The following is a 72089-nucleotide window of genomic DNA, read 5'->3' on the forward strand; positions in this document are numbered from 1 at the left end:
TCCCGTGAGTCCACAACCAGGGGAGAATCGGGATCTTAGGACAGAGTGGGAGGTGAGTCACTCAGGGGGAGGGTATGGGGGTATTGGTGGAGAGGTGAATCACAAGGGGGATTGGGGAATTTGTGGAGGGATGCGTCACAGAGGGGATTGGGGTATTATTGGTGATGAGTCACAGGGGGAGATTGGGAGAGAGGTGAGCCACAGGGGAATAGGTGGAGTGAGTCACCGTGGGGCTGGGGAATTGGGGTATTGAGTCGCAGGGCGTATTGATGGCGAGACTGCACAAGGCAGAGGGGACCTGCAGAGGTCAGTCCATTTTTTTGGGTGGGGGGAAGTCTGTTAAATGAGGCTGCTGATAGTGGTGCCAGCTCTCTCCTGTTTCCTGCCCAAGACTATTGGTTAATTTTCCAGTTTCCCCCTTGCCCCGAAACAACTCCTGCCAGCCTGAAAGTGGAGGCTGGATAAGAAAACATCCCTTAAGTGACCTCAATTGGGGCATGTTCCAGTGTAAAATTGCAGATGTCAGGAACCATGTGGGAAGGCTAGCTGAAAAGTCCTTCAGCCACTGTCCCACCCACAAACCTGCCAGCGAGGGAATGTAAAGTCCCGCTGCTTGTTACTAAAGTCTCCAAATAGCTGAACATTGGAATAGAGCCAACCCCAGTAGCACCTGATGTGCCTGTATTTGGAAGGTTTGTATTGGGTTTAGAAGCAAAATTACAGAGCCATTATTCTCTGCATCCTGGCAATCAAGCTGTTTTTAAAATTTATTTATTAGTGTCACAAGTGAGGCTTACATTAACACCGCAATGAAGTTACTGTGAAAATCCCCTAGTCGCCACACTCCAGCGCCTATTCGGGTAAACCGAGGGAGAATTTAGCATGGCCAATTCACCAAACCAGCACGTCTTTCAGACTGTGGAGCGTGGGTTTCCTCCCACAGTCCGAAAGACACGGGGAGAATGTGCAGACTCCACCCAGACAGTGACCCAAGCTGGGAATCGAACCCGGGTCCCTGGCGCTGTGAGGCAGCAATGCTAACCACTGTCCCACCAATGTGTTGTTGTGTTGTTCTTTTCCGACTTTAACTGAGATCAGCTATTCTTGTGCCTTGCTTTTGGGTACTTAAGAGTCACAGAGTCGTACAGAGTATCAGAAAGGCCCTTCAGCCCATCGACTTGGACCAAAAGAAAAAAGACGTTTGCAGAATATATCTTTATTTTTCAGTAATTCCTTTGACAATGCATAAAGAAATTTTAGTTTGACATGCAATGTAAATGAGACGGATGAGAAACAAAGCATATAAAATATCAAGAAAGAATTCCCTTTAGTTATTGCAGGACGGTGCAAAATTAATCGTTTTGAAAGCTACACCTTTCCACTCGAGGAGAAAGTTTATAAATATACTTCAAAACAGATTTAATTGTGCCTATCTGTACAGTTCGAAGCTGTAAGATTGTACATGTACCTATGACTGCCACATAAATACCATTTTATTTTACAAACTTTGACCTAGTCCATAGGTAACTTTGAAAAGAGAGTCTTCTTGTTTTACTCAAACGACCGGGAGAGAATTTGATGATCCCAGACCCCCTCCCGGTTTTCTAAACTCGGGCCTCTGCCCCACATGTCCTCTCAGTGACTGGTTTCCCTGCCGAGGTACCCTTACACCTTGTCAGCTTCGCTGAATAACCACTGTCCTTGCCGTGTAAACTTTTAAAAAGAGGCCGGGGGGGGGAATGGGCAGGCGATTCGACAACCCAGAAAGTTTTCAAATGCCACTCCTCATCATTTTAGAATGAGCCATCTGTGGCTCAGTATGGAACTGGTTTCTGGGTGCCAGTGAGTAGAGGCGTGGACTTTGTGTATGCAGTGTTCCATTCAGTCTGGCCAGGGAGGGGCGGCATGGTGGCACAGTGGTTAGCACTGCTGCCTCTCAGCACCAGGGACCCGGGTTCAATTCGAGCCTCGGGTCACTGTCTGTGTGGAGTCTGCATTCTCGCCGTGTCTGCGTGCGTTTCCCCCGGGTGCTCCAGTTTCCTCCCACAGTCCACAGATGTGCGGGTTAGGTGGATTGGCGATGCTAAGTTGCCCCTTATTGTCAAGGAGACTGACAGGGTAAACGCATGGGGTTGTGGGTTTGGGGCCTGGGTGGGATTGTTGTTGGTGCAGGCTCCATGGGCCGAATGGCCTCCTTCTGCACTGTAGGGATTCTATGATGGTAAATAATATCCTCATTAGTTTCTTCCACATCAGTATATAACTTCTACTCGGCCATCACTGGAACTGAAGAAGGATCATCCAGACTCGAAACGTTGGCTCTATTCTCTCTCCATAGCTGCTGTCCGACCTACTGAATATCTCCAGCGTTTTCTGTTTCTGTGACCGATGACGGTACGTTGATTAAACATGACAAACTCTACGGGTTAGTGTAACTTCCCAAAAGATGCCCGCCAGCCAGCCAGACAACAGGCAAAGCAAGAGCTGGTCACAGGTAAATTGCGGAGATTGAACAAAAGCCCCTATCGCTGTTTTCAAGTCAATAAAAAGGCCGATCAAATGGAGGAATCTTTTAAGTTTTTTAAGAAAAACCTTCCGCATTTGTGAGCTTTGCAGCAACATTGGAGCCACAATCAGCCATTAACCCCCCTGGTGTGTCACAATATTCCATCACTTCATCTGTATCTCATCCTCACTATCCTCGTTTGAGGCAGATCCCTCCCCACCACCCCAGCAAACCTCCGAAATTCAAGAGATTTTGGGACAATGTACAAACTACACAATGTTTGTATTAGTTTAAGTAACATGCCAACACTCCGATCTAGTAGTGAGATCTGAGCCTAAATCCAACACACACACGCGCACACACACGGGCCCAGACACGCACGCACACAAACACGGGCCCAGACACGCACGCACACAAACACGGGCCCAGACATGCACGCACACAAACACGGGCCCAGACATGTACGCACACAAACACGGGCGCAGACACAGACACACACGCACATGAACACGGGCCCACACACACGCACACGAACACGGGCCCACACATACACGCACACGAACACGGGCCCACACACACACGCACACGAACACGGGCCCACACATACACGCACACGAACACGGGCCCACACACACATGCACACGGGCCCACACACACACGCACACGAACATGGGCCCACACACACACGCACACGAACACGGGCTCACACACACACGCACCCACACACACACGCACACGAACACGGGCCCACACACGCACGCACACAAACACGGGCCCAGATACACACGCACACAAACACGGGCCCAGATACGCATGCACACAAACACGGGCCCAGACACACACGCACACAAACACGGGCCCAGACACGCACGCACACAAACACGGGCCCAGACACGCACGCACACAAACACGGGCACGGACACGCACGCACACAAACACGGGCACGGACACGCACGCACACAAACACGGGCACGGACACGCACGCACACAAACACGGGCCCAGACACGCACGCACACGAACACGGGCCCAGACACGCACGTACACGAACACGGGCCCACACACACACGCACCCACATGCATATGAACACGGGCCCACACGCACACGGGCCCACATGCACACGAACACGGGCCCACACGCACACGAACACGGGCCCACATGCACACGAACCCACACACACACGAACACGGGCCCACACACACACGAACCCACACACACACGCACACAAACACGGGCCCAGATACGCACGCACACAAACACGGGCCCAGATACGCACGCACACAAACACGGGCCCAGATACGCACGCACACAAACACGGGCCCACACACGCACGCACATGAACATGGGCCCATACACACAACGCAGGGACTGAGGGAGCAACAAGCAGCTGATGCACAAAAATAGAGACAAACATGTTGGCTTTCCTATATTTAAAAGTTCTACTGCTCCTTCACATTGCAAAACTTGCCCAGCTCCCTGTGACCCAACCATTCTGCTCTCATGGATACAGGTGGAGGCATCACTGGACACACACAGAAACATGCGAGGCTCCTAACTGGCTGAGCCTGGCCTCAGCTACATGCAGCGCTCTCACTGGAAGCTCCCGTTCTATCACATTTCCTGGAAAATAATTGCAAACTTTCACTTGTCAGCTTGGTGAAGGCGGCAAAGAAAAACCGGGGTTAAGTTTGAGTCTGGGCGGTAGCGTCAAGCGGTCAAATATCGATTCCTCTGCCTGTTACAGGACACTCCCATTGAAGACATGGGAACAGGAGCAGGCCCGTCGACTGGGCCGGTTCTGCCATTCAATTAGATCAGTGAAAATGGGGAGTGCTGTGTAACAGACGGCTGCGCCGAGAATCATCCCCTTTATTGTACAAAGTCAAAACCAACCGTCGTTCCAAAGTCAACAATCCCACGGGGTAAACCTCCCCCACACCAGCAGCTGCGCTTTCCAATCCACCCCAAAATAGCACATTCCCCATCTGGTCAATTTTTACAAAGCTTTAGACAAGTCAACAGGTATAAAACCAGGATGCCCTCGTATTTCTCTTACTGCAGTCACTGATGAGCAATTATCTTCCACATGTACTGAGGGTTTCAGTGCTGTTTATCTCCCTATCTAACGCAAGTCAATATAATTTCACACAAATAGTTCAAAATCTTATAAACTGAACGTTTATAACAAAGAATGATAGAAAATGCATCAGTGATGAGGCTAGCAAGGGCGGCACAGTGGTTAGCACTGCTGCCTCACAGCGCCAGGGACCCGGGTTCAATTCCGGCCTCGGGTCACTGTCTGTGCAGAGTCTGCACATTCTCCCCGTGTCTGCGTGGGTTTCCTCCGGGTGCTCCGGTTTCCTCCCGCAGTCCAAAGATGTGCAGGTGAGATGGATTGGCCATGCTAAATTGCACCTTAGTGTCAGAGGAACTAACTAGGGTAAATGCATGGGGTTCTGGGGATAGGGCCAGGTGGGATTGTGGTCGGTGCAGACTCGATGGGCCGAATGGCCTCCTTCTGCACTGTAGGGGATTCTATGATTCTAAGCGTTCGCAGAACAGGCACTTCACGGATTTATTTTTAAAATCAGTGCACAGAATGTGTTTCAGAGAATCTACAGTGCAGAAGGAGGCCATTCAGCCCATTGAGCCTGCACCGAAACAATCCCACCCAGGCCCTATCCCTGTAATCCCACACATTTACCCTCCTAATCCCTCTGACACTAAGGGGCAATTTAGCATGGCCAATCAACCGAACCCGCACATCTTTGGACTGCGGGAGGAAACCGGAGCACTCGGAGAAAACCCACGCAGACACGGGGAGAATGTGCAAACACCACACAGACAGTGACCCAAGGGAAGGAATCGAACCCGGGCTCCTGGCGCTGTGAGGCAGCAGTGCTAACCACTGTGCCATCATGTTCATTAAGGTCACTTGTGCCCCCAGTGTTGTCATGTAGCCACTGGTCACAGTTGAGCAGTGATCCAGACTGGTTCAGAACCCCACTTGCATGACACTTCACTAACCCAATCCCCCCCCAACAAAAACTCTTCAAACTCTGCACAATTCCAGATGACACAAGCTAGGAAGAGGCATTGGCCAGCTTGGAGATCCCTGCTCAGCGTGATCTCACTATAAACTGCTGGGACATTGTTTCATTCAAAGGATTGTGAATCTTTGGAATTCTCCAGCCCAGAGGGTTGTGCATGCAGCAGCACTGACTCTATTGAAGGCTGGGTTAGACAGATGTTTGGTCACTCAGGGAAAGACAGGACATGGGGGAGCAGGTATGAAAATGGAGTTGTAGCCCAAAATCAGCCTTGACCATTCTGAATGGTAGGACAGGCTCGATGGGCCGAGTGGTCTATTCCTGCTCCTATGGAAACCCCTGCGAGCTTCATCTGTCTTGTTATTCTACTTCTAGAACCTAGACTAATCCTGCTTCTTAGTAAACATGAAGAAATTTCTCCTCACCTCAATTCCAAAAGGTTTATCCCCTTATCCTCAAACTATGACCCCTAGTTCTGGACTCCCCCCCACCATTGGGAACATCCATTCTGAATCTACCCTGTCTAACCCTGTTAGAATTTTATACATTTCTGAGATCCCCTCTCTCTTCTAAACTCCAGTGAATACAATCCTAACCGACTTAGTCTCTCTTCATATGACAGACCTGCCATCCCAGGAATCAGCCTGATAAACCTTCGCTGTACTCCCTCTACAGCAAGGACATCCTTCCTCAGATAAGGACACCAAAACTGCACACAACACTCCAGGTTGACATAGTCCCAGATGACTGTAGGTTGCTCTCCCTTTGAGGGGGAAAGCTGACTGCTGATGATTTAACCTGAGGATCCCCACGCCTCAGGCGAAGGGCAAGGTTGAGAAGGTGGGGCCTTCATAAATAACCTCAGCTGGTACAGGAATTGAACCCGCGCTGTTGGCGTTGCTCCGCATCACCAACCAGCCGTCAAGCCAACTGAGCTAACTAACCCCTTTCTCCATACCCCTCAAAAGTCTGCCCCTTACTCCAACCCCTTTTTAAGTGCTGTAGTTAAGAATCCACCCTTTGCCCAGTACATTCCACAGTTTATACAAGCGCGGTTTTTATTCTGGATTTGGTGTTAACTGGCTTAGTTCAGGATTTAAGATTGTCGAATTTGAGCATGTGCAGTTATTTTTTTGTGTTGCTGTAAAATCCACCCTGCTGATGGCATTGAAACATGTAAGATCCTGAGGGGACATCATAGGATGGATACCAGGAGGTCCAAAGATGTGTGGGTTAGGTTGATTGGCCATGCTAAATTGGCCCTATTGTCAGGGGGATTAGCAGGGTAAATATGTGGGGTTACTGGAATAGGGCCTGGGTGGGATTGTGGTTGGTACAGACTCTCTGGGCTGAATGGCCTCCTTCTAATTGTAGGGATTCTATGATTCTAAGTTGTTTCCTCTCCTGGGGGAGACATAAAAGATCAATCGTTTAACTCGGAGACGAGGGAATTTCTTTCTCGTCGCAGGTTAGGAGTCTGTGGAATTCTCTTCCCCAGCGAGCAGTGGATGCTGGATCAGTGAATATATTCAAGGCAGAGTTAGGCAGATCATTGAGTGCAAGTTAAGAGCTATGGGGATGCGGACAGCAAGGTGGCTACAACCACAACCAATTCAGCCATGATTTTATCAAATGACAGAGCAGGTTCGAAGGACCATATGGCCAACTCTTGCTCCTAGGCCCTATGTTGCTATTAATAAGGCAGATTTCAGCACTAACTCTCACCAACCTTAATAGATGCACCATAGAAAGCATTCTTTCTGGTTGTATCACAGCTTGGAATGGCTCCTGCTCTGCCCAAGACCACAAAAAATTACAAAGGGTTGTGAACGAAGCCCAGTCCATCACTCAAACCCATCCATTGACTCTGTCTACACTTCCCGCTGCCTCGGCAAAGCAGCCAGCATAATCAAGGACCCCACGCACCCCGGACATTCTCTCTTCCACCTTCTTCCATCGGGAAAAAGATACAAAAGTCTGAGGTCACATACCAACCGACTCAAGAACAGCTTCTTCCCTGCTGCCATCAGACTTTTGAATGGACCTACCTCGCATTAAGTTGTTCTCTACACGCTAGCTATGACTGTAACACTACATTCTGCACTCTCTCCTTTCCTTCTCTATGAACGGTATGCTTTGTCTGTACAGCGCGCAAGAAACAATACTTTTCACTGTATGTTAATACATGTGACAATAATAAATCAAATCAAAATTTACCAGGTAACAAGAGGCCTGGTGCACTATCTGATGTGGCTCTATGGTTAAAACCTAGTCAGATGGCTCAATAACCACTGATGAATGGCAAAAAGTCGACATGAAGGAAGAACCTTTTCTTTTTACACAGCGAGTGGTGAATGCAATGCCTGATAGTGTGGTGGAGTCACATTCAATGATGGCTTTCAAAAGGGAACTGGATAAACACCTGGAGATAAAACACTTGCAAAGATACAGAGGAAGGACAGGGGGAGTGGGACGAGATTAAATTGCTCTTGCAGAGAACTAGCACAGATTAGATGGGCCAACTAGCCTCTTTATGTGCTGTAAATTATACCGTGCATTAGGTTTGAGCAGGTCCCTTTAGCTAAGCGTCAGCCTGTTATTTAAATTTTAAGCTTCTTAGTGCAGAATCAAGTTGTCACTAACTAGTAGATCAAAAAAACAATCGCTCTTGCTCCAAAATCTCTGTTAAAAGTTTGGTGTTAGAACACCAACGACATCATCCACAGTGCCACATTTACACTAAATTGTTAGCCAAGGCATTACACATGAAATAAATAAAATGCATAGTAAAAAACTTCTCTCAATAATACGTGCTGTAAAATATTAAAATCCCACTTGACACTGCGCGCATCAAAACTGAAGTAAGCAGGATTCGTAATCGGACAATTTAACTGTAAGATCACTTTGGGTAAAATCATTTCTTCGTTGTCGCTGTGCCCAAATTTCCAGAAAGCTTTACCTCATCGTGTTTCTTTTAAAACACACTTTTAACACCACATGGGCTGCAGTGGTTCAGGAAGATTCACAGGAACTAGAAGCAGGAGTAGGCCCTTCGATTGGTCTAGTTGGACCAAGGAGCGGCACAGGCTTGGAGGGCCTAAGGGCCTGTTTCCTGTGCTGTACTGCTCTTTGTTCTTTGTTCGAGCCTGCTCCACCATTCATTATGATCATGACTGATCGTCAAAGTCAATATCCTGATCCCATCACCTTGAGGGTCACCAGGTAAATGCCAGCCTAAGCCTCTCTCATGACACAGGTCGTGCTTCTGCAATTTCCCCGACAGATTCTGCTCCCACTACACTTGCGGGATCACAAGATGGTCGAAGGATTGGCATCGCTTGATTTAGCAGAACCTGGGCAATACAATAAAAATGGCTTAATTAATTCGTGGGACATGGGCGTCGCTGGCTGGCCAGCATTTATTGTCCATCCCTAGTTGCCCTTGGAGGGCAGTTGAGAGTCAACCACACTGCTGTAGCTCTGCAGTCACGTGGGTCAGGCCAGGTAAAGACGGCAGATTTCCTTCCCGAAGGGACATTAATGAGCCAGATGGGTTTTTCTGACAATTGACAATGGTTTCATGGTCATCAGTAGACTTAAAACTGACAACACCCTACAATGGCAGATGATTGTGAAGCAGCTGCTATTTGACCTATGTAGGCTAGAGACGTCATCTTTACAATCACCGCCCATCGGGATCAATGCAACCACGGTGGCGCAGTGGTTAGCACTGCTGCCTCACAGCGCCAGGGACCGGGTTCGGTTCCCAGTTTGGGTCACTGTCTGTGTGGAGTTTGCACGTTCTCCTCGTGTCTGCGTGGGTTTCCTCCGGGTGCTCCAGTTTCCTCCCACACTCCAAAGATGTGCAGGTCAGGTGCATTAGCCATGCTAAAATTGCCCCTTAGTGTTCTAAGATGTGTAGGTTAGGGGGATTAGCCTTGGGAAATGTTTGGGGTGACAGGGATAGTAGGATGGGGGAAGAGGGCCTGGGTAAGATACTCCATCGGAGAGTCGGTGCAGACTCGATGGGCCAAATGGCCTCCTTTTGTGCTGTAGGGATTCGATGAAAGGTGCATGGCTAGCAATAGTCGCAATTCTACCTTTCAAACTCCATATGCAATGTTGCACAGCTGAAGCATAAACAAGACAGGTTTACCAAGTATTAGGCGTCATGGGGTATTATCTGAATATCTATGATTTAAATGTCGACACGAGATTTCCATTCCCCTTCTCAGGTGCAATGCCAAAGGACAGCCACTGATTAAACATTTTAGAAGACGCCCAATTCATCAATTCCCAGACCACCCAAAGACTATGACCTTCCCTTCAAAACCTGCTCCACCCGGAGGCGTGTGTGCCATCTCGGGTGGAACGTGAGCTGTAATCCATTGGACCGTGCACTGGACAGGACAGTACCATCCTGGGGCTGCAAAATCTGCCTTTTGGAAGCCACTGATTGCAACAAATTGCACTGAATCACTGTGACTGTGTCTGAATGGAAAGGTGGCATTCCTGTTTTAGATTAGGGAAGGTTTAATGCTTGGCTGGCTGAGGAGAGCGTAGGGCATGCAGGAAGAATCGAAGAATCATAGAATCCCTACAGTGCAGAAGGAGGCTATTCGGCCCATCGAGTTTGCACTGACAACAATCCCACCCAGGCCCTATTCCCATAACCCCAAGTATTTACCCTGTTAATCCCCCTGACATGAAGGGACAATTTAGCATGGCCAACCTGCCTAACCTGCACTGATGATGTAACAATCGGACCTTTCCCCACGGCAGGAGCTCGGGTTTTGATGACGTAACAGCCGGACCCCTTCCCACGTAAGAGATCTGTGGGAGGAAACCGGAGCACCTGGAGGAAACCCGCGCAGACACGGGGAGAATGTGCAGGCTCCATACAGACAGTCACCTAAGGCCGGAATCGAACCCGAGTCCCTGGCGCTGTGAGGCAGCAGTGCTAACTACCATGCCGCCTGTGTTGCCCATTGAAGGCAGTGACAAAAGGGAAGGTAACCTTTTGGGATGGTGCTGATCGAGAAAGGTTTGGGACAGTTTGGCTTTGAAACATAGGAAGATAGTGGCTCTGACTAGTTCCTTAAAGCAGGTCCCCGAACACTCCAGCCCCACAAACCTAAATGACAAGAAATAAGCAACTGAAGAGGGGGACACGGCCAACACTGCTGAAGCATTCACAGCACCTGAAAAACATATCTAGTACTGCAACAGTAGAGAAAAAGTTAGCATCTGGATCAAGATCTAAGAACATCTGACACTTATTTCTAAGGATTTGCAGAGCACAGAAAACATGGGTTTGAATAATTTGGGTGTACTCATTGCAGGAGAAAGGTTTCTGAGTAGTTTGGTTATAAATACAGCCTGAAATTATCCTCATTGCCCAATTAAATGAAAAACAAAAGGCTCCTGTGCCAGATGAGCTGTAGAGAAATAACGCCACCGTCCTCCAAAACCGGTATAATTACCATTTGAAAATGTGAATTACTGGACTAAATTCCGACATTTTATCTCCTGACTTTACCCATTAATAAACGCTAATCTATTTTTAAAAAGTCATGACCAAAGTCACACGCACACACCGACAGGTAATAGACGGCTTCTTCCCCGATTCAAATACCTTGGGACAATTTTTGCACTTGTCAAGGGATGTGTTGTCTTCGCCGGCCATCTGTTCAGGACACTCAGTATTGAGCAGTTCCAGGCCAGGCGTAACACAACCTAAATACAGTGACAAACTCCCTCTCTGCTGTCCCATCCACTCCTGACTGCAGGAAAGGAGACCCCCCTCCCCACCTCCCGTCTCTCCAACATGCAGAAGTATCACTGGATAACATTTTCAGATCCCTGCATCAAATTCCTAGTGGCCTACCTAAATTGACAATCCCAGTCTAACGTAGGAAGTTGCGTATAAAGGTTTGGGTCGCAAACCTCCATGCAAAAGATGACAGGAAATTGTCCCATCGACGAATATGAATCCTGCACAAGGTATGCACGGTGAAAGATCTTAAGACCCAGTTGCCTTTGCAAGGGATTTTTAATTTAACATACAGACAGCGTGTTAAATTCACCTTTGCGTGTTATGTAAAGCTATCGCTGATACGTTAGTAGAACTTTATACTTGTAAGTAAAACTCATGTGTCTGCACACACTTCTTATCACTTTTCCCATTACAAGTTGCTCCATCCACATTTAGAATGGAACCTGGCCACATAACCCTGTCACCTTGCAGTTACGTCCTCCCCACAGCAGGGGACGCTGCAGGACCAGTACAGGCAAACGTTGAATGACAGTGAGGCACGTTTACAGGGCCAATTGCCTTCTTAAACATTGAAGGAGCAATTTATAATGGAGATATAAAAATAAGAGTAGAATGTCTGACTTGAAGGTAAGGATTGAGTACATCTGCATTTCTCCTGTCCAGTCCTCTCCTTCCCTCCATACCTGTTTCCCTTGAAAGCTAACTCTTGGTTTTGACTCTCTCTGTACAGCGCCAGAGGACTTTGATCTAGTTGCCTCCGTGGTTTTAGTGTCCCACACTAAACCTGCAGATTAGTGTTAAGCATTGGGAAGGTCGCACACTGTAATTGAGTCATCACCTTCCTCCCCACCCAAGGGAAGTCCATTTCTCGGTTGATGGGGCTTGCATTTTGGGAACATGTTCCCTCGATGGAAGTCTTGAAGGGTTTGGTCTCCGAGGTGAAGGTGACAATATCATTGAACAATATTGAAGGCACATTGGAGGACACTCAGTCACCGATCCTCTCCGGCAGCGGGTGTGATGGTTGGTCTCGGCTGCCCTGGGGTGTCAGACTCCACAGTCATGCAGTCTCTCTGTCAGCTTTCTGGCCAAGATCTGGTGAGTGGACAGAGAGGCCACCCCTATGTGGAAAAAGATCTGCCAAAAGTTCCTCAGGCCAAATAAGAAAGAATTGCACATACAAATGAGAATCAGCGCGCCGGCTGCCTTGATTATTCTCGCTGAGACGTAGAACAGGTACAGGTAACACTGGAAAAGAAAGAAGTTCAACATTTAGACAAAAAACCCAGTGTTTGAGTCGATGAACAAAACCGTGCTTTACTCATACAAGTCAGCTGAAGTGTAGCTCAAACAATGACCGCTATCGAAAGCACTGTCCACAGACGTGCGGGGTTAGGTGGTTTGGCCATTGCTAAATTGCCCCTTAGTGTCAGAGGGACTAGTGGGGTAAATACATGAGATCATGGGGATAGGGCCTGGGTGGGATTATGGTCGGTGCAGACTCGATGGGCCAAATATCCTCCTTCTGCACTGCACGATTCTATGATTTATAATTCTATGAAACGGGAAGGCAGGGTAAACACAAATCAAAAACCGTTTGATGTAGAATCATAGAATCCCTACAGTGCAGAAGGAGGCCATTCGGCCCATCGAGCCTGCACCGACCACAATCCCACCCAGGCCCTATCCCCCACAACCCACGTATTTACCTTATTACTTAGTAATCCTTGGCAAGCTTAAAACACTCAGAGGAACAGGAGGCAGCCATTTAGCTCCTCAAGCTGGTACCACCATTCACTCAGATCCCGGCTGCTCCGTATCTCAACTCCACTTACCTGCCTTTGATCGCCGTCCTTTGATACCCTTACTTAATAAAAAAATCTACCAATCTCAGTCCTGAATACTTTAACTGATCCAGCGTCCACAGTTTTTTGAGGGAGGAGAGTTCCAGATTTCCACAACCCCTTTTTATGAAGTTGTGGAGGGGGGTGGAAGGCCCTCAGTGCCTCATCGAATCAGAAAGCGGCAACTCCGCTGAGAGCTATCAGGAACATCGGGAGTAGGAGCGAGAGTCTCTGGGGTAGTGCTGGCTGACTGGAAAACAGCTACTGTTACGCCGCTGTTTAAAAAAGGAAGTAGACAAAAGGCGGGTAACTACAGGCCGGTTAGCTTAACGTCCATAGTTGGGAAGATGCTAGAGTCCATTATTAAAGAGGAAATAACAGAGCACCTGAATAAGAATGGTTCGATCAAGCAGAGGCAGCATGGATTCATGAAGGGAAAGTCGTGTTTGACGAATCTACTGGACTTTTATGAAGATGTGACTAGTGCGGTTGACAGAGGGGAACCGGTGGATATGGTGTTTTTAGATTTCCAGAAGGCGTTCGATAAGGTGCCTCACAAAAGGTTGCTGCAGATGATTGGGGTACACGGAGTTAGGGGTAAGGTGTTGGCGTGGATTGGGGATTGGCTATCTAACAGGAAGCAGAGAGTTGGGATAAATGGGTGCTTTTCTGGTTGGCAGTTGGTGACCAGTGGCGTGCCGCAGGGATCGGTGCTGGGGCCTCAATTGTTTACCATTTACATAGATGATCTGGAGGAGGGGACTGAATATAGGGTATTCAAGTTTGCTGATGACACGAAGGTGAGTGGGAAAGCGAATTGCGTGGAGGATGCGGAAAGTCTGCAGAGAGATTTGGATAGGCTGAGCGAGTGGGCGAGGATCTGGCAGATGGAATATAACGTTAGCAAATGTGAGGTTATCCACTTTGGAAGAAATAATAGTAAATTGGAATATTATTTAAATGGAGAAAAATTACATCGTGCTACTGTGCAGAGGGACCTGGGGGTCCTTGTGCACGAATCGCAAAAACTCAGTCTGCAGGTGCAGCAGGTGATCAAGAAGGCGAATGGAATGTTGGCCTTTATCGCGAGGGGGATAGAATATAAAAGCAGGGAGGTCTTGCTGCAACTGTACAAGGCACTGGTGAGGCCGCAACTGGAGTACTGTGTGCAGTTTTGGTCCCCTTATTTGCGAAAGGATATATTGGCCTTGGAGGGAATGCAGAGAAGGTTCACCAGGTTGATACCGGAGATGAGGGGTGTAGCTTATGAGGAGAGATTAAACAGATTGGGTCTGTACTCGTTGGAGTTTAGAAGGATGAGGGGTGATCTTATAGAGACATATAAGATAATGAAGGGGCTGGATAGGGTAGAGGTGGAGAGATTCTTTCCACTTAGAAGGGAAACCAGAACTAGAGGGCACAGCCTCAAAATAAGGGGGGGCCGGTTCAGAACAGAGTTGAGGGGGAACTTCTTCTCTCAGAGGGTAGTGAATCTCTGGAATTCTCTGCCCATTGAAGTGGTGGAGGCTTCCTCGTTGAATATGTTTAAATCACGGGTAGATAGTTTTCTGATCGATAAGGGAATTAGGGGATATGGAGAGCAGGCGGGTAAGTGGAACTGATTCGCTTCAGATCAGCCATGATCTTGTTGAATGGCGGGGCAGGCTCGAGGGGCCAGATGGCCTACTCCTGCTCCTATTTCTTATGTTCTTATGTTCTTATGAGTCGGCAATTCAGCCCTTCGAGCGCGCTCCGTCATTCATAGCCGATCTCCATCTCATCCTAACTCCCCTTCCCTGCCTTTTCCCCATAGCTCTTTAGTCCGCTTGGTCCAATATTTATCTGTCTCTTTCTTGAATCCATTGATTGATTCTGCATCCACTGTACTCTGGGGCAGTGAGCTCCATGGATATAAACATAGAGGATAGGAGGAGGAGGAGGCCATTTGGCCCTTCGAGCCTGCTCCGCCATTCATCACGATCATAGCTGAGCATCCAACTCAATAGCCTAATCTTGATTTCTCCCCATAACCTTTGATCCCATTCACCCCAAGTGCTACATCCTGCCGCCTCTTGAATACATTCAATGTTTTGGCATCAACTACTTCCTGTGGTAATGAATTCCACAGGCTCACCACTCTTTGGGTGAAGAAATGTCTCCTCATCTCCGTCCTAAATGGTCTACCCCGAATCCTCAGACTGTGACCCCTGGTTCTGGACTCCCCCACTACCCCCCATCCTATTATCATCCACCTGTGCCATGGTCCCTCCTTGACCCAAGGCCTCAGGTGTCGTACTGACAGAAGCCACTGCCATCCCAATGGCACTGCTGAGTACAGAAGAGCTGCCGGCCTGTTCAGCTCACAATGAGCAGCATCCCCGGACCTCTGGAGTCAGGTTCTTGACCCCAGCAAAACCATGACGCTCGTGTTTTGAGCGCCTGAGAGGCACAAATTGCACTGGACCTTTTCAAAAAGAGGCCAAGAATCCCATCGCCTTCACAAGATACTGCCCCTCATCCCACTCACAAGTGGAAACAAATTTGTTATATCTACCCTATCAAACCCTTTCATAACAAAGAATCGTGATTTGGTGAACCTCAGCCTTCTCGCTTTTTTTTTGGAGGCAATCACTGGGACCATCCTTCCTCCTCTCTGATCAAACCCATCTCTTCTGTTGACCCAACTTCAATCCACCTGCACACAGTATAGTGACATCTATAAGACTGTTATGCTAATTTAGAGAGGTTTTATGTGCAAAAATACTTGTCTGATCGCAGTTAAAAGGAAAGCTAACCTTACCTGAAACGCACAGGTAATAAAAGCTACAAGAAATGCGACGACTGTCCCTTTTTCTTCATCACCATCCTGGGGAGAAATAGGATTGACAAAAGTAATAATGGCAGAGTATCAAAGCACATTTCCACAAGGTAACAGGAAAGGTTCAATTATCCCACTTTCTGAGTTCATACCCTTCTGTTAACACATATTGTTAAAAAGTAGTGGATCGGGCATTATCACATGACTGAAAAGGCAAATGAGGAGGCAGTTCTAATGAGTTAGACAAAATAAATGGATGGAAGAACAATGGCTGAGATTTAGTCCAGACAAATGTAACTAACTGTAGAACATAGAACATTTTAGCACAGTACAGGCCCTTCGGCCCTCGATGTTGCGCCAACCAGTGAAACCAATCTAAAGCCCATCTAACCTACACTATTCCAATATCATCCATATGTTTATCCAATGACCATTTAAATGCCCTTAATGTTGGCGAGTCCACTACTGCTGCAGGCAGGGCATTCCACGCCCTTACTACTCTCTGAGTGAAGAACCTACCTCTGACATCTGTCCTATATCTATCACCCCTCAATTTAAAGCTATGTCCAATTTAAAGCTATATTTAAAACTGTGTACAGGAAGACACACAAACTAGGTGTCACAATCTGAGAACAGAATTGAAAGATCATAGAATCCCTACAGTTCAGGAGGAGGCCATTCGGCCCATCGAGTCTGCACCGACTGTTTCCGACAGAGTACCTTACCCAGACCCTCTCCCCCGCCCTATCACTGTAACCCTACACATTTCCCATGACTAATCCATCTAACTTACACATCTTGGGAGGCTAAGGGCAATTTAGCATGGCCAATCCACCTAACCTACACATCCCTGGACATCTTTTTAGAAATCTGCCAGGTGTAAACGGATTCAACATTCAGGGTGCCTAATCATTGTAACGCAGCAATCAGGCAGCACGGCCGCAGTGGTTAGCGCTGCTGCCTCACAGCGCCAGAGACAAGGGTTCAATTCCCGGTTTGGGTCACTGTCTGTGTGGAGTTTGCACATTCTCCCCGTGTCTGTGTGGGTTTCCTCCGGGTGCTCCGGTTTCCTCCCACAGTCCGAAAGACGTGCTGGTTAGGTGCACTGGCCGTGCTAAATTCTCCCTCAGTGTACCCCAATAGACGCTGGAGTGTGGCAATTCGGGAATTTTCACACAAACTTCATTGCAGTGTTAGTGTAATTTATTGTGACACTAATAAATAAACTTTAAAACTTTAAACTGAATTATATAGTCAGAAAGAGCTGAGTAGAAGTTGGGAGAGGTCACACTCAAACTCATATAATGGTTGCCAAGACAAAGGGAGATATTCAATCCTGGAGACAGTGCAGAAAGGAACCAGGAGGCTGATCCCGGGTAAGAGAACACTAAACTGTGACACCAAGATGGACTTCTCAGATTGAAGGGAGACATTGAGCAGTGACTGGGGAGAGGCTGGCAAGACAGTATACCGCCTATCTGGAATATTATTGCAAACCCAATCAAGCTGCAGCACAAACAGCACAGGCTGAAACGAATGAGGTGCCATGATTAATGTCATGGAGCTCAGCTCCACACAGGGAGATCAATACATGGAATTGACTGAGGGGAGTAATGAAGGCAAAAATCCCAGGAATCATTTATCAATCGGAAGCCGTAATGGAGACGGTAACGTCTTTGTGTCTGGGGGAGCGGAGATAAGTGCAATTTCTTACCTCATCTGTATCAATCTTGTCAATTACCAGCTGTTTTCTCCACTTGTTATGCTTTAATTTTTAACTCTTCACTCAGATAATTCAATGAGAAAGATTAGCAAGCTCATCTTTTGCCTCAATCAATACCAATTCCTCACACCCTCCAAACTAGTATCAGCATAAAATTGCCCGTTTGGAAAAACAATTACAAGGAGAGTAATGTCACCCTTTGTTCAACTAGCTGAGCCTGCACCCCCACCCGCCCCGCCCCACCCCCCCCGGTACGCCTGCACCCCCCCCCCCACCCCACCCCACCCTGTACGCCTGCACCACCCCCGCCCCGCCCCATACACCTGCACTCCCCTCCCTCCCCCCCGACCTCATACGCCTGCACCACCCCCCCTCGTACGCCTGCACCACCCCCCCAGTATGCCTGCACCACCCCCGCCCCCGTATGCCTGCACACCCGCCCCGCCCCATACACCTGCACTCCCCTCCCCCCACCCCATACGCCTGCATCCCCTCGCCCAGCCCCCCCCCCCCCCCCCCCCCCCCCCCCGGGTGCGACTCATGCACAAGGACCCCCAGGTCCCTTTGCACAGTAGCATGTTGTAATTTTTTTCCATTTAAATAATAATCCAATTTGCTATTATTTCTTCCAAAGTGAATAACCTCGCATTTGCCAACGTTATACTCCATCTGCCAGATCCTCGCCCACTCACTCAGCCTATTCAAATCTCTCTGCAGACCTTCCGCTTCCTCCACACAATTCACTTTCCCACTTATCTTCGTGTCGTCTGCAAACTTTGTTACCCTACACTCAGTCCCCTCCTCCAGATCATCTATGTAAATAGTAAACAGTTGAGGCCCCAGTACCGATCCCTGCGGCACGCCACTGGTCACCATCTGCCAACCAGAAAAGCACCCATTTATTCCAACTCTCTGCTTCCTGTTGGATAGTCAATCCCCAATCCACACTAACACCCAACCCCTACTCAGTGTGCCCCAATCTTCTTCAGCAACCTTTTGTGAGGCACCTTATCAAATGCCTTTTGGAAATCCAAAAACACCGCATCTACCGGTTCCCCTCCGTCAACCGCACTAGTCACATCTTCATAAAAATCCAGTAAGTTCGTCAAACATGACTTTCCTCTCATGAATTCATGCTGCGTCTGCTTGATCGAACCATTCTTATCCAGATGGCCCGCTATTTCTTCTTTAATGATGGATTCCAGCATTTTCCCAACTACAGACGTTAAGCTAACCGGCCTGTAGTTACCCGCCTTTTGTCTACTTCCTTTTTTAAACAGCGGCGTAACAGTAGCCGTTTTCCAATCAGCTGGCACTACCCCAGAGTCCAGTGAATTTTGATAAATAACCACTAACGCATCTGCTATAACCTCTGACATTTCTTTCAGTACCCTGGGATGCATTCCATCCGGGCCCGGGGACTTGTCCACCTTCAGTCCCATTAGTCTACCAAGCACTGCCTCTCTAGTAATAATAATTGTATTGAGTACCTCTCCTCCTACCAACACTCGATCGTTAACATTCGGTAAACTATTTGTGTCTTCCACCGTGAAGACCGACACAAAAAACCTATTTAAAGTCTCAGCCATTTCCTCGTTTTCCACTATTAAATCCCCCCTCTCGTCCTCCAAGGGTCCAACATTCACTCTAGCCACTCTATTCCTTTTTATATATTTGTAAAAACTTTAACTATTATTTTTTATGTTTAGAGCTAGTTTAGTTTCATAATCTATCTTTCCTTTCTTTAATCGCTTTCTTAGTCATTCTTTGTTGTTTTTTAAAGCTTTCCCAATCTTCTAAGTCTCCACTATTTTTGGCCACTCTGTACGCAACGGTTTTTAATTTAATACTCTCCCGCCTGCTTCCCATATCCCTTCATTCCCTTATCGATCAGAAATCTATCTACCCGTGATTTAAACATATTCAACGAGGTAGCCTCCACCACTTCAATGGGCAGAGAATTCCAGAGATTCACTACCCTCTGATAGAAGAAGTTCCTCCTCAACTCTGTTCTGAACCGGTCCTCACTTATTTTGAGGCTGTGCCCTCTAGTTCTGGTTTCTCTTCGAAGTGGAAAGAATCTCTCTACCTCTACCCTATCCAGCCCCTTCATTATCTTATATGTCTCTGTAAGATCACCCCTCAGCCTTCTAAACTCCAACGAGTACAGACCCAATCTGTTCAATCTCTCCTCATAAGCTACACCCCTCATCTCCGGTATCAACCTGGTGAACCTTCTCTGCACCCGCTCCAAAGCCAATATATCCTTTCGCAAATAAGGGGACCAAAACTGCACACAGTACTCCAGTTGCGGCCTCACCAGTGCCTTGTATAGTTGCAGCAAGACCTCCCTGCTTTTATATTCTATCCCCCTCGCGATAAAGGCCAACATTCCATTTGCCTTCTTGATCACCTGCTGCACCTACAGACTGAGATTTTGCGATTCGTGCACAAGGACCCCCAGGTCCCTCTGCACAGTAGCATGATGTAATTTTTCTCCATATAAATAATATTCCAATTTACTATTATTTCTTCCAAAGTGGATAACCTCACATTTGCCAACGTTATATTCCATCTGCCAGATCCTCGCCCACTCGCTCAGCCTATCCAAATCTCTCTGCAGACTTTCCACCAGGGTGTGTGGGGTCCTTAATTATCCTGCCTGCTTTTGGATAGAGTCAATGGATGGGAGGCCGGTTTGCGTGTTGGATTGGGCTTTGTCACGACCCTTTGTAGTTTCTTTCTTGGATAGAACAGGAGCAACTCCTATTTCTTATGAGCTTTGGATCTCATGTGAAAGACTGCAGCACTGTTTAAGGTGCAGTCTTTCGGATGAGAGAATAAAGAGTGGTTACACGCATGTATATATTTTACACACGCACACACACCCACACAAAAAACCTTACATACGAACCTACAAATAAGACCATAAGAGATAGGAGCAGAATTAGGCCACTCTGCCCCTTCAATCATGGCTGATATTTTTCTCATCCCAATTCTCCTGCCTTTTCCCCATAACCCCTGATCCCCTTATTAATCAAGAACCTATCTATCGCTGTCTTAAAGACACTCAATGACCTGGCCTCCACAACCTTCTGCGGCAAAGAGTTCCACAGATTCACCACTCTCTGGCTGAAGAAATTCCTCCTCATCTCTGTTTTAAAGATTCGTCCCTTTAGCCCGAGGCTGTGCCCTGAATCAGGAGCAGGAGGAGGCCACTCGGCCCCTCGAGCCTGCTCTACCATTCAATAAGATCATGGATGGTCTGATTGTGACCTGTGACATATCTGTGAAAATATTTTGCCAATTTCTCAGTTACCTGGAAATTGTGTTCTATGAGGTGAACTCCACGGATCAGGTTGAGAGCTCCACACATGATGTTAAGGATAACCGAGAGGATCCCAACCACACTTGCTGGTTCCAGTCTGTAACTGGGTGCTGTGGATGAATAAACAGCATTTGTAAAGATAGATATTCTGCCACAGTGTTGGTCTTAATCACAGATGTGTCACTGTGGCTGCTGCAGTCTGATACAAGGATATCTGCCCTGCAAAGATACCAGGTTTTCGTGCTGAGGTTTTTATGGCTTTCCATTTTAATCCTCATTTCCTCTCCTCCTTGCTCCGTGATCCTGACAACTTTATTTTTCCTAATGCCTGATCCGAGATGGTGCTTGGCAGGAAACTAGCACCTGCCCTTGACAGGGATGTGAAATCCGGATGCTCTATAAAAAGACACGAAGGTCTGTAAGAACAGAATACTGTCCGAAGTCGGACCTCTCAGGGACAAAGGAATCATAGATCATAGATCATAGAAATCATAGAAACCCTACAGTGCAGAAGGAGGCCATTCGGCCCATCGAGTCTGCACCGACCACAATCCCACCCAGGCCCCACCTCCACATATTTACCCACTAATCCCTCTAACCTACGCATCTTAGGATTCTAAGGGGCAATTTTTAACCTGGCCAATCAACCTAACCCGCACATCTTTGGACTGTGGGAGGAAACCGGAGCACCCGGAGGAAACCCACGCAGACACGAGGAGAATGTGCAAACTCCACACAGACAGTGACCCGAGCCGGGAATCGAACCCAGGACCCTGGAGCTGTGAAGCAGCAGTGCTAACCACTGTGCTACCGTGCCGCAGAACCCAAGGGAATAGGGGAGATCCTAAATGAATACTTTGCATCGGTATTCACGAAGGAGAGGGGCGTGTTAACCGGGAGTGTCTCGGAGGGAGGTGTTGACCTGTTAGAGAAAATCTCCATTACAAGAGAGGAAGTGTTAGGTTTTTTAGAGAACATTAAAACTGACAAAGCCCCAGGGCCTGATGGCATCTATCCTCGACTGCTCAGGGAGGCGAGAGATGAAATTGCTGGGCCTCTGACGGAAATCTTTGTCGCTTCTTTGGACACGGGTGAGGTCCCTGAGGATTGGAGGATAGCGAATGTGGTCCCGTTGTTTAAGAAGGGTAGCAGGGATAACCCAGGAAATTATAGGCCGGTGAGCTTGACGTCCGTGGTAGGGAAGTTGTTGGAGAGGATTCTTAGAGACAGGATGTATGTGCATTTAGAACGGAACAATCTCATTAGTGACAGACAGCATGGTTTTGTAAGAGGGAGGTCGTGCCTTACAAATTTGGTGGAGTTTTTTGAGGAAGTGACAAAAACGGTTGATGAAGGAAGGGCCGTGGATATCGTCTATATGGATTTCAGTAAGGCATTTGACAAAGTCCCACATGGCAGGTTGGTTAAGAAGGTTAAGGCTCATGGGATACAAGGAGAAGTGGCTCGATGGGTGGAGAACTGGCTTGGCCATAGGAGACAGAGGGTAGTGGTCGAAGGGTCTTTTTCCGGCTGGAGGTCTGTGACCAGTGGTGTTCCGCAGGGCTCTGTACTGGGACCTCTGCTATTTGTGATATATATAAATGATTTGGAAGAAGGTGTAACTGGTGTAATCAGCAAGTTTGCGGATGACACGAAGATGGCTGGACTTGCGGGTAGCGAAGAGCATTGTCGGGCAATACAGCAGGATATAGATAGGCTGGAAAATTGGGCGGAGAGGTGGCAGATGGAGTTTAATCTGGATAAATGCGAAGTGATGCATTTTGGAAGAAATAATGTAGGGAGGAGTTATACAATAAATGGCAGAGTCATCAGGAGTATAGAAACACAGAGGGACCTAGGTGTGCAAGTCCACAAATCCTTGAAGGTGGCAACACAGGTGGAGAAGATGGTGAAGAAGGCATATGGTATGCTTGCCTTTATAGGACGGGGTATAGAGTATAAAAGCTGGAGTCTGATGATGCAGATGTATAGAACGTTGGTTCGGCCGCATTTGGAATACTGCGTCCAGTTCTGGTCACCACACTACCAGAAGGACGTGGAGGCTTTGGAGAGAGTACAGAGGAGGTTTACCAGGATGTTGCCTGGTATGGAGGGGCTTGGTTATGAGGAGAGATTGGGGAAACTGGGGTTGTTCTCCTTGGAAAGACGGAGGATGAGGGGAGACTTAATAGAGGTGTATAAAATTATGAAAGGCATAGATAGGGTGAACGGTGGGAAGCTTTTCCCCGGGTCGGTGGTGACGTTCACGAGGGGTCATAGGTTCAAGGTGAAGGGGGGGAGGTTTAACACAGATATCAGAAGGACATATTTCACACAGAGGGTCGTGGGGGCCTGGAATGTGTTGCCGGGCAAGGTGGTGGAGGCGGACACACTGGGAACGTTTAAGACTTATCTAGACAGCTATATGAACGGAGTGGGAATGGAGGGATACAAAAGAGTGGTCTAGTTTGGACCAGGGAGCGGCGCGGGCTAATTGTTCCTGGTTTCTCGTTTCAAGGCTTCATTCTATGATCATCTTGCTGGTGCCAGTACAGAGTGAGACTGCGGATAGTTGGGAACCTGTCTCGGGGGCAGGGAATTCATATGGTGTTCGTGGAAGTGGAAATGACTAGGGTTGGGAAGCATTTTCCGATCGGGGCCATTGTGATCTCCTGGACTCGTTTCGATCGCCTCAGGGGGTCGGAGAGGAATTTCCCAGATTTCTTTTCCCCATATTGGCCCTGGGGTTTTTCACTCTGGGTTTTCGCCTCTCCCTGGAGATCACATGGTCTGGAATGGGGGGGTGGGGGTAAGTTAATAGGTTGTAATGAACAAAGCATCGTAGCTGTGAGGGACAGCTCGGTGGATAGGATATTGGTATGTAGATAGGCTGGAAAATTGGGCGGGGATCCTGGATTCAGGATTCAATCCTTGACCGGGGAGCGGCGCGGGCTTGGGGGGCCGAAGGGCCTGTTCCTGTGCTGTATTGTTCTTTGTTCTTTGTTAAGAGTTTTTATGAGGAAACGTTTTTTTCACCCTAAGGGAGTCTGAACATCACTGCCTGAAAGGGTGATGGAGGCAGAGATCCATAGAACATTTAAGAAGTATTTAGACGTGCGCATACCAGGCATACAAGGCTATGGGCTAAGTGCTGGAAAGTGGGATTAGAATAGTTAGGTGGTCTGTCTTTGACCGGCGCAGACGCGATGAGCCGAAGGACCTTTTTCTGAGCTGTATGACTATGGCTCTATCAGTGTAGGACAGCAGATGAGGCCACGGGACTGGCCTGAAGGTGGATCCAACAACTGTATGGTGAACCTGTTGGCAAGGCACTATATGGAGGCAATATCCTCCCCAGAACTTTATGGAAAATACTCAACATCCACATCACAGTGAAGATGCGAAAAGTCAAGGATCATACTCTCAGTAATTCTCACGTCACACTGCAAAGCCATGTGGAGACCCCAGCACCCTGTATTACCAAACTGCTAACAGCAGATATACCTGGCACCAGCCATTGGTGTACGATCACGGCAAGGTCATTCTTTAGTCTGCCTTTCACAGTGTTACACTGCAGTTACACTGCAACCTTCTCTTCCTATACTCGAAGACAATAGCCCAAATAGATACCACAAGCAATTCTGTTTAAAAAGAGATGCACAAAATCCTAAATACACACAATAATAGGGTGGCACAGTGGTTAGCACTGCTGCCTCACAGCGCCAGGGACCCGGGCTCGATTCCCGGCTTGGGTCACTGTCTGTGTGGAGTTTGCACGTTCTCCCCGTGTCTGAGTGGGTTTCCTTCAGTTGCTCCAGTTTCCTCCCACAGTCCGAAAGACGTGCTGGTTAGATACGTTGGCCATGCTAAATTCTCCCTCAGTGTACCCGAACAGGCGCCGGAGTGTGGTGACTAGGGGATTTTCACAGTAACTTCATTGCAGTGTTAATGTAAGCCTACTTGTGATGTTAATAAATAAAATAAATGTCTTGTAATTACACATGGGTCTAAACGATTTTATGTTCTAAATTTTTTAATTTAAACTAAATTAATATTAAATTATTTTTGAACTGGTGTTTTAAATATGATTTCTTCTCTAAATAACACGGACATTGACTCCGAAGTCAGCACCAGAGCAGTCTGCTGATATTACTGACAACCCTTCACTGACCTGACCTGGACAATGTAAGTTCTGGCTGTGTTGGAAGTGAAGCGTTATATTTGTGAGCAACATCAGTGCATTCTTCAGGTAGTGTGTGATCTGGGCTTACCAGAGTTTGATTGCAAATGCAGGTGCCCATTCAGCGTCCCGTTGGGAACCACGATATCATCCACATTCACTTGGCGGGGTGGTGTCAACTTTAGCTCCCTCTGGATATTGGTCACACTGATTTTAAGCGAAGGACGGTTTGAATAGTTATAGTGCCATTTTATCTTCTGTATCACACTGTCTGCAATTAAATAGAAAATGGTTACTTTAAACCTACGGAACAAAATTATGTGGAAGGAGAATGAAAGACTAAGAAAAGTACTTTTAATGGGAGCTACTTCCCCACACAGTATTTGAACTGAACAATGAAACTGTAGCTCCTATCTAACAGAGGGTTTACTGCAGCCCCCATTACTCAGCTTATATTAGAGGTTCCCCAATGGAGGCAACTCCGGATTATGTTCCAGGCTCCTGTGACTGCAGGCGGCCATGCAAGGGGGAGGCAGTAGGGTAGTGGTGTTGTCGCTGCACGAGTAATCCAGCGACCCAGGGTAATGTTCTGGGACCCATAGCAGATGGTGAAATTGAAATGGAACTTTCTCTACACCCTAGCTATGACTGTAACACTGCATTCTGCACTCTCTCCTTTCCTTCTCTATGAACGGTGTGCTTTGTCTCTATAGCGCACAAGAAACAATACTTTTCACTGTATATTAATTCATGTGACAATAATAAATCAAATCAAATCTATTTGAATTAAATAGAAACCTGGATATAAAGTCTACTGGAATCATAGAATCCCTACAGTGGGCCATTCGGCCCATCAAGCCTCCACCGACAACAATCCCACCCAAGCCCTATCTCCTAAACCCATATATTTACCCTGCTAATCCCCCTGACACTAAAGGCAATTTAGCATGGCCAATCAACCTAAACCGCACATCTCTGGACTGTGGGAGGAAACTGGAGCACCCGGGAGGAAACCCACGCAGACACGGGGAAAACGTGCAAACTCCACACAGTGACCCAAGGCCGGAATGGAACTCGGGTCCCTGGCGCCGTGAGGCAGTAGTGCTAACCACTGTGCCACCCCACTGATAACCATGAAACCACTGTCGATTGTTGCAAAAACCCATCTAGTTCATTAATGTCCTTCAGGGAAGGAGACCTTCTGTCCTTACCTGGTCTGGCCTACAGGTGAACCACAGCAATGTGGTTGGCCCACTTCAGGGTCCATGAATAAAAACTCAGTGAAGCCACCTACGATATGTGGACCCCATCAGTGACATAACTTATCTTAACTCAGCTCACGACCAGAAAGCTGACAGACAAGAAAAAAAAAATCAAGAAATAGAAGATCTCTCACCTCACAGGAAGCCTTATTTATATTTCCTTTTCAAAAACAAGTGTGAGCAAGTACTCCCAGCTGCTCATGCATTTTAACTAAGGATAGCTGCAAAGGTGATCACAAAGAAATGTACTAAAGGGACACAGTAATACTGAATGAAACCAAAGGAAAACGATTAAAATTATGGATATGTTGAAAAGCTTTTTTAAATTTAGAAGATTTAAGTTTAAAGTTTATTTATTATTGTCACGGGTAGGCTTAAATTAACACTGATGTGGAATTGCCGGTGTTAGACTGGGGTGGGCACAGTAAGTAGTCTCACAACACCAGGTTAAAGTCCAACAGGTTTATTTGGTAGCACGAGCTTTCGGAGTGCCACTCCTTCATCAGCGCGTGCACTCACCTGATGAAGGGGCAGCGCTCTGAAAGCACTGTGCCACCTCTAATAAAATAAGATTTAACAATGATTCCCTTCCCAGCTATCTAAAATTCGGAAGGTCCCAACCACTGGTATTCCCACCTTCTAAAGATTTAATTTGCAGTTGAAAGGCGAGTGGAAGCTGATTTAATAGTAACTTCCATGCAGAATTAAATAGATACTTGAAACAGAAAATTGCAGGGCTACAAGGACAGAGCAGGAGAGTGGGGCTGCTGCATAGCTATTCCAAAGAGCCAGCACATGCACAATAGCTGTAAAATTCCCTGATTTTTAACTGGCACGGGGAAGTTCCCGCTGCATAGCTCACTGTGCAAGAGAAACAAAGTTCTTTTGGGATGAGGGGATAGGCAAGGAACTGCTCTTAGTCTGACCTGAAAAATAACGTGTGACAGAAGTTAAGAGACAGTTACAGAATCACAGAATACTACAGTGCAGAAGAGGGCCTTTGGCCCATCGAATCTGCACCGACACATGAAAGGCCCTGCTGACCTGCCCACCTAATCCCACTTGCCAGCACTTGGCCCATAGCCCTGAATGTTACGACATGCCAAGTACTCATCAAGATACTTTTTAAAGGATGTGAGGCATCCCGCCTCCACCACCCTCCCAGGCAGCGCATATCTGGACCATCACCACCCCCTGGGTAAAAAGGGTTTTCCTCAAAACCCCCTTAAGCCTCCCAACCCTCACTTTTAACTTGTGTCCCCTCGTAGCTGACCCTTCAACTAAGATAGTTTAGTTGAAAGGGAACAGCTGCTCCCTATCAACCCTGTCCACGTCCCTCATAATCTTGAGCACCTCAATCAGATCGCTCCTCAGTCTTGTCTGCTCCAAAGAAAACAACCTAAGCCTACCCAACCTCTCTTCATAACTTAAATGTTCCATCCCAGGCAGCATCCTGGTGAATCTCCTCTGCACCCCCTCCAGTGCGATCCAGTTACAGTAAATTTAGTTGTTTTTTTTTCAAGAACTCTCTCAGCTTGCATTCTACTAGAAGGTTCGATAGGAAACCCACTGCTGCCCATTCCCTTTGTGCGTGTGTGTGTGTGTTGGGGGGGGGGGGGGGGGGTGGGGGATGAGGGGGGTGGGGCAACTGTGCTCCTGTCAAAGGTTTTGGGAACAAACAATGAAGTGAAGCGTCGTTTGGTGGTGCAGAAAGTGATTATTGCTGGAAAAAAGGCTTCAACATGTCCCTTATTTTCAACAATGTCACGAACCTGGAGAAATAAGAGTCCACCAATATACTGCCTCACCTATTTGTTTTTAAATTTCATTCTTGGGATGTGTGAGATGCTATCAAAGACCAGGTTTTATGGCCCCAAGTAGGTGGTGGCTTTCCATCTTCTTCAACTGCTGTAGTGTGTGTGTGTGTGTAATGGTTTGTGTGTGTGTGTGTGTGTAATGGTTTGTGTGTGTGTGTGTAATGGTTTGTGTGTGTGTGTGTAATGGTTTGTGTGTGTGTGTGTGTAAAATGGTTTGATACTAAACAAATGCCTTGCTCAGCCACATCACGAAGCAGTTAAGTTCCGGCGTGGAACTGAAGTCACATACAAGCCAGACTGGACAACAGGTTTCCTTCCATAAAAGGGCGATGGCCTAGTGGTACTATCACTAGACTATTAATCCAGAAGCTCAGCTGATGTTCTGGGGACCCGGGTTCAAATCCCACCACGGCAGATGGTGGAATCCGAATTCAATAATAAACAAATCTGGAATTAAGAGTCTACTGATGACCATGAAACCATTGTCAATTATCAGAAAAATCCATCTGGTTCACTAATGCCCTTCAGGGAAGGAAATCTGCCATCCTTACCTGGTCTGGCCTACATGTAACTCTAGAGGCACAGCAATGTGGTTGACTCTTAACTGCCCTCGGGCATCTAGGTTGGGCAATAAATGTTGGCCAGCCAGCGACGCCCATGTCTCATACACGAATAAAAAAAATTTGTAAACCAGTTTGATGTTTACAAAAATCTAGTGGTTTCATGGTCACTTAAACTAAAGACTAATTTGCATGTACATTGACAACTGGCTCCCAGCAAACTCACTTTCAAACTGCAGCCATCGGAGATACCAACATTTTTAACAAGTAGCTGAAGAAACCATTGCAAAGTCCGCAACTGCCTGGCTTAGTGAATTCCAACATAGACTCTCAACACAAAGAAACGACAGAGGCAAATGCAACAGACAGTCAAGTTGCCAAAACATTTTAGAAATCGGTGGTATGGACTGCGATCCGAATTAACAGGAATGTGGAGATGCCGGTGTTGGATTGGGGTGGGTACAGTAAGTCTCACAACACAAATCAACAAACCCGTGATTATCCCTCTCTCCACACACACTGTTCATACCTGTAAAGACTTGATTATCTGTAAAGATTCACATTCCAACCATTCTTCACATTGCAATCCGTAATTGTGACTTTGCCGATATATGTCGTGTTTATGAACTAACCTCCACTCACTTGACGAAGGAGCAACACTCCGAAAGCTCATGATTCCAAATAAACCTGTTGGACTTTAACCTGGTGTTGTGCGACTTCTTACTGTAAATTACCAGAGGGAAAGGGGACGGAAAGCTGAGAGGCTGGAAATGGCAACCGGTTGGGGGGGGGGGGGGGGGGGGGGGGAAAAAGGCAGAAGACTAACCAAATTCAAGGAAAGCGTAGGGCCTCGAAACCACGTGAATTTTTGCGACCTCGAAGGAAGAAACAAACTCCATTCCAAGTTCTTCTAAGAAGCAGAATGCCATGGTTGTGGGGTAGTAGCTACAGCAGATGGTCATGTAGGCAATACCCTGCGAAGAGGTAAAACTGGGGAAAGAGTGAAGATCATTAAAAATACTGAAACGGAAGAATAAATTTATATCTTAGATAATGCACAACTTAAAATATAATCCTTTGTAAGTTGGGTAGCTCCAGTGTTCAGTTAAATACTGAAATTATCAGCTGAGCCTTCTGCTATATTTCTATGATGAAAACTGAACATTATACTGCAGAGTCCAGAGGTTAAAGTTTATTTATTAGTTTCACAAGTAGGCTTACATTAACACTGCAATGAAGTTACTGTGAAAATCTTCTAGTCGTCACACTCCGGCGCCTGTTCGGGTACACTGAGGGAGAATTTAGAATGGCCAATGCACCCTAACCAGCACATCGTTCGGACTGTGGGAGGAAACCGGAGCACCCGGAGGAAACCCACGCAGACACGGGGAGAACGTGCAGACTCCACACAGACTGTGACCCAAGCCGGGAATCGAACCCGGGTACCTGGCGCTGTGAGGCAGCAATGCTAACCACTGTGCCACCGTGCCGCCCCAAATCTTGCATCGTAAAAGAGGCACCAGGTAATACGCCATATCAGCCACAAAGTAAGTTTCGATGTCTGCTACAACTGGTCCAGTTCAATTGGGAAAAACTGGATCCGCAACTGTTTGGTCTCACTTAATCCAGTGGGTTTTACTTTGGGGAGAGACTGCTAGCCTGGACATGTCAGCTGAGATCTTGCAGCACCAGAGTGGGTCTCATAGGCTGTAAAAGTAGCTCATCTTTTGTTCGACATTCCCGTCCTATCTGTTGAATCTCAATTTTTTTAATACTACATTTTGCTTTAAGAATCGATATCCAAAATAAAAAGGTAAAAGCTCATTATAACACAGAGGCCCATCTCTAGTCAAAGCCTGGGCGTTCTGCAGCTCGGGCACCAACACACAACTGCAGCTTCATTTGGCTCCACCGCCAACATCCTCAATGATACATCAGAGGAGAAAATGCTCAGAGCACCAAAACATATTTACAAAAAAGGTGATCAAAGCACAAAACAGGCATGGTCAGAGGCATAGAAATTGCAATCAGGTCCCAAATCTACCATTTCATAAAGAAATAAAGATAGGGGGCAGCACGGTGGCGGCACTGCTGGCTCACAGCGCCAGGGACCCAGGCACAATCACTGTCTGCGTGGAGTCTGCACGTTCTCCCCATGTCTGCGTGGGTTTCCTCCGGGTGCTCCGGTTTCCTCCCACTCTCCAAAGATTTGCGGGTTAGGTGGATTGGCCATGCTAAATTGACCCTTAATGTCAGGGGGACTAGTTAGGGTGAATACATGGGGTTATGGGGATAGGGCCTGGGTGGGATTGTGGTCAGTACAGACTTGATGGGCCGAATGGCCTCCTTCTGCACTGTAGAGATTCTATAAAGACGGCAGTGTTTCACAAAACCAAAATCATTTACTCAAGCTTAGAATGCTGGAGTACTGTTAATTGAATTATGTCTGATGTCTAATTACAGTATGCGATCTGACTATTGTATGCAATTATGGAACAGCGTTCAAATATTTCCTGGGGGTGATGCTTTAAAACTTTCATAAAGAGGAAAGACTTGAGCATAACTTAAGGCATAACTCTGCTTCCCACAGCTGAAGGCACCGTGAAACAAACAATCACATTATTTTATTCTGCAGCTTACAGAAATTAGACTGTGTTTCACACGCTGGCGCATTGAGCCAAGCACAGGGAGTGGAGATGAATAGTAATGCAAACACACAAAATGGAGTGATGTTAATTCCTCGCTTGCACTGTGCTTTCAGCTGATCCTTTTAGGATGGGAATAGAGGGATATGGGCCCCGGAAGGGTAAGGGGTTTTAGTTCAGTCGGGCAGCTTGGTCGGTGCAGACTTGGAGGGCCAAAGGGCCTGTTCCTGTGCTGTAACTTTCTTTGTTCTGACTAGCCTCTAAGCTGAGGAACTGCTTCGCTAAACCTCTCTGCTTTTCAACCTCTCTCTCTGATCCTTTAAATCCATCTCTTTGCCCAAACCTTTGGCCATTTAATGTTTCCTTATATGAAACTACCAAACAGGTTTCTAAAACATATTCGTTCATGGGATATGGGCGTCGTTAGTTGGTCAGGATTTAATGCCCATCCCCAGTTGCCCAGTCCAGGTGTGTTCGATCCTGTACACCCACAGTGCTATCGGGGAGGGAGTTCCGGGATATTGCCCCAGCAGCAGTGAAGGAAGGACAACATATTTCCAAGCCACTGACTTGGAGGGGCAATTGCAGAAGGTGGTGCTCTCATGAGTCTGCTGCCTTCGGACTTTTCATAGAATCCCTACAGTGCAGGAAGAGGCCATTCAGTCCATCGAGTCTGCACCGACCACAATCCCTCCCAGCCCCTATCCCCACCGCCCCACATATTTACCCCGCTAGTCTGCGAACCTGACACTAAGTGACAATTTAGAATGGCCAATCAACCTAACCCCACACATCTTTGGACTTTTGGGTAGAGGTCCAAGGAAGGTGCTGTCGACAGAGCATCTTTATAAATGCACATTATTCTTACTGGCTCTTTATACTGTACAATCAGAATTCTGCTGTGAATTGGCTCCTGAATTTGGAGGGGACAGAATTGAAGCAATTAATTTTCCTGTTCTTTCACATGCTTCACAATTCATTCTCGCAGTTGCTGCTTTTCCAGTTGCTTGCTCTCTATCACCGCCCACACAAGCCACAGGAGCGCAATTATCCACCGTCTGTAATTGCTCCCTCAAGGCAGCGGCACTGATCCTTAAACCACTGACACTCGGTGCTACTGACCAAAGAGAAGGGTCAGTTCACATTCTCCTCCGTGCCTTCCCCAATCAGAGGCGGATTCCACAGGGAGCGGGGGAGTACAGCCTGTTACACCGCTAGGACGGAAAGAGTCATGAGCTCAGAAAACTGGGAGGGGGAAGGAAAAGAGGGAGAATTAATCCAAGGAATTGGGGGTTGGGGGAGGGTGAATTACAGGAAAAATACAAGAAACATATCCAAAAATACTGCTGCAGCTACAGTACACAGGTCAAGCCCACGAGTCCTCTTGCTGCCAGCCCTGGTAGAGACATCTGATTTTAAATTCCTGCTGCTCCTTTCCTATTGGGCGAACCTCTGCAGGGAGGGGAGCCCATAATGTAAGGTTTATTTATTAGTCACAAGTAGGTTTACATTAACACTGCAATGAAGTTACTGTGAAATTCCCCTAGTCGCCACACTCGTTCGCCTGTTCGGGTCAATGCACCTAACCAGCACGTCTTTCAGACTGTGGGAGGAAACACACGCACACACGGGGAGAACGTGCAAACTCCACACAGACCCAAGCTGGGAATCGATCCCGGTTCCCTGGCGCTGTGTGGCAGCAGTATTAACCACTATGCCACCGTACTCCGAGACCCACAGGGAGATCTACTGACGATCCCCCGTGGCCATTATAACGCTTACCAAGTGTGAGCTACATCGCTCCACATCAATGTGGTTGACTCTTAAATGTCCTTGGAAATGGTCCAGCAAGCCACTAAGTTCAAGGGCAATTAGGGATGGTATTAAACACTGGCCCAGCCAGCGATGCCCACATCCTATGAATAAATGAAACAAAACTCATACAATGTCATAAATTAGAATCATAGATTCCCTAGTGCAGAAAGAGGCCATTCGGCCCATCAGGTTTGCTCCGACCACAATCCCTACGCCCGTAACTCCATGTATTTACCCTGCTAGTCTCCCTGACACTGAGGGACAATTTGACAAGGCAAATCCAGCTAACCTGCACATCTTTGGACTGTGGGAGGAAACTGAAGCACCCAGAGGAAACCCACACAGACACGGGGGGAATGTGCAGACTCCGCGCAGACAGTAGCCTGAGGCCGGAATTGAACCCGGGTCCATGGTGCAGTGAGGCAGCAGTGCTAATCACTGTGCCACCATGCCGTAACATGTGTAGTCTTGTGCTGTTCATCACAGGAAGGAATGGAAAAGGTACAGCGTAGACTTACTAAGCCAGTACTAGAGATGAAAGGTTTTGGTAAGAATACAAGCTTGAAGACTTTGTACAGTGCCCTAATTAGACCGTACCTGGAGTACAGTGCACAGTTCTGGTCTCCTGACTTAAAACAGTTTGTCGTTAGAAGCAGTTCAGATTGATTCCTAGGATGAAGGAGTTATCTTATGAGGAAAGGTTGGACAGGTTGGGCCTGTACCCATTGGAGTTTAGAAGAATGAGGTGATGTTATTGAAACATAGAAGGGAACGGGACAAGGTGGATGCTGAGAGGATGTTTCCCCTTGTGAATGAGTCTAGAACTAAAGGACATTGCCTTAAAATGGAGACCCCTAATTTTTAAACTGAGATAAAGAGAATTTTTTTCTTCTATTTCACCTGTGGAATTCTCTTCCGCAGAGAGCAGTGGAGGCTGGGCCACTCGATATATGCTGAGTTAGACAGAGTTTTTTGAAGTCGAGGTTTATGGGGAGAGGGAAAGTGGAGCTGTGGTTACAATCATGATCTTATCAAATGGCGAAGCAGCCTCCAGGGTCCAAACAGCCCATTCCTGCTCTAAATTCTTGAGCGAATTCTGACTCTATTCACTGAAGCTGGTACGGTGAAGGTGTGAGGGGGGGTGCCTACTGGAGATCTCAGACACGGTAACCAGTAAGAGGATTGTTTTGAGTCGTCAGGGACTGGCAACATAATGGTCACAGAATTAAACCAAAAAACACTAATACAAAGAACAAAGAACAGTACAGCACAGGAAACAGGCCCTTCGGCCCTCCAAGCCTGTGCCGCTCCTTGGTCCAACTAGACCAATCGTTTGTATCCCTCCATTCCCAGGCTGCTCATGTGACTATCCAGGTAAGTCTTAAACGATGTCAGCGTGCCTGCCTCCACCACCCTACTTGGCAGCGCATTCCAGGCCCCCCCCACCCTCTGTGTAAAAAACATCCCTCTAATATCTGAGTTATACTTCGCCCCTCTCACCTTGAGCCCGTGACCCCTCGTGAACGTCACTTCTGATCTGGGAAAAAGCTTCCCACCGTTCACCCTATCTATCCCCTTCATAATCTTGTACACCTCTATTAGATCTCCCCTCATTCTCTGTCTTTCCAGGGAGAACAACCCCAGTTTACCCAATCTCTCCTCATAGCTAAGACACTCCATACCAGGCAACATCCTGGTAAACCTTCTCTGCACTCTCTCTAACGCCTCCACGTCCTTCTGGTAGTGCGGCGACCAGAACTGGACGCAGTACTCCAAATATGGCCTAACCAGCGTTCTATACAGCTGCATCATCAGACTCCAGCTTTTATACTCTATACCACGTCCTATAAAGGCAAGCATACCATATGAGCAGCCTGGGAATGGAGGGATACAAACGATTGGTCTAGTTGGACCAAGGAGCGGCACAGGCTTGGAGGGCTGGAGGGCCTGTTTCCTGTGCTGTGCTGTTCTTTGTTCTTTGTTCTTTATATGCCTTCTTCACCACCTTCTCCACCTGTGTTGCCACCTTCAAGGATTTGTGGACTTGCACACCTAGGTCCCTCTGTGTTTCTATACTCCTGATGACTCTGCCATTTATTGTATAACTCCTCCCTACATTATTTCTTCCAAAATGCATCACTTCGCATTTATCCAGATTAAACTCCATCTGCCACCTCTCCGCCCAATTTTCCAGCCTATCTATATCCTGCTGTATTGCCCGACAATGCTCTTCGCTACCCGCAAGTCCAGCCATCTTCGTGTCATCCGCAAACTTGCTGATTACACCAGTTACACCTTCTTCCAAATCATTTATATATATCACAAATAGCAGAGGTCCCAGTACAGAGCCCTGCGGAACACCACTGGTCACAGACCTCCAGCCGGAAAAAGACCCTTCCACCACTACCCTCTGTCTCCTATGGCCAAGCCAGTTCTCCACCCATCTAGCCACTTCTCCTTGTATCCCATGAGCCTTAACCTTCTTAACCAACCTGCCATGTGGGACTTTGTCAAATGCCTTACTGAAATCCATATAGACGACATCCACGGCCCTTCCTTCATCAACCGTTTTTGTCACTTCCTCAAAAAACTCCACCAAATTTGTACGGCACGACCTCCCTCTTACAAAACCATGCTGTCTGTCACTAATGAAATTGTTCCGTTCTAAATGCACATACATCCTGTCTCTAAGAATCCTCTCCAACAACTTCCCTACCACGGACGTCAAGCTCACCGGCCTATAATTTCCTGGGTTGTCCCTGCTACCCTTCTTAAACAACGGGACCACATTCGCTATCCTCCAATCCTCAGGGACCTCACCCGTGTCCAAAGAAGCGACAAAGATTTCCGTCAGAGGCCCAGCAATTTCATCTCTCGCCTCCCTGAGCAGTCGAGGATAGATGCCATCAGGCCCTGGGGCTTTGTCAGTTTTAATGTTCCCTAAAAAAACCTAACACTTCCTCTCTTGTAATGGAGATTTTCTCTAACGGGTCAACACCTCCCTCCGAGACACTCCCGGTTAACATGCCCCTCTCCTTCGTGAATACCGATGCAAAGTATTCATTTAGGATCTCCCCGATTCCCTTGGGTTCTAAGCATAATTCCCCTCCTTTGTCCCTGAGAGGTCCGATTTTCTCCCTGACAACTCTTTTGTTCCTAAAGTATGAATAGAATGCCTTAGGATTCTCCTTAATCCTGCCTGCCAAGAACATCTCGTGACCTCTTTCTGCCCTTCTAACTCCCCGTTTGAGTTTTTTCCTACTCTCTCTGTATTCCTCCAGAGCTCCATCTGTTTTCTGTTGCCTGGACTTAACGTACGCCTCCCTTTTCATTTTAATCAGATCCTCAATTTGCCTGGTTATCCACGGCTCTCGAATCCTACCTTTCCTATCTTTCCTTTTTACAAGCACATGCCTATCCTGCAGCCTTATCAATAGTTCCTTAAAAGACTCCCACATGCCAGACGCGGACTTACCCTCGAACATCCTCTCCCAATCAACATCCACCAATTCCTGCCTAATCCGGCTATAGTTAGCCTTCCCCCAATTTAGCACCCTGCCCGTAGGACAGCACTCATCCTTGTCCATTACTATCCTAAAGTTAACAGAGTTGTGGTCACTATTTGCCACATGTTCCCCTACCGAAACTTTGACGACCTGACCGGGCTCATTTCCCAGAACTAGGTCCAGTATAGCCCCCTCTCTAGTCGGGCTATCTACATACTGTTCCAAAGAACCTTCCAGTACGCATTTTACAAATTCCTCCCCGTCCAGACCCCCAGCTCTAAGCACTTTCCAGTCTGTGCCAGGGAAATTAAAGTCCCCCACTACAACAACCCTATTTTTTCTGCACCTATCCAGAATCTCCTGACATATCCTTTCCTCCACTTCCCGTGGGCTGTTGGGTGGTCTGTAGTACACCCCCAGCATAGTGACTGCACCCTTCCTGTTTCTGAGTTCCACCCACAGCGACTCAGTACATGACCCCTCTAAGTTGTCTACCCTCTGCACCGCGGTAATATGCTCCTTAACTAATATCGCTACTCCCCCACCTTTTTTAGCCCCTCCTCTGTCTCGCCTAAAACACTTATACCCCGGAATATTCAGCTGCCAGTCCTGTCCTTCTTTTAACCAAGTTTCCGTCACCGCAACCACATCCAAATTCCGCATAAGCATTAAGGCCCTAAGTTCGTCTGTTTTACCCGTTACGCTCCTCGCATTGAAGCAGATGCACTCCAGACCTCCAGGCCCACTCAGGTCATCCTCCTCCAGAGTACTCCTCTTCTTTGCTAGCCTTGCCCTGGCCCCCAGCTCAACCCCAGCCTCAGTATTTACTGATCTACTGTTTTGTTCCCCACCCCCCTGCCACACTAGTTTAAATCCTGCCGGAACACTCTAGCAAAACTCCCAGCCAGGATATTTGCTCCCTTCCAGTTAAGGTGTAACCCATCCTTTCTGTACAGTTGCCATCCTGACTTGAAGATTTCCCAGTTATCTATGAATTTAAAATGTTGGAAAGTGGGCCGGTGGTTAGCACTGCTGCCTCACAGCGCCAGGGACCTGGGTTCGATTCCCGGCCTCGGGTCACTGTGTGGAGTCTGCACGTTCTCCCAGTGTCTGCGTGGGTTTCCTCCGGGTGCTCCGGTTTCCTCCCACACTCCAAAGATGTGCAGGTTTGGTGGATTGGCCATGCTAAATTGACCCTAGTGTCAGGGGGACGAGCTAGGGTAAATGCATGGGGTTAGGGGGAGAGGGCCTGGGTGTGATCGTGGTCGGTGCAGACTCGATGGGCTGAATGGCCTCCTTCTGCACCGTAGGATTCTATGGAAAGAGTGGTCTGATATTTACGGGGAGGGTGGAGGGCACTGTGGAGAAAAGCGGGCACAGCCAGGGAAGGCCAGGTACCTCCGCTGGCATTATAATTATTTCTTTTTGTTTCGTACTCGGCAGCAGACCAGAACAGATCGTGAGTGTAAAAGGCATTGATCAGCCATGATCGTATTAAATGACAGGGCAGGCCCGATGGGCTGAATGGCCCACTCCTGTTCCTATGTTCCTGCTCAATAAGTGACCTGATAGCTTGGCACAGAGCAGCGGGCAGTGCAGCACCCATCACTGCGACAAAGGCAAAATACTCCAGATGCTGGAAATCTGAAACATGAACAGAAAATGCAAGCAACGCTGCAAGGACCATCAGCAGGAAACGGAGAAAACATCTCGGACACAAGGGGTGGGATTTTCCAGCCACGCTCGCCCCAAAACCGGAAAATCCCACCCGAGGTGAACAGACCTTTGGATGGTCCGTGTCCTACCGCTACAATTCCTGTGGCAGACAGGAAAATTCCACCCAAGGTCACACAGCCCTGAAACAACAACCCTGTTTATCTCTCCACAGTTGCTGCCTGGCCCGCTGACTTGAACTATAGAATCCCTACAGTGCAGAAGGAGGCCATTCGGACCATCATAACAATCCCACCCAGGCCTTATCCCCGCAACCCTCCATATTTACCCCGCTAATCCCTCTAACCTACGCATCCTGGGACACTAAGGGGCAAATTAGCACGGCCAGTGCACCTAACCTGCACATCTTTGGACTGTGGGAGGAAGCCGGGGCACCCGGAGGAAACCCACGCAGACACAGGGAGAACGTGCAAACTCCACACAGACAGTGACCCAAGTCGGGAATCAAACCCGGGTCCCTGGAGGTGTGAGGCAGCAGTGCTAACCACTGTGCCACCCCAGACTTAGTTCCGGTATTTTCTGTTTACGAGCTGGCATCACTGAACTTACTCAGCTGCATCGTGGAGGAATGATCGGAATGGGATACTGACGCTCGAGTTTAAGATTGTATCTCAACCGTTCCGATTCACGACACTTTAGACTTCAAAAGAATCTGGAAGCACTGGTTCCAGGCAGTCAGTTAAGTACAGCAAGCCACTTATAGTGGTCACGTTGCTGATGTGTGCAATGATATACTCACTGTATGTGAAGCTGATTGCTCTTCACGGTACCACGGCCAGGAAACTGCCCAAGCATTTTAGACACAATCTTCAGCTGCTTTTTGCACTCTTGCAGCTCCCTGCTGTACTCAAAGTCTGAAGAAGCAGAGAGCGGAAGCCCATCCGTCACCCGGACCACATAGGCAAACAGGATCATCGACATGGTCTTCCTTAGTATTCATGAAGGCTACCGCTGAAATGACAAACAGAACACTTATCAGTAGGCATCCCTTCCAGAGACTCAGTGCACGAACCATAAGGTGTCAGGATTCCTGCCAAGATTAGTCAAGTCGCTTCAATTAACCTCAGGTGTCTTATCCTAGGGATACAGATGTTCCTGACATTCATAGAATCCCTACAGTGCAGAAGGAGGCCATTCAACCCACCGAGATCTCACAGAAACATATAAGATTATGAAGGGAATAGATAAGATAGAAGCAGGGAAGTTGTTTCCACTGGCGGGTGAAACTAGAACTCGGGGGCATGGCCTCAAAATAAGGGGAAGCAGATTTAGGACTGAGTTGAGGAGGAACTTCTTCACACAAAGGGTTGTGAATCTGTGGAATTCCCTGCCCAGTGAAGCAGTTGAGGCTACCTCATTAAATGTTTTTAAGGCAAGGATAGATAAATCTTTGAACAGTAAAGGAATTAAGGGTTATGGTGAGCGGGCAGGTAAGTGGAGCTGAGTCCACAAAAAGATCACCCATGATCTTACTGAATGGCGGAGCAGGCTCAAGGGGCCAGGTGGCCTACTCCTGCTCCGAGTTCTTATGTTCTCATGAGTCTACACCGACCACAATCCCACCCAGGTCCTGGGCCAAATGGCCTCCTTTTGCATTGTAGGATTCTATGATTCTTTGCCGGTGTATGTGGTAAAGATACTCCAAGAGTTTAGAAGAGTGAGGAGGTGACTTGATTGAGTATAGAAGATTCTGAATAGTCTTCACAAGGTGGATGTGGAAAGGACACTTCCTCTTGTGGGTGAGTCTGGAACTAGGGGGCAGTTGGACAGAGATGACAAGAACTTTTTTCTCTCAGAGGGTTGTGCAACGATGGAGCTCCTTCTCAGATGGCAGTGGAGATGGGGGTCACTGAGTATTTTTAAGGTGGAAGTAGATTGATTCTTGTTAGGCAAGGGAATCAAAGGATGGGGAATGTGGAACTCAACACAAACAAGACCGGCCAACGTCTTACTGAATGGCAGACCAGACTCAAGGGGCCAAATGGCCTACTTCTGCTCCTATTTCGTAGGTTCCCATGTCCAATAGTACTAGAAGGTAAGGAGTTTTGCAACAATAGAAACATAGAAAAACTACAGCACAAAACAGGCCCTTCAGCCCCACAAGTTGTGTCGAACATATCCCTACCTTTTAGGCCTACCTATAACCCTCCATCCTATTAAGTCCCATGTACTCATCCAGGAGTCTCTTAAAAGACCCTATTGAGTTTGCCTCCACCACCACTGACGGCAACCGATTCCACTCGCCCACCACCCTCTGTGTGAAAAACTTCCCCCTAACATTTCCCCTGTACCTACCCCCCAGCACCTTAAACCTGTGTCCTCTCGTAGCAGCCATTTCCACTCTGGGAAAAAGCCTCAGAGTCCACCCGATCTATGCCTCTCAACATCTTATGTACCTCTATTAGGTCTCCTCTCATCCTACGTCTCTCCAGGGAGAAAAGACAAAGCTCCCTCAGCCTATCCTCATAAGACATGCCACTCAATCCAGGCAACATCCTTGTAAATCTCCTCTGCACCCTTTCAATCTTTTCCACATCCTTCCTGTAATGAGGCGACCAGAACTGAGCACAGTACTCCAAGTGGGGTCTGACAAGGGTCTTTTATAGCTGCATCATTATCCCTGGACTCCTAAACTCAATTCCTCGATTGATAAAGGCCAGCACACCATACGTCTTCTTAACCACCTCCTCCACCTGCGGGCCAATTTTAGAGTCCTATGGACCCGGACCCCAAGGTCTTTCTGATCCTCTACAGTCCTAAGAGTCTTTCCCTTTATATTGTACTCCTTCATCCCATTTGACCTGCCAAAATGGACCACTACACATTTATCTGGGTTGAAGTCCATCTGCCACTTCTCCGCCCAGTCTTGCATCCTATCTATGCCCCTCTGTAACTTCTGACATCCCTCCAGACTATCCACAACCCCACCAACAATGAAGGAACATCAGTAACTGTTTGAATGGGACTCATTGGATATCTCTTGGATCCACCCAGTTGCAATGGATAGAATGGCTTCCTTATGCAGTTTAACATTGATGCTATCTCTGACGGTGTGCTACTAGAATGGGGACCTTGGAGATGATGGTGTTCTCCACTAGGCATGGGAAAATCAGCCAGGGCCCCACTCCAAGTGGTCCTCTACTATAAAGTGAAGGGTGGGGGTGTTGTGTAATGGACGGCATTCTGCTGTGTGGTTCTCCAAAGTCTGAAGTCACAGCCTGTATCACACATTAAAAAAACAGGTTCATGGATGAGGTACGTGGGTGTGCCCATGGAACAACTGTACGCGGGTGTGCCCATGGAACAACAGTACGTGGGTGTGCCCATGGAACAACAGTACGCGGGTGTGCCCATGGAACAACAGTACGCGGGTGTGCCCATGGAACAACAGTATGCCTGCATGAGCCTACATAGAGTCATAGAATCCCAAAGGTGGGAGGCCACTTGGATGCCAGGATAGCGCAGGAAGATGATATTGAGGTACAAGGTCAGCCATGGACTAGTTGAATGGAAGAACAGGTTCGAGGGGACAAAAGGCCTACTGCTGCTCCTATATTCCATTCCTACATTCCTAAGGAACACCAAGTGGCAAATGGAGGCAGCATGACGTCAGTCTGCTTTGGCACCATCTTTATTTATTTACTTTCACTGCCATACAGTGCAAAGCACATAGGCACAGTATCAAAAATCAGAACAGCGCCAGCAACATCAGACAATATACACATAGACATCACACGATGGTTCAAACAAATCTTTGAAAAGTCACTATATTTCAGCATCGACATAACTAGTGGACCACCACAGGGATTCATTCTTGGCCAGCAAGGTTTTCAAATTTGCTGATGATGCTAAGTTAGGTGAAGGGCATGTTGTGATGAGGATATTTTGATCCTGCAACGGCAAATAGAGAGATTGGGTGACTGGGTGAAAACGGGAGTTTCATGCGGAGAAGTGTGAGGTCATGCCGAGAGGAGGAATCAAAAGGCAGATTATTATTGAAATGGAAAGAGATTGCTGGTGAGTGAAGTACAGAGGGATCTAGGTGTTCTAATGCATGAATCACAAAAAGCTAGCAGGAAAGTCCAACAAATATTTAAGAAAGCAAATGGTATTTTGGCCTTTATTGCAAAGGGCTTGAGTTTAAAAATAGGGACCTTTTGTTGCAATTGTGCAGGGTGTTGGTGAGGCCTCATCTGGAATAAGTTTTGGTCCCCTTACCTAAAAAGGGATATAGCAACATTGGAGGCAGTCCAAAGGAGATTCACCAGGTAAATTCGTGGGATAAGAGGGTTGTCCTATCAAGAGAGACTAAATAGTCTGGGTCTGTATACCTTGGAGCAATAAAAGGAAGATTCCCCCCTCAACCTTCTCTGTTCTAAGGAAAACAACCGGGGGCGGGGAAACCCATCTGGTTTACTGATGTCAAAGAACAAAGAACAATACAGCACAGGAACAGGCCCTTCGGCGCTCCAAGCCCGCGCCGCTCCCTGGTCCAAACTAGGCCATTCTTTTGTATCCCTCCATTCCCACTCCGTTCATATGGCTGTCTAGATAAGTCTTAAACGTTCCCAGTGTGTCTGCCTCCACCACCTTGCCTGGCAGCGCATTCCAGGCCCCCACCACCCTCTGTGTAAAATACGTCCTTCTGATATCTGTGTTAAACCTCCCCCCCTTCACCTTGAACCTATGACCCCTCGTGAACGTCACCACCAACCTGGGGAAAAGCTTCCCACCGTTCACCCTATCTATGCCTTTCATAATTTTATACACCTCTATTAAGTCACCCCTCATCCTCCGTCTTTCCAGGGAGAACAACCCCAGTTTACCCAATCTCTCCTCATAACTAAGCCCCTCCATACCAGGTAACATCCTGGTAAACCTCCTCTGTACTCTCTCCAAAGCCTCCATGTCCTTCTGGTAGTGTGGCGACCAGAACTGGACGCAGTATTCCAGATGCGGCCGAACCAACGTTCTATACATCTGCAACATCAGACCCCAACTTTTATACTCTATGCCCCGCAAACTTACTGATCACCCCAGTTACACCTTCTTCCAGATCATTTATATAAATCACAAACAGCAGAGGTCCCAATACAGAGCCCTGCGGAACACCACTAGTCACAGGCCTCCAGCCGGAAAAAGACCCTTCCACTACCACCCTCTGTCTTCTGTGACCAAGCCAGTTCTCCACCCATCTAGCCACCTCCCCCTTTATCCCATGAGATCCAACCTTTTTCACCAGCCTACCATGAGGGACTTTGTCAAACGCTTTACTAAAGTCCATATAGATCGACATCCATGGCCCTTCCCTCGTCAACCATTTTGGTCACTTCTTCAAAAAACTCCACCAGGTTAGTGAGGCATGACCTCCCTCTCACAAAACCATGCTGACTATCGTTAATGAGTTTATTCCTTTCTAAATGCGCATACGTCCTATCTCTAAGAATCTTCTCCAACAACTTCCCCACCACGGACGTCAAGCTCACCGGCCTATAATTACCCGGGTTATCCTTCCTACCCTTCTTAAATAACGGGACCACATTAGCTATCCTCCAAGCCTCTGGGACCTCACCTGCGTCCAGTGACGAGACAAAGATTTGCGTCAGGGGCCCAGCGATTTCATCTCTCGTCTCCCTGAGCAGCCTTGGATAGATTCCATCAGGCCCTGGGGATTTGTCGGTCTTTAAATTCTCTAACAAACCTAACACTTCCTCCTTTGTAATGGAGATTTTCTCCAACGGTTCAACACTCCCCTCCGAGACACTCCCAGTCAACACATCCCTCTCCTTTGTGAATACCGACGCAAAGTATTCATTTAGGATCTCCCCTACTTCTTTGGGCTCCAAGCATAATTCCCCACTTTTGTCCCCGAGAGGTCCGATTTTTTCCCTGACAACCCTTTTGTTCCTAATGTATGAATAAAATGCCTTGGGATTCTCCTTAATCCTGTCTGCCAAGAACATTTCGTGACCCCTTTTTGCTCTTCTAATTCCCCGTTTGAGTTCTTTCCTACTTTCTTTGTACTCCTCCAGAGCTCCCTCCGTTTTTAGCTGCCTGGACCTACCATACGCCTCTCTTTTCTTTTTGTCCTTTAGGGAAGGAAATCTGCCATCCTTACCTGATCTGGCCTACATGGGACTCCAGAGCCACAGCAATGTAGTTAACTCTCAACAGCCCTCGGGCAAGTAGGGATGGGCACTAAATGGCCATGTCCCATGAATGAATTTAAAAAAACAAGACCGCCAGATCACCCAAGTTGAGCATACAAGGAAAAATGCCAGCAGCCAGGATTAGCGTCGATGCATGGGACTTCCTTGCTGCTGGCCAGTGCCTGGAGCCAAGCAGCCAAGAAGGGCATGGAAAAGCAGAGGATAAAAGAAATGAGGAGGAAGGGAGGGACGGGCGGAAGGAAGAAACATCAGTCAGCCTCAGGCCAACACCATTCATCTGTGTCAGCTGCAGAAGGGACTGCCACTCAAAGATCAGCCTTTACAGCCTCAACTGACAATGTTCAGCACAGAAGTGACATCCACCCCAGGTGTAGTCCAGCGTTGCCCGAGATAAATGGACATCATCAGCAATCAACAGTTCACGTTCAGCCAAAGAATGTAACCAACATTCAAACTCACGTTTCCTAACCCAGTCATTGTTTTTTACAAATTACTTTAAGCGATCATTACCTAATGAAGATCAGCTTAACGTGAAAATCTTTCAGCTGAGAGCATAGAAAAGAACATAGAACAGTACAGCACAGTACAGGCCCTTCGGCCCTCGATGTTGTGCCGAGCTTTGTCCGAAACCAAGATCAAGCTATCCCACTCCCTATCATTCTGCTGTGCTCCATGTGCCTAAACAATAACCGCTTGAAAGTTCCTCAAGTGTCCAACTCCACTATCACAGCAGACAGTCCATTCCACACCCCAACCACTCTCTGAGTAAAGAACCTACCTCGGACATCCCTCCTATATCTCCCACCATGAACCCTATAGTTATGCCCCCTAGTAACAGCTACATCCACCCGAGGAAATAGTCTCTGAGCATCCAGTCTAACTATCCCCCTCATCATCTTATAAACCTCTATTAAGTCACCTCTCAACCTCCTCCGCTCTAAAGAGAAAAGCCCTAGCTCCCTCAACCTTTCCTCATAAGACCTACCCTCCAAGCCAGGCAGCATCCTGGTAAATCTCCTTTGCACTCTCTCCAATGCTTCCACATCCTTCTTATAGTGAGGTGACCAGAACTGCACACAATATTCCAAATGTGGTCTCACCAAGGTCCTGTACAGTTGCAGCATAACCCCACGGCTCTTAAACTCCAACCCCCTGTTAATAAAAGCTAACACACTATAGGCCTTCTTCACAGCTCTATCCACTTGAGTGGCAACCTTCAGAGATCTGTGGATATGAACCCCAAGATCTCTCTCTTCCTCCACATTCCTCAGAACCCTGCCTCTTGCCACTAAGCCAATTTTGGATCCAACTTGCCAAAGTGCCCTCCATCCCATGGGCTCTTACCTTCTTGACCAGTCTCCCAGGCTGGAGCTTGTCAAAAGCCCATGTAGACTGCATCAACTGCCCTGCCCTCAGCTACACACCTAGTCACCTCCTTCAATCAACTATCCACCCAAAACAAAATTATGTTTGTCGATTTTTCCGAACAAAGAGAATAACCTCACATTTCCCCACAATAATTTCCAACTGCCACCTTCTTGCTCACCCACTTAACATATCTCAAAGTGAACATATCTAAAGAACGGGCAGGATTTTCCGACCTCAATGGGCATTGACGCGGGCAGGGAAAATTTGGACACACTGTTAAAAGTCATTAGAACAGTGCAGCACAGGAACAGGCCCATCGACCCACGATATTGTGCTGAACATGATGCCAAATTAAACTTGGTCTTTATCCCTCTCCAAATTTTCCCATTCTGCCTGCAACGATGCCCACCAGTATCAAGACTGGAAAATCCTACCCAACACATCTATTTGAAGACATGCTGCATCCTCCTCACGCCCTACATTTCCAAAAGGCTTTATATCAACAGCAAACTCGGATACATTCCACTCAGTTCCTCTGTCTAAGTAATCAATATGGATTGTAAAATGGAGTGCGAGGAACCGGGGCTGGGCCTTACTACATAGCAAGGTGGCACAGTGGTTAGCACTGCTGCCTCACGGCGCCAAGGGCTGGGGTTCAATTCCTGGCTTGGGTCACTGTCTGTGCGGAGTCTGCACATTCTCCTCGTGTCTGCATGGGTTTCCTCCAGGTGCTCCAGTTTCCTCCCACAGTCCATGCTAAATTCTCCCTCAGTGTACCCGAACAGACGGCAGAGTGTGGCAACTAGAGGATTTTCACAGTAACTTCACCACAGTGTTAACGTAAGCCTACTTGTGACACTAACAAATAAACTTTAAACTACTAGTAACAGCCTGCCAACCTGAAAAGTGACTTGTTTGTTACTACTCTTGGTTTTTTTGTCCGTTCACCAATCCTCAATCCATGTCAATGTCTCGCCTCCAACTCCATGAGCATGTGTGCTGTGCAACAACCTTTTGCACGGCACTGTTACTTTTGAAAATTCAAATATATTAGATACAGTTGTCCACCTTTACGTACCCTGCAAAATCCAACACCACTTCTCAACAGCGAATTAAAAGAACAAACACAGCAAAGGGCAAGAGAATTCTCTGTACAAAAGAAAGCACCCCCGAATTCTCAATTCATCAAATCCCCCAAGAGAAATATGTGTCAAGTTTTTCCTTAATCACAGGAAGATGCCAGAATACTGAGCGGATTTGACACAGCACCTTTCATGACTTCAGTGAAGCACTTTACAGCCAATGAAATAGGTTGGAGATGCAGCCATTGTTTTAATGTAGGAAACTGAAAATCAGTTGGTGCACAGCAAGCTCCCAGAAACATAGAACATAGAACATAGAACATTACAGCGCAGAACAGGCCCTTCGGCCCACGATGTTGCACCGACCAGTTAAAAAAAAACTGTGACCCTCCAACCTAAACCAATTTCTTTTCGTCCATGAACCTATCTACGGATCTCTTAAACGCCCCCAAACTAGGCGCATTTACTACTGATGCTGGCAGGGCATTCCAATCCCTCACCACCCTCTGGGTAAAGAACCTACCCCTGACATCGGTTCTATAACTACCCCCCCTCAATTTAAAGCCATGCCCCCTCGTGCTGGATTTCTCCATCAGAGGAAAAAGGCTATCACTATCCACCCTATCTAAACCTCTAATCATCTTATATGTTTCAATAAGATCCCCTCTTAGCCGCCGCCTTTCCAGCGAAAACAATCCCAAATCCCTCAGCCTCTCCTCATAGGATCTCCCCTCCATACCAGGCAACATCCTGGTAAACCTCCTCTGCACCCTCTCCAAAGCCTCCACATCCTTCCTGTAATGTGGGGACCAGAACTGCACACAGTACTCCAAGTGCGGCCGCACCAGAGTTGTGTACAGTTGCAACATAACGCTACGACTCCTAAATTCAATCCCCCTACCAATAAACGCCAAGACACCATATGCCTTCTTAACAACCTTATCTACTTGATTCCCAACTTTCAGGGATCTATGCACACATACACCTAGATCCCTCTGCTCCTCCACACTATTCAAAGTCCTCCCGTTAGCCCTATACTCAACACATCTGTTATTCCTACCAAAGTGAATTACCTCACACTTCTCCGCATTAAACTCCATCCGCCACCTCTCGGCCCAACTTTGCAACCTGTCTAAGTCTTCCTGCAAACTACGACACCCTTCCTCACTGTCTACCACACCACCGACTTTGGTGTCATCAGCAAATTTGCTAATCCACCCAACCATACCCTCATCCAGATCATTAATAAATATTACAAACAGCAGTGGCCCCAAAACAGATCCCTGAGGTACACCACTTGTAACCGCACTCCATGATGAATATTTACTATCAACCACCACCCTCTGTTTCCTATCCGCTAGCCAATTCCTGATCCAATTTCCTAGATCACCCCCAATCCCATACATCTGCATTTTCTGCAGAAGCCTACCATGGTGAACCTTATCAAACGCCTTACTAAAATCCATATATACCACGTCCACTGCCTTGCCCCCATCCACCTCCTTGGTCACTTTCTCAAAAAACTCAATAAGGTTAGTAAGGCACGACCTACCTGCCACAAAACCATGCTGACTATCACCTATCAATTCATTACTCTCCAAATAACTATAAATCCTATCCCTTATAATTTTTTCCAACATCTTGCCGACAACAGAAGTGAGACTCACCGGTCTATAATTCCCGGGGAAGTCTCTGTTCCCCTTCTTAAACAATGGGACAACATTCGCTAACCTCCAATCTTCTGGTACTATACCAGAGGCCAACGACGACCTGAAGATCAGAGCCAGAGGCTCTGCAATCACTTCTCTTGCCTCCCAGAGAATCCTTGGATAAATCCCATCCGGACCAGGGGATTTATCTATTTTCAGACCCTCCAGAATATCCTGCACATCCTCCTTATCAACTGTAATACTGTCTATTCTACTCCCTTGCAACCCAGTGTCCTCCTCAGCTATATTCATGTCCCCTTGCGTGAACACCGAAGAGAAATATTGGTTCAATGCTTCACCAATCTCCTCCGGTTCCACACATAACTTCCCTCTGCCATCTATAACTGGCCCTAAACTTGCCCTAACCAACCTTCTGTTCTTGACATACCTATAGAACGCCTTAGGATTCTCTTTAACCCTATCCGCCAAAGTCTTCTCATGTCCCCTTTTAGCCCTTCTAAGCTCGCTCTTCAACTCCCTCTTAGCCAATCTAAAGCTTTCTAGTGCACTACCCGAGTGCTCACGTCTCATCCGAACATAAGCCTCCTTTTTCTTTTTAACCAACAAAGAAACTTTTTTGGTGCACCACGGTTCCCTAGCCCTACCAATTCCTCCTTGCCTGACAGGGACATACCTATCACAGACTCGCAGTAGCTGCTCCTTGAAAAAACTCCACATGTCGGACAGCAATGAAATAAATGAACTGGGACATTGATTAGTGATTGAGGGGTAAATATTGTCCAGCGGGAACTGCTAGGCTCTTCCTCAAAATAGTTTAAAGCTATATCAGTGGGACCAAACAAGGTCTTTGTTTAAGGGCAGTAAGAAGTTTAACAACACCAGGTTAAAGTCCAACAGGTTTATTTGGTAGCAAAAGCCACACAAGCTTTTGCACACAAGCTTTTGCAACCAAATAAACCTGTTGGACTTTAACCTGGTGTTGTTAAACTTCTTACTTTGTTTAAGGGCACAGCCAAAAGATAGTGCAGCATTCCCTCATTACTCACCAAAAGTGTCAGCCTAGATAATGTGCTTAAGTCTAGACAGTGATTCGACTCGGGTGGGAGGGGTGGGTGAGTACTACCACTGAGCAACAGCTGGACAGTTACTTTCATAAGAAGCATCATATTACACTCGCAGATCATTGACAACTTGCTATTAATATGTGAACATGAAGAACTCTCCTGCAAGTATGCCTCACCCCTGAAGCTCTACTCCTTTGATCACAACAGCAGCTTTTAAGAGGGACTGCTCTGCTTTTAGCCTTTTAAAGGTTTTACACCCAATTCATCCACAATATATGAAAGCATTGAAAATTATTTTGTCACAATTATATCACTCACATCCAGAGTCAATACTGTGTCAACCGCACAATGTGCCGCTCAGATAATAAGGCGACTGCTGCACTGGAATACCAGTCAGATTCGTGCTGAAATTTCTGGAGTGAGATTTCAAGTACAAAATCTCAAATAACACTTCAGGGGAGCACTGAGGGAGCGCTACACAGTCAGAGGTGCTGTTTAAAGATGAGATGTTATAGAATCATAGAGATTTATCACAGGGGTGGCACGGTGGTTAGCACTGCTGCCTCACAGCACCAGGGACCCGGGTTCAATTCCGGTCTTGGGTCACTGTCTGTGTGGAGTCTGCACGTTCTCCCCGTGTCTGCGTGGGTTTCCTCCCACCAGTCCAAAAATGTGCAGGTTAGGTAAATTGGCTATGCTAAATTCTCCCTCAGTGTACCCGAACAGGTGCCGGAGTGTGGCGACTAGGGGATTTTCGCAGCAACTTCATTGCAGTGTTAATGTAAGCCTACTTTTGATTAATAAATAAACTTTTAACTTTATGGTAAAAAATACTTGTGTTTCTATAGCGCAGTTCACATCACCCCAAAACACTTTGCAGCAAATGAGGAACTTTTGAAGTTAAGTTATTGTTGTAACTTAGGAAACACAGTAGCCAATTTTTGCATAGCAAGCTCCTGCCAGCAGCAACATGGTAATGGCCAGACAATCAATTTTCTGATGTTGATTGAGGGATAAATATTGATCAGGACACCAGGGATAACTCCCCTGCCTCTCTTCAAAATAGCACTGTGGGATCTATTACAGCCACCTGATGACAGATGCGGTTTAAAGTCTCATCTGAAAGAAGTGTGTAACGCAGCACTCCCTCAGCACTAAGTGAGGAGTGTCAACCTAGATTTTTGTGCTCAGATCGCAGAGAGGGAATTGAACTCTGAACCTTTCCCAGCCAGAGCGGAGAGTACAACCACGGCTGACACACAGAAACATGCGTGTCATCTCAGACGGGGAGAAACAAAATTCTCTTTGTACTACTCAGAGAAAAATGTGCGGTGGGAAGGAATATGCACGAATGTAATGGCCAACATTTATCCCTCAGCCGATACTATTAAAGCAGATTATCTGGTTATTAGCAGAAGACTGCTGGCAGTGCAAGAGGTGCCTTCACATTTCCTGCAACAGTGATTACATTTCCAAACTGCTTCAAGGGTGGCACGGTGGCACAGTGGTTAGCACTGCTACCTCACAGCGCCAGGGACCCGGGTTCAATTCCGGCCTTGGGTGACTGTCTGCAGAGTTCGCACATTCTCCCCGTGTCTGCGTGGGTTTCCTCCAGGTGCTCCAGTTTCCTCCCACAATCTAAAAATGTGCATATTAGGTTGACTAGCCATGTTAAACTATCCCTTAGTGTCAGGGGGATTAGCAGGGTAAATACGTGGGGTAACCGGGATAGGGCCTGGGTGGGATTCCCAGGGTGGGATTCCACCCAGGCCCGATCCCCGTTACCCCACGTATTTACCCTGCTAATCCCCCTGACACGAAGGGATAATTTAACATGACCAATGGCCTCCTTCTGCACGGTAGGCATTCTATGAAGCTCATTGTTACATCCTGAGATTGTATTGGGAGCTTTATTAATGCAAGTTAGCTTGCACTGGTCACTTTAGGGTCTTTCTTTCCAACCCCCTTCCCTAACCACACCTCAGCTCACACATAAACACCTGCACAGACTTAATCTGAGCAATTGAAGAACACTCGGACATATCACACTGAAATAAACAGTGATTTGGTTACATTATCTCACCTTTTTCTTCTCATTGATGGCCCATTGGGGTTGCGCGTGCGCAGTGCGGGGTGGGGTCATCGCGCTTGCGCCGCCGGCCACAGGGCATGCCGGGGGTTGTAGTTCTGGCGGTCGTTGGCGGGCGCTCGGTCCTGCTCCCCGCGGCGGGGAGAGGGGAGGAGAAACACCGAACGTACCCGCTGGAACCAAATCAAATCGGGCTCAGCCTCACTGATCCTTAGGAGCTTTTTTTTTGTTTGAGAAAAATATCCTTCAGCGGTGCATCCGACCCGTCAGCGTAAGCTGTTCTGCCTTCCTAATAAATGGCGATCGGACCAAAACAAATATGGCCGCCTTCCCCTTGGTCAACAACTCTCCCGGAGAGGAGGAGGAGGAGGGAGTGAGACACGTGACCCCGCCCTCCACCTCTCGCGAGATCTAACCAGCCCCCCGCTCCCTACTCGTGACGTGGCTTCACCCTGGGAACTGAGCATGCGCTCTGAGGGTGGCGGGAAATTCAAAAATAGGAAGGAGCTGGCTGGATGGATGGGTCAGGCAGTAATGGGATTGTAATCACTATGTCTGCACACAGTGATAAATGTTGGCAGCTCTCAATTGGAAGAGAGTCAACTTAGGTAATTCTGAAGAGGGTTTGGAATTAAAAATTACAGGCAACTGCATGCAATGAGCTTTCAAAGAGGAAGGTGATGCTTCACAGCACTTTCATAGAAACATAAAAGATAGAAGCAGCAGTTGGTCATTTGGCCCTTTGAGCCTGCTCTGCCATTCATTATAGTCTGATTTGATTTATTATTGTCACATGTATTGGGATACGATGAAAAGTATTGTTTCTTGCGTGCTATACTGTACGTATCGTACGTATGGGAGAAGGAAAGGAAAGGTAGTCATTGCAAAGTTATAGCGAAAGATCGACCTAATATATGGTAAGTCCATTCAAAAAAGATGTGTGGGTTAGGTTGATTGCCAGGATGTGGAGATGCCGGCATTGGACTGGGATAAGCACAGTAAAAAGTCTCACAACACCAGGTTAAAGTCCAACAGGTTTATTTGGTAGCACAAGCTTTCGGAGCACTGCTCCTTCTTCAGGTGACTCACCTGACGAAGGGGCAGTGCTCCGAAAGCTTGTGCTACCAAATAAACCTGTTGGACTTTAACTTGGTGTGTGACTTCTTACTTAGGTTGATTGGCCATGCTAATTTGACCCGAGTGTCAGAGGGATTAGTAGAGTAAATGCGTGGGGTTACGGAAGTAGGGTCTGGGTGGGATTGTGGTTGGTGCAGACTTGATGGGCCAAATGGCTTCCTTCAGTTCTGCACTATAGGGCTTCTATGAAAAATCTGATGGTAGCAGGGAAGAAGCTGTTCTTGGTACGTGACCTCAGACTTTATCTTTTTTCCGGTGGAAGAGAGTATGTCTGGGATGCGTGGGGTCCTTAATTATGTACTTGATCTGGTGCTGGCTAATGAACCTGGACAGGTGGAGGATCTCTCGGTGGGTGAGCATCTTGGGGATAGCGATCATAATTCTATCTCCTTCACGATAGCATTGGAAAGAGATAGGATCAGGCAGGCTAGGAAAGTGTTTCTCTGGAGTAAAGGGAAATACAGTGTCATCAGGGAGGAAATTAGACGGGTAAATTGGAAGGAGGCATTCTTGGGGAAAAGTACCGAAGGAAAGTGGAGGATTTTCAAGGAATGTTTGTCTGAAGCTCTGCATGACAACGTTCCGATGAGACGGGGGTGTTGGTAGGGTACGGGAACCGTGGTGCACGAAGGTTGTGATGAACCTGATGAATAAGAAAAGAGAGGCGTACAGAAGGTTCAGAGAGCTAGGAGGTGTTAAGGATTTAGAGGAGTATACGGGATGTAGGAAGGAGCTTAAGAAGGAAATTAGGAGAGCGAGAAGGGGTCATGAGAAGGCCTTGGCGGGTAAGATTAAGGAGAATCCCAAGGCTTTCTACAAATATGTCAAGAGTAAAAGGATGAGATGTGAAGGCATAGGACCCTTTAAAGGTGAAGGGGGAAAAGTTTGTGCGGAACCGTTAGAAATGGCGGAGCTGCTTAATGAATACTTTACCTCGGTATTCACGGTGGAAAGGGATCTGGGTGGTTGTACTGCTGGTTTGCGGTGGACAGAAAGGATCGAGCATGTGGACATAAAGAAAGAGGATGTGTTGGAACTATTGAATGGCATCAAGGTTGGTAAGTCGCCGGGACCGGAAGGGATGTACCCCAGGTTACTGTGGGAGGCGAGGGAGGAGATTGCGGAGCCTTTGGCGATGATCTTTGCATCGTCGATGGAGACGGGAGAGGTTCCGGAGGATTGGAGGATTGCAGATGTGGTTCCTATATTCAAGAAAGGGAACAGGGACAGCCCGGGAAATTACCGACCGGTAAGTCTAACCTCAGTGGTTGGTAAGTTGATGGAGAGGATCCTGAGAGACAGGATTTATGATCATCTAGAGAAGTTTAGTATGATCAAAAGTAGTCAGCACGGCTTTGTCAAGGGCAGGTCGTGCCTTACGAGCCTGGTTGAGTTCTTTGAAAATGTGACCAAACACATTGACGAAGGAAGAGCGGTGGATATGGTCTATATGGACTTCAGCAAGGCGTTCGATAAGGTCCCCCATGCAAGACTTCTTGAGAAAGTGAGAGGGCATGGGATCCAAGGGGCTGTTGCCTTGTGGATCCAGAACTGGCTTGCCTGCAGAAGGCAGAGAGTGGCTGTGGAGGGGTCTTTCTCTGCATGGAGGTCAGTGACCAGTGGAGTGCCCCAGGGATCTGTTCTGGGACCCTTGCTGTTTGTCATTTTCATAAATGACCTGGATGAGGAAGTGGAGGGATGGGTTGGTAAGTTTGCTGACGACACCAAGGTAGGTGGTGTTGTGGATAGTTTGGAGGGATGTCAGAAGTTGCAGCGAGACATAGATAGAATGCAAGACTGGGCGGAGAAGTGGCAGATGGACTTCAACCCGGATAAGTGTGTGGTGATCCATTTTGGCAGATCCAATGGGATGAAGCAGCAGTATAATATGAAGGGTACCATTCTTAGCAGTGTAGAGGATCAGAAGGACCTTGGGGTCCGGGTCCATAGGACTCTTAAATCGGCCTCGCAGGTGGAGGATGCGGTCAAGAAGGCGTACGGCGTACTGGCCTTCATTAATCGAGGGATTGAGTTTAGGAGTCGGGAGATAATGCTGCAGCTTTATAGGACCCTGGTTAGACCCCACTTGGAGTACTGCGCGCAGTTCTGGTCACCTCATTACAGGAAAGATGTTGAAGCCATTGAAAGGGTGCAGAGGAGATTTACAAGGATGTTGCCTGGATTGGGGGGCATGCCTTATGAGGATAGGTTGAGGGAGCTTGGTCTCTTCTCCCTGGAGAGACAAAGGATGAGAGGTGACCTGATAGAGGTTTACAAGATGTTGAGAGGTCTGGATAGGGTAGACTCTCAGAGGCTATTTCCAAGGGCTGAAATGGTTGCTACGAGAGGACACAGGTTTAAGGTGCTGGGGGGTAGGTACAGAGGAGATGTCAGGGGTAAGTTTTTCACTCAGAGGGTGGTGGGTGAGTGGAATCGGCTGACGTCGGTGGTGGTGGAGGCAAACGCGTTGGGGTCTTTTAAGAGACTTCTGGATGAGTACATGGGATTTAATGGGATTGAGGGCTATAGATAGGCCTAGAGGTGGGGATGTGATCGGCGCAACTTGTGGGCCGAAGGGCCTGTTTGTGCTGTGGCGTTCTATGTTCTATGTTGGCTGCTTTTCCGAGGCAGCGAGAAGTGTAGACAGAGTCAATGGATGGGAGGCTGGTTTGCCTGACGGACTGCACTTAGTTCACAACCCTCTAGTTTCTTGTGGTCTTGGTCAGAACAGGAGCCATACCAAGCTGTGATACATCTGGAAAGGATGCTTTCTATGGTGCATCTGTAAAAATTGGTGAGAGTTGTAACAGACATGTCAAATTTCTTAGCCTCCTGAGAAAGTAGAGGTGTTGGTGGGCTTTCTTAATTATAGCGTCAGCATGGAGTGACCAGGACAGGTTGTTGGTGATCTGGACACCTAGAAACTTGAAGCTCTCATGGCTGATCATCAAATTCAATATTCTGATCCTGCCTTCCCCCAATATCCCTTGATCCCTTTCGCCCCAAGAGCTACATCTAATTTCTTCTTGAAATCATACAATGTTTTGGCCTCAGCTACATTCTGTGGTAGTAGATTTCACTGATTCACCAGTCTCTGGGCGAAGAAATTTCTCCTCAGTCCTAGAGGATTTATCCCTTATCCTCAAACTATGACTTAGTTCTGGACTTCCCCTATCATTCCCCCAGGAATCAGCCTGGTAAACCTTCACTATACTCCATCTATAGCAAAGGCATTCTTCTTCAGATATGGGCAAAACTGCTCACACCAGGGTGAATAGAAAGGGCAACCAAAGCTGCATGAATAATGTCAGCCATGGCTCCGTTGCTAGAACTCTTGCAGGTGCAAGGTCTACTCCACTACAAGGCTGACCCTGCAATAAAAGTGCTTTAACAATAGACTATATTTTTGGGATTTGCAAGTGCAGGTTGGTTGAGTAATGTGTGTAGAACATAGAACAGTACAGCACAGAACAGGCCCTTCGGCCCACGATGTTGTGCCGAGCTTTATCTGAAACCAAGATCAAGCTATCCCACTCCCTATCATCCTCGTGTGCTCCATGTGCCTATCCAATAACCGCTTAAATGTTCCTAAAGTGTCTGACTCCACTATCACTGCAGGCAGTCCATTCCATACCCCAACCACTCTCTGCGTAAAGAACCTACCTCTGATATCCTTCCTGTATCTCCACCACGAACCCTATAGTTATGCCCCCTTGTAATAGCTCCATCCACCCGAGGAAATAGTCTTTGAACATTCACTCTATCTATCCCCTTCATCATTTTATAAACCTCTATTAAGTCTCCCCTCAGCCTCCTCCGCTCCAGAGAGAACAGCCCTAGCTCCCGCAACCTTTCCTCATAAGACCTACCCTCCAAACCAGGCAGCATCCTGGTAAATCTCCTCTGCACTCTTTCCAGCGCTTCCACATCCTTCCCATAGTGAGGTGACCAGAACTGCACACAATACTCCAAATGTGGTCTCACCAAGGTCCTGTACAGTTGCAGCATAACCCCACGGCTCTTAAACTCCAACCCCCTGTTAATAAAAGCTAACACACTATAGGCCTTCTTCACAGCTCTATCCACTTGAGTGGCAACCTTTAGAGATCTGTGGATATGAACCCCAAGATCTCTCTGTTCCTCCACAGTCTTCAGAACCCTACCTTTGACCCTGTAATCCACATTTAAATTTGTCCTACCAAAATGAATCACCTCACATTTATCAGGGTTAAACTCCATTTGCCATTTTTCAGCCCAGCTTTGCATCCTATCTATGCCTCTTTGCAGCCTACAACAGCCCTCCACCCATCCACTACTCCACCAATCTTGGTGTCATCAGCAAATTTACTGATCCCCCTTCAGCCCCCTTCCCTAAGTCATTAATAAAAATCACAAAGAGCAGAGGACCAAACACTGATCCCTGCGGCACTCTGCTAGCAACCTGCCCCCAATCCGAAAATTTTCCATCGACCACCACCCTCTGTCTTCGATCAGACAGCCAGTTACCTATCCAATCGGCCAACTTTCCCTCTATCCCACACCTCCTCACTTTCATCATAAGCCGACCATGGGGGACCTTATCGAACCATAGAAAATTACAGCTCAGAAACAGGCCTTTTGGCCCTTCTTGTCTGTGCCGAACCGTTTTATGCCTAGTCCCACTGACCTGCACTTGGACCATATCCCTCCACACTCCTCTCATCCATGAACCCGTCCAAGTTTTTCTTAAATGTTAAAAGTGACCCCGCATTTACCACTTTATCTGGCAGCTCATTCCACATTCCCACCACTCTCTGCGTGAAGAAGCCCCCCCTAATATTCCCTTTAAGCTTTTCTCCTTTCACCCTTAACCCATGCCCTCTGGTTTTTCTCTCCCCTAGCCTCAGCGGAAAAAGCCTGCTTGCATTCACTCTATCTATACCCATCAAAATCTTATACACCTCTATCAAATCTCCCCTCAATCTTCTACGCTCCAGGGAATAAAGTCCCAACCTATTCAATCTCTCTCTGTAACTCAGCTTCTCAAGTCCCGGCAACATCCTTGTGAACCTTCTCTGCACTCTTTCAACCTTATTTACATCCTTCCTGTAACTAGGTGACCAAAACTGTACACAATACTCCAAATTCGGCCTCACCAATGCCTTATATAACCTTACCATAACATTCCAACTTTTATACTCGATACTCCGATTTATAAAGGCCAATGTACCAAAGGCACTCTTTACGACCCTATCCACCTGTGACGTCACTTTTAAGGAATTCTGTACCTGTATTCCCAGATCCCTCTGTTCAACTGCACTCTTCAGAGTCCTACCATTTACCCTGTACGTTCTACTTTGGTTTGTCCTTCCAAAGTGCAATATCTCACACTTGTCTGCGTTCAATTCCATTTGCCATTTTTCAGCCCATTTTTCTAGTTGGTCCAAATCCCTCTGCAAGCTTTGAAAACCTTCCTCACTGTCCACTACACCTCCAATCTTTGTATCATCAGCAAACCTGCTGATCCAATTTACCACATTATCATCCAGATCATTGATATAGATGACAAACAACAATGGACCCAACACCGATCCCTGCGGCACACCACTAGTCACAGGCCTCCACTCAGAGAAGCAATCCTCCACAACCACTCTCTGGCTTCTTCCATTGAGCCAGTGTCTAATCCAATTTACTACCTCCCCATGTATACCTAGCGACTGAACCTTCCGAACTAACCTCCCATGAGGGACCTTGTCAAAGGCCTTGCTGAAATCCAGGTAGACAACATCCACCGCCTTCCCTTCATCCACTTTCCTGGTAGCCTTACTAAAATCCATGTATATGACATCAACTGCCCTACCTTCATCAACACACTTAGCTACCTCCTCAAAAAATTCTATCAAATTTGTGAGGCACGACTTGCCCTTCACGAATCCATGCTGACTATCCCGGATTAATCCGCATCTTTCTAAATGGTCATAAATCCCATCTCTAAGGACCTTTTCCATCAATTTACCAACCACCGAAGTAAGACTAACCGGTCTATAATTACCAGGGTCATTTCTATTCCCTTTCTTAAACAGAGGAACAACATTCGCCATTCTCCAGTCCTCTGGCACCATCCCCGTGGACAGCGAGGACCCAAAGATCAAAGCCAAAGGCTCTGCAATCTCATCCCTTGCCTCCCAAAGAATCCTAGGATACATTTCATCAGGCCCAGGAGACTTATCGACCTTCAGTTTATTCAAAACTGCCAGGACATCCTCCCTCCGAACATCTATTTCCTCCAGCCTATTAGCCTGTAACACCTTCTCTTCCTCAAAAACATGGCCCCTCTCCTTGGTGAACACTGAAGAAAAGTATTCATTCATCACCTCGCCTATCTCTACTGACTCCATACACAAGTTCCCACTACTGTCCTTGACCGGCCCTAACCTCACCCTGGTCATTCTTTTATTCCTCACATAAGAGTAAAATGCCTTGGGGTTTTCCTTGATCCGACCCGCCAAGGACTTCTCGTGTCCCCTCCTAGCTCTCCTAAGCCCCTGTACTCTGTTAGGAATAATTGAAGGAGCATGCTGTTTGATTTGATCAACCAATCATTCGGATGTCGGATCGACATACCTTGTATCACATGTGGCCATGGAGATGGGTTGTAGAGGTTAAAAGTTTCCTTTATTTATTGAGCTGGGTGTTTCTCACAGAAGGCACTTGATTTTTTGGTTTGGTGTAGACTGCAGCTCACTGAATTGAGGGAGCCAAAATGAGATGAATGTTAGTCTAGCCTGCACATTAAGCAGGGAAAATACTAACTTAACAAACGACATAGGTTAAAAAAAAGGGATGAGGTCCTAAAAGCAGAATACAGGGAGCTAGGAAGAAAGTTAAGAAATCGGACCTCAAAGGTAGTGATCTCAGGATTACTACCGGTGCCATGTGCTAGTCAGAGTAGACATGACAGGATATATTGGATAAATACATGGCTGAAGAGATGGTGTCAGGGGGAGTGTTTCAGATTCCTGGGGCATTGGGACCATTTCTGGGGGAGGTGAGACCTGTACAAGAAGCTACGACATCTTCTCCGGAGCCTTCAACATGTCATTGATGAAGACGAACATCTCTCCAAGGCCATCCCCTCACCCCCACTTCTTGCCTTCAAACAACCGCACAACCTCAAACAGACCATTGTCCGCAGCAAACTACCCAGCCTTCAGGAGAACAGTGACCACGACACCGCACAACCCTGCCACAGCAACCTCTGCAAAACGTGCCGGATCATCGACACGGATGCCATCATCTCACATGAGAACACCATCCACCAGGTACACGGTACATACTCTTGCAACTCGGCCAACGTTGTCTACCTGATACGCTGCAGGAAAGGATGTCCCGAGGCATGGTACATTGGGGAGACCATGCAGATGCTACGACAACGGATGAATGAACACTGCTCGACAATCACCAGGCAAGAGTGTTCTCTTTCTGTTGGGGAACACTTCAGCAGTCATGGGCATTCAGCCTCTGATCTTCAGGTAAGCATTCTCCAAGGTGACCTTCACGACACACGACAACACAGAATCGCTGAGCAGAAACTGATAGCCAAGTTCTGCACACATGAGGACGGCCTCAACCGGGATCTTGGGTTCATGTCACACTATCTGTAACCCCCACGACTTGCCTGGGCTTGCAAAATCTCACTATCTGTCCTGGCTGGAGACAATACACATCTCTTTAACCTGTGCTTAACCCTCTCTCCACTCACATTGTCTGTACCTTTAAGACTTGGTTACCTGTAAAGACTCGCATTCCAACCATTATTTTGTAAATTGAGTTTGTGTCTTTATATGCCCTGTTTATGAACAGAACTCCCACTCACCTGATGAAGGAGCAGTGCTCTAAAAGCTTGTGGCTTGTGCTTCCAAATAAACCTGTTGAACTTTAATCTGGTGTTGTGAGACTTCTTAATGTGACCAGCCAGGGTATGTAAGGATCCTAATACATCAAAGTAATCACTAAAACTTAAAAGCCCAGTTTCTGACTGTAAAATCGAAGAAAGGGCTGAAATGGTTGTTCTGTCCACTCAGTTCCAGAAGTGTTACATGCATTTTTGATAAGACACAGTACAGTTTCTTAGCTAACTTTGAGGTGTCATAAAATGCAGTTCCTTGGAGATGTTTCTGACTTTATCATAAGTCTTAGAATGGGGAAAAAGTCCCCTCGGGTACAAGCTTTCAGTCTCCAGAAGTTGCTAAATATCAGGACGGGATGGTAAGATTTTTAAAACACATTTCCATTTCTTTCTTCAGGCAAAACAGGCCCCGAATTCCCAGGAGCATTCATTGACTGGAGGGAGTGGGGGCTGACATACATGAAGGAACTAACCGAACAGGAGCAGCGCCCGTGGGGGCTGATGGGTCATTCAAACTCCATAATAAACAGTGGTTATTCAGATCTGGGGCTGAGCCAAGGTAAAGAGAATAGCTAATTGATCATCGCATCAAGATGACGGTTAATTTGTTGCCCAAACTAATAGCACTTTTTTAGCTCTCCCAGATGCCGTGGTTACAACGGAACACAATGTAGATGAGTGTCATACAGCAGCACGGGCACCTGAAAGGGATTTAATGGAGGTGAGTGCATCACTGTAACTGCAGCAGCTGAGGGAGAGGCCTTGTCAGAAGGTGACTTTTTTTAATTCAATCGTGGGACATGGGCGTCGCTGGCTGGTCATCGTTTGTTGTCCATCCCTAGTTTCCCTTGAGTTGAGTGGCTGGCTGGGCCATTTCAGAGGGCAGTTGAGAGTCAATCACATTGCTGTGGCTCTGCAGTCACAATTTTGTAAATTGAGTTTGTGTGCCCTGTTTGTGAACAGAACTCCCACTTACCTGACAAAGGAGCAGCGCTCCGAAAGCTTGTGTGGCTTTTGCTACCAAATAAACCTGTTGGACTTTAACCTAGTGTTGTGAGACTTCTTACTCTGGAGTCACATACAGGCAAGAGCGGGTAAGTAAAGCCGATTTCCTTCTCTTTCAGAGTTGGAAGGCGATGCTGAGGAAGATCCAGTGTTAACACTGAATGTATTTGATTTACTATTGTCACGTGTATTAACATAGTGAAAAGTATTGTTTCTTGTGCGCTGTACAGACAAAACATACTTTGCATAGCAAAGGAAAGGAGAGAGTGCACAATGTAGTGTTACAGTCATAGCTAGGGTGTAGAGAAAGATCAATTTAATGTGAGTTAGGTCTATTCAAAAAGTCTGACAGCAGCAGGGAAGAAGCTGTTCTCGAGTCGGTTGGTACTTGTCCTCAGACTTTTGTATCTTTTCCGGACAGAAGAAGGTGGAAGAGAGAATGTCCGGGGTGCGTGAGGTCCTTGATTATGTTGGCTGCTTTACCGAGGCAGCAGGAAGTGTAGACAGAGTCGATGGATGGGAGACTGGTTGGAATGATGGATTGGGCTTTATTCACGACCCTTTGTGGTTTCTTGCAGTCTTGGACGGAGCAGAAGCCATACCAAGCTGTGATACAACCAGAAAGAATGCTTTCTATGGTGCATCTGTAAAAGTTGGTAAGAGTCATAGCGGACATGACAAATTTCCTTAGCCTCCTGAGAAAGTAGAAGCGTTGGTGGGCTTTTAACTATAGCGTCGGCATGGGGGGGACCAGCACAGGTGGTTGGTGATCTGGACACCTAAAAACATGAAGCTGTCGACCATTTCTACTTCGGCCCCGTTGTTGTGGACAGGGGCATGTCCTCACTACGCTGCCTGAAGTTAATGGCTATCTCTTTCGTTTTGTTGACATTGAAGGAGAGATTATTGTTGTCGCACCAGTTCACTAGATTCCCTATATCTTTCCTGTACTCCATCTCGTCATTGTTTGAGATCCGACCCATTTCGGTGGTGTAATGAGCAAACTTGAAAATCAAGTTGGAGGGGGATTTGGCCATATAGTGTAAGGAGTATAATAGGTGGCTGAGAACACAGCCTTGTGGGGCACTGGTGTTGAGGGTGATCATGGAGGAGGTGTTGTTGCCTATCCTTACTGAAATTGTGGTCTGTGGGTTAGGAAGTTCAGGACCCAGCTGCAGAGGGAGGAGCAGAGGCCCAGGCCACGGAGTTTGGAGATGCGTTTCATAGGAATAATGGTGTTGAAGGCTGAGCTGTAATTGATAAGTAGGAGTCTGACAAGGTGTCTTTGTTATCTAGGTGTTCCAGGTTGGAGTGCAAGGCCAGGAAGATGGTGTCTGCTGTGGACCTGTTGTGTAGATAAGTGAACTACAGTGGATCCAGGCAATCTGGGAGACCGGAATGATTGGTGCCATGACTAACCTTTCGAAGCATTTCATAATAATATGTAATGAATGAATGTAATGGTGATTGAGGAGGAGTAGGCCTGTGGTAATATGGCTGTGGTGTCGGAAGGAGGGCACTCGGAGCCTTCAGGAGGTGAGGTGCCTGCAGGAGATCCCACAACTCCACCACCTCAACTTGCAGATCATACAGGCAATGATATCAACGATGAATTGAGCATTCAACACCTTTATCAGGAGGACTGAAGGTTGTGAGGCCAATGCAAGGTTCCAGTGGCGAGCCTTAACTGATGTCTCCCAGCAAGATTACCGTGGGTCAATGCTCAGCACATGCAGATTTCTCAGGGGCACAATGAGCTAACAAGACAGCAAAACAAGTCTCTTTGTGAGATTCTCGTGCTGCTGCACCCTGTGGCCTGGAGCTGCCCAGTTCAGTGATAGTTAGAACATAGAACATAGAACATTACAGCGCAGAACAGGCCCTTCGGCCCACGATGTTGCACCGACCAGTTAAAAAAAAAAACTGTGACCCTCCAACCTAAACCAATTTCTTTTCGTCCATGAACCTATCTACGGATCTCTTAAACGCCCCCAAACTAGGCGCATTTACAACTGATGCTGGCAGGGCATTCCAATCCCTCACCACCCTCTGGGTAAAGAACCTACCCCTGACATCGGTTCTATAACTACCCCCCCTCAATTTAAAGCCATGCCCCCTCGTGCTGGATTTCTCCATCAGAGGAAAAAGGCTATCACTATCCACCCTATCTAAACCTCTAATCATCTTATATGTTTCAATAAGATCCCCTCTTAGCCGCCGCCTTTCCAGCGAAAACAATCCCAAATCCCTCAGCCTCTCCTCATAGGATCTCCCCTCCATACCAGGCAACATCCTGGTAAACCTCCTCTGCACCCTCTCCAAAGCCTCCACATCCTTCCTGTAATGTGGGGACCAGAACTGCACACAGTACTCCAAGTGCGGCCACACCAGAGTTGTGTACAGTTGCAACATAACGCTACGACTCCTAAATTCAATCCCCCTACCAATAAACGCCAAGACACCATATGCCTTCTTAACAACCTTATCTACTTGATTCCCAACTTTCAGGGATCTATGCACACATACACCTAGATCCCTCTGCTCCTCCACACTATTCAAAGTCCTCCCGTTAGCCCTATACTCAACACATCTGTTATTCCTACCAAAGTGAATTACCTCACACTTCTCCGCATTAAACTCCATCCGCCACCTCTCGGCCCAACTTTGCAACCTGTCTAAGTCTTCCTGCAAACTACGACACCCTTCCTCACTGTCTACCACACCACCGACTTTGGTGTCATCAGCAAATTTGCTAATCCACCCAACTATACCCTCATCCAGATCATTAATAAATATTACAAACAGCAGTGGCCCCAAAACAGATCCCTGAGGTACACCACTTGTAACCGCACTCCATGATGAATATTTACTATCAACCACCACCCTCTGTTTCCTATCCGCTAGCCAATTCCTGATCCAATTTCCTAGATCACCCCCAATCCCATACATCTGCATTTTCTGCAGAAGCCTACCATGGTGAACCTTATCAAACGCCTTACTAAAATCCATATATACCACGTCCACTGCCTTGCCCCCATCCACCTCCTTGGTCACTTTCTCAAAAAACTCAATAAGGTTAGTAAGGCACGACCTACCTGCCACAAAACCATGCTGACTATCACCTATCAATTCATTACTCTCCAAATAACTATAAATCCTATCCCTTATAATTTTTTCCAACATCTTGCCGACAACAGCAGGGAAGAAGCTGTTCTCGAGTCGGTTGGTACTTGTCCTCAGACTTTTGTATCTTTGCTGCTGGGCAAGCTGCAGTGCCATTAGGGATGCAGGAGGTCACATCGCGTGGACAGGGGAAGGGTCCAGTTGCGACGCAGGAGGAATTAGGTTCCCTCTCCTCTCCCTTAAACACTGCCTACTCTTCCTTATCCACCTCCTTTTCCTATGACTTTAAAAAAACATATTATGCATCTGGCCACCAACTTGACTGCAAGTTGTACCTGCCTTTTTTTTGTTTTGTGGTGTTTATTAGTATATTTATGCCTTCATTTAAACATTTTCTTGGTAAGAGTTGTCATTTACTTCAGTTATTTTATTCAGTTATATTTACCTTATAATTGAATGTTGTGTTTTGATGTTGTAGCGGTCTGCAAATGTTTAATGTAAACATTTATCAACAAAAATAATGTAAGACATATAAAATTTTGACACTGCTAATGTCATGTCGAAGTGACCCAGACACAAAGAAATTCAGCACTATCATGAACATAGGACAGTAAGAAGTCTCACAACACCAGGTTAAAGTCCAACAGGTTTATTTGGTAGCAAATACCATAAGCTTTCGGAGCGCTGCCCCTTCGTCAGATGGAGTGGATATCTGCTCTCAAACAGGGCACAGAGACAGAAATCAAGTTACAGAATACTAATTAGAATGCAAATCTCTACAGCCAGCCAGGTCTTAAAGGTACAGACAATGTGGGTGGAGGGAACATTAAACACAGGTTAAAGAGATGTGTATTGTCTCCAGACAGAACAGCTAGTGAGGTTCTGCAAGATCAGGGGGAAAGCTGTGGGGGTTACTGATAATGTGACATAAATCCAACATCCCGGTTTAGGCCGTCCTCATGTGTGCGGAACTTGGCTATCAGTTTCTGCTCAGTGACTCTGCGCTGTCGTGTGTTGTGAAGGCCGCCTTGGAGAACGTTTACCTGAAGATCCAAGGCTGAATGCCCGTGACTGCTGAAGGCACACCAAGAACAGGAAATACGGCATCTCCACATCATGAACATAGGAACATAAGAACGAGGAGCAGGAGGAGGCCATCTGGCCCCTCGAGCCTGCTCCGCCATTCAATAAGATCATGGCTGATCTTTTCGTGGACTCAGCTCCACTTACCCACCCACTCACCATAACCTTTAATTCCTTTACTGTTCAAAAATGTATCTAACCTTGCCTTAAAAACATTCAATGAGGTAGCCTCAACTGCTTCACTGGGCAGGGAATTCCACAGATTCACAACCCTTTGGGTGAAGAAGTTCCTCCTGAGTTTCAACTCCACTATTAAGGCAGTTTGAGTTTGGCTTCAGGTTTCCTTCACCGTTTCACAGAGGTGTCCCACTGCTTCCTCGCTGAATTTGCAGTCTCCCGAAGCACAGCTCCTCTGGCGTTTCATATGACGTCCTTTACCTGTACACTCTTAGGGGTGGATAATTGGTTTGCTTTCTCAGCAAGTGGACGTGTAGCCTGACTCTCCTCACATGATCCCAGCTGTCAACAGAAGTAGAGTGATGTTAATAAGCAAAGCTATTGTAACAGTAGTGGAACTTGATTCCAGATCAAATTTTCAATCTGCACTGGACTCTGGGATAACTGTCAGAGACTTAGTTCACATCAGCTTACAGGAAGCTTGCATGTGTCATCTTAAGCTGTACACTTTCCTAAAGCTTTTCAAATAGCTAAATTACACATTTGTCACAGTGAATGCAGAACTCTTTTTCACCATATTACAAATTCATTACTTACGAGACTTCTAAAGATCAACATTGCATGAAAGAGACTCTTAAAACTGGAATACACAGCACTGTGTTAAAATACATCATAAAAACAAATTTTACAAATGAAGTTTAGCTGAAGCTTATTGCAGATACTTCTACAATTCAAACCCACTTTGTTACATATGAAAGTACTTTTTAATGGGATTAGCAGCAGAATTTTATGACAAAGTTGTAAAACAAAATTATTATCTATCTTTCATTTTCTTTGCATTACATTTACTTTCAACATTTTTTACACACGTATACAAAAAGTTTACTTCGCCTAAGGTTTACCTCACCGTAGTGGGTTGGATCTCAAACAATGATGAGACAGAGTACAGGAATGAGATAGAGAATCTGGTGAACTGGTGCGGCAACAATAATCTCTCCCTCAATGTCAATAAAACGAAGGAGATTGTCATCAACTTCAGGAACCGTAAAGAACCCTGTCTACATTGTAAGAAGTCTCACAACACCAGGTTAAAGTCCAACAGGTTTATTTGGTAGCAAAAGCCACTAGTGTTCGGAGCATTGCTCCTTCGTCAGGTAAGTGGGGGTTCTGTTCACAAACAGGGCATATAAAGACACAAACTCAATTTACAAAATAATGGTTGGAATGCAAGTCTTTACAGGTAATCAAGTCTTAAAGATATAGACAATGTGAGTGGAGAGAGGCGTAAGTACAGGTTAAAGACCCTGCCACAGCAACCCTGCAAGATGTGCCGGATCATCGACACGGATGCCGTCATCTCACGTGAGAACACCATCCACCAGGTACACGGTACATACTCTTGCAACTCGGCCAATGTTGTCTACCTGATACGCTGCAGGAAAAGATGTCCCAAGGCATGGTACATTGGGGAGACCATGCAGACGCTACGACAACGGATGAATGAACACCGCTCGATAATCACCAGGCAAGAGTGTTCTCTTCCTGTTGGGGAGCACTTCAGCGGTCACGGGCATTCGGCCTCTGATCTTCGGGTAAGTGTTCTCCAAGGCGGCCTTCACGACACACGACACCGCAGAGTCGCTGAGCAGAGACTGATAGCCAAGTTCCGCACACATGAGGACGGCCTCAACCGGGATCTTGGGTTCATGTCGCACTATCTGTAATCCCCATGACTTGCCAGGGCTTGCAAAATCTCACTAACTGTCCTGTCTGGAGACAATACACATCTCTTTAACCTGTGCTTAAGCCTCTCTCCGCTCACATTGTCTGTACCTGTAAGACTTAATTACCTACAAAGACTCGCATTCCAACCATTATTTTGTAAATTGAGTTTGTGTCTTTATATGCCCTGTTTGTGAACAGAACTCCCGCTGAGCTGACGAAGGAGCAGCACTCTGAAAGCTAGTGGCTTTTGCTACCAAATAAATCTGTCGGACTTTAACCTGGTGTTGTGAGACTTCTTACTGTGTTTTACCCCAGTCCAACGCCGGCATGTCCACATCATGCCTGTCTACATCAACAGGGACGAAGTAGAAAGGGTCGAGAGCTTCAAGTTTTTAGGTGTCCAGATCACCAACAACCTGTCCTGGTCCACCCATGCTGACACTATAGTTAAGAAAGCCCACCAACACCTCTACTTTCTCAGAAGACTAAGGAAATTAGGCATGTCTGCTACGACTCTCATCAACTTTTACAGATGCACCATAGCATGCATTCTTTCTGGTTGTATCACAGCTTGGTATGGCTCCTGCTCTGCCCAAGACCGCAAAGAACTACAAAAGGTCGTGAATGTAGCCCAATCCATCACTCAAACCAGCCTCCCATCCATTGACTTTGTCTACACTTTCTGCTGCCTCGGCAAAGCAGCCAGCATAATCAAGGACCCCACGCGCCCCGGATATTCTCTCTTCCACCTTCTTCCATCGGGAAAAAGATACAAAAGTCTGAGGTTATGTACCAACCAACTCAAGAACAGTTTCTTCCCTGCTGCTGTCAGACTTTTGAATGGACCTACCTCGCATTAAGTTGATCTTTCTCTACACCCTAGCTATGACTTTAACACTACATTCTGCACTCTCTCCTTTCCTTTTCTATGAACGGTATGCTTTGTCTGTATAGCGTGCAAGAAGCAATACTTTTCACTGTATGTTAATACATGTGACAATAATAAATCAAATCAAAGAAACTCTCCAAAATGTCTGCTGCCTCTCCTCGCTGCAGTTAGAAAGAATGAAATTGAATGAAGAAATCAGTGTAAATACTGACCGATCACCGGGGCGTGTAAGTGAAGTTAGTGCTGTCCCATTAGTTTCCATTGAAGCACTTCAGTGCAGCGTTGACAGCCTAATAGTCAAAAAAATACCACTTGGAGGTTCGAATGCAGCGTGCTTTTAGGTGCATGTGTATGCATCCACAGGATCCTGCTCTAGGAAGGTTAGAAATTCCTTATGGGTCAATAAATAAAAGCAGGCATGGATTTGTTCAAGATGCACTGCAGAAACTCACCAAGGCACCCGAGACAGCACCTTCCAAACCCACAACTGTCAACATTTAGAATGACAAGGGCAGCAGATACCTGGGAACAACACCACCACCCCTGGAGGTTCTCCTCAAGCCACTCACCATCCTGACTTGGAAATATGGAATGTGGGCATGCTCATCACTAATTGCCCTTCAGCTGAGTAGCTTGCTAGGCCACTTCAGAGAATTGTTGAGAGTCAACCACATTGCTGTGGGTCTGGAGTCACATGTAGGCCAGACCAGGTAAGGATGGCAGATTTCCTTCCTGAACCAGATGGTTTTCCCAACAATTGACAGCGGTTTCACGATGTGATGGAGAGAGTTGATGGTAATCCGGTTGATTTGTACGTGGACATTATGAAATTTGCCAAGTGGCAAAGGGGAGGTGATGGCTGGGTGGTATTACTAGACTATTAATCCAGAAACTGAGCTAATGCTCTGGGGACCCGGATTCGAATCCAACTACGGCAGATGGTGGAATTTGAATTCAATAAAAGATATCTGGAATTAAGAATCTACTGATGATCATGAAACCATCGTCGATTGTTGGAAAAACCCAACTGGTTCCCTAACGTCCTTTCGGGAAGGAAATCTGCCGTCGTTACCTGGTCTGACCTACTTGTGACTCCAGAGCCACGGCAATGTGGTTGACTCTCAACTGTCCTCCATGGGCACATAGGGATGGACAATAAATGCCGGCCAGCCAACGATGCCAATGTCCCATGAATGAATTTTTAAAAAGCAGCGTTGAATGACTGTTCTTCACACTGGAGTGAAAATGCAGTGGTGCTGTCAAAGGTTGGCATTAGGACCACTGCTCTTTTTGATGTTGATGAACTGGACTTGGATATGGAGGACATCATTTCAAAGTCTCAGATGATACAAAACTTGGAAATGCAGTAAAGAATGAGAGGGATAGTAACAGACTCCAGGGCGGACACATGGCAGATGAAATTTAACAAAAGGTGTGACGTGATTCATTTTGATCCAAGAACAAGAAGAAATTATACAAGTGAAATAGTACGAGTCTAATCCAGGAACATAGCCCTGGGGGTGTATGTAAACAAGTCTTTAAAGATGGTATGACAGGTTTAGAAGGCTGTTAAGAGGCTAAAAGGAACTTGATGGAGACAGCACAACAGCAAGGAAGTTGTGCTAAACCTTTTCTAAATCACTGGTTAGACCTCAATGGAATATGTGACTAATTCTGAGCACCGTACTTTAGGAAGGATGTCAAGGCCTTAGAGAGAGCACAGAGGAAATTTGCTAAAATGATACTGGAGATGGAAGACCAGTTATATGGAAAGAGAAGAGGTGTTTTTCTTCGAGATGAGAAGATTAGGGGCAGATTTAATAAGGCTGTTCCGGAGCATTAAAGGGTAAATAAACCTTTCCAGTCGCAGAAGGATCAATAGAGACCATTGATTTAAAATCATTGGCAATAGGATCAGAGCTGATAAGGGTGGGGAGAAATTTACACAGTCTGAAAGACTTGGAGTCCAGTGCCTTTGGCATTGTAAGACTGTGAATCAAATTGTACACCTGGGTCCCACAAATATTCAGGAGGATTGCCTTCCTCTTGAATTAAATAGATTGAAAGATCTGGGCATTATCCAGCCAGTTTGTTTTGTGGAAGGGACAGCTTCAGTAGTCCCTGTCTTGAAGCCATGCAAGATCATTTGCATTTGTGGGGACTACAAGTTAACAGTTAATCAGGGTGCCAAGTTGGCTAAATATCCAATCCCAAAGACTAAAGATCTGTTTGCAAAACTGGCTGGAAGTCAATCTTATGCAAAGCTGGATATGAGTCATGCATACCTGCAACTTGAATTAGACAATGCTTTCTGAGGTTATGTCACGATATAAACACACAGGTTTGTTCCAGCATAGCACCTGCCCTTTGGTATGCCGCCAGCATTTGCTATTTTCCAGAGGACAATGGAAAGTCTGCTGCAAGAGTTAACGCGAGTTATAGTATACCTTGATGATCTTATAACTGGATCGACAGAAGCCGAGCACCTAGCAAACTGAGGAGGTGCTAAAGAGATAGCAAGAGGCTGGAGTGCATCTGAAGAAGGAGAAATATACTTTTCAAGCCACTGATGTAGCCTACATGGGCACCGTGTAGGCACCGTACACAAGGATTACATCCCATGGAAAACAAGGTCAGTGCCATAAAAGAGGCACCTGCCCCCAAAAGCACCTCTGGCTCAAGTCATTTTTGGGAATGGGGAATTACTATGGGCATTTCTTACCAAATTTGTCAACGTTATTGGTCCCCTTGCATATGCTGATAAAGAAACAGCAGCGTTGGTTTTAGAAGACACCCCAGAAAGAAGCTTTTAACAGAGTAAAGCAATTGCTGCATTCTTCAAATTTGTTGGTACATTTCGACCCATCTAAGAAATTGGTGTTAACCTGAGACACCTCTCCATATGGTGTTGGTGTGGTGTTGTCCCATGAGACAGTTGACGGATCTGAAAGCCCAATTGGATATGTCCCGAGAACACACTCAGAAACTGAAAAGGGCTACTCACAAGTTGAGAAAAAAGGATTATCAATAGTTTGTGGTGTCAAGAAATTCCACCA

At 46.9% G+C, this 72089-nt stretch overlaps 1 protein-coding gene across 1 annotated transcript; it reads right to left on the bottom strand.

Annotated features, from left to right (window-relative positions):
* Nucleotides 1-6023: 6023 nt before the first annotated feature.
* On the bottom strand, nt 6024-52358 carry sec22c (SEC22 homolog C, vesicle trafficking protein). Its single transcript, XM_078231606.1, has 7 exons — nt 52001-52358; nt 39303-39514; nt 29690-29853; nt 25316-25495; nt 21036-21154; nt 15976-16041; nt 6024-12579 (listed from the first exon to the last, which is right to left on the bottom strand). Exons 2-7 carry the CDS (start codon nt 39482-39484, stop codon nt 12379-12381), a joined length of 912 nt encoding a protein of 303 aa, XP_078087732.1. The 5' UTR covers nt 39485-39514; nt 52001-52358; the 3' UTR covers nt 6024-12378.
* Nucleotides 52359-72089: the final 19731 nt, after the last annotated feature.

This window comes from Mustelus asterias, chromosome 2 (assembly GCF_964213995.1).
Source record: "Mustelus asterias chromosome 2, sMusAst1.hap1.1, whole genome shotgun sequence".
NCBI lineage: Eukaryota > Metazoa > Chordata > Chondrichthyes > Carcharhiniformes > Triakidae > Mustelus > Mustelus asterias.

Coding starts and splice junctions, on each gene's coding strand:
- sec22c (XM_078231606.1), bottom strand. CDS start 39,484: ATGTCGATGATCCTGTTTGCCTATGTGGTCCGGGTGACGGATGGGCTT. Junction 25,496..29,689: donor CTACGCTTTCCTTGAATTTG/GTTAGTCTTCTG, acceptor ATTTAATTGCAG/ACAGTGTGATACAGAAGATA. Junction 21,155..25,315: donor GCATTTGCAATCAAACTCTG/GTAAGCCCAGAT, acceptor ATTCATCCACAG/CACCCAGTTACAGACTGGAA.